This window comes from Diceros bicornis, chromosome 4 (genome assembly GCF_020826845.1).
Source record: "Diceros bicornis minor isolate mBicDic1 chromosome 4, mDicBic1.mat.cur, whole genome shotgun sequence".
Classification (NCBI taxonomy): domain Eukaryota; kingdom Metazoa; phylum Chordata; class Mammalia; order Perissodactyla; family Rhinocerotidae; genus Diceros; species Diceros bicornis.
The window spans coordinates 73,229,567-73,301,655 of record NC_080743.1 but is presented as its reverse complement, the minus strand read 5'-3'; the positions used below and the strand labels follow the sequence as shown (position 1 = coordinate 73,301,655).

Genomic DNA, 72,089 nt, shown 5'->3' with positions numbered 1-72,089 from the left:
AGGGTAGATCAACCTCTTTTTGTCATTCAGACTGTAATCCAGTTCTTTGAGGAACTGGAAGCAACTATCTTTGTCTTGCAAATCTCTGCAAGGCTGAAGTTATGGCTCTAGAAAGTAGTTCAAAGCTCACATTTGTCCTTTTGCAAATCCCAAAGCCTCCCCTGTTCCGCTAAAAAGCTATGTAGACTTTCTGCTCCCATCTTCTCTAGGACCCAAGAGTCATTCTTTGAAATGCAAATGTTTCTCATAAACTAGTGAATTTTGTACTGCACATAACAAAAATTTAACGGAGGCTATAAAGTCTCTGTCTGTGTCTACCTGTGTCTTCATGTATGTGTGTGCGTATATGTTGTAAATGTGAGATATTTTTCTACTTCTGGATGGTATGGCAAAAATTAAGAGCTCTAATTAATTGGCTTAAACTAAGCACTTACATAAATTATTTCTAAAAGTACAAGAAACTAACCCAAATGTCTTTCAAGTTAACATGATATGAAATAATCTTTGGTGAATGAAAGCTTGTTTAAGTTTGTTGGTTTGATTAAAATAGACATGTCCTCAGAGTTATCAGCTTTGGATACGATGCAGACATGCAGCCTGGGTTTACTAGTGAAATAAGCTCATGTTATCCCTGTTACAAATTTGTCAGCAAAATAATAGCTTTAAATAATAGCTAATTTTGTCTAATGTCTCATGAAGTTTTCATTGGTAATCTAAACATAATTGTTGGGAACAAATGATTTATATGTAAGCGGGATAAGAGTTTATAGATAAACTTTTAGCAATAATTATAGTTTATCACATTTGCACATAAAATAGCTTCCAAAGTCTTTTAGGTAACTGAAACTTTGAAGTTTTTCTAGTTTAATTTAAATGATAAAAATTCATGGAGTATGTAGATCATTTCCAAATAAGAGAAAAATTAAAACAGTAATTGCCAAATACGTTTAAGTTTGCCTACTTTTGTCTTATTACAGAGAAACTAAAAAGTGTTTGAGTCTATTGGTAAACATGTCTTATATTTTATTAAAAGATTGTACTATGAAGTAACATGTTTCTAGAAATTATGAGAAGTATTTATAAATTTTCCAAGCCACAGAATGCTAATGTAAAAGACAGTTTAAAATGCTTATTTAGTTTTTACTTAAAAATTAAGGGTAAAAAAATTAATATGTATGATTAAATCCACTAAAAATTAATAAGAGAAATATCTTTGTATTCAAGGAAAGTAAAGTGTATGTTTTCAGTGAAAAAGGTATAAATGATGGAAATATTTCTGTTTCTTTAGTTAGGAAACATAAATTTGTCCTAAAGTACTAGGAGGAAAGGAAAAATGGCATGGGACAAATTCTGAATGTAAAAAAAAAGTTATAAAAGGTGTGTGGACGAGGAACCCTGAGAAAAGAGTTGTACATAGTCAAGTTGGCTAAGATTGAAATATTTAATTAAATGAATTAGCATTATATCAAAAGTAAGCTGGTGCAAAATTAAAATGTGGTTCTCTCAGAATAGTTTCTTGAACTTTTAGTCTGCTCTAGATAAAAGAAATTATGAAAGGTGTTTTCATTGAATAGTCTACCAGAAGGGTAGGGATACTATGTTTTACCAAAATAAATTTCTTGTATTGTTTTTATCAGGTCTTTAATCACAGATGCTAAGGGTTTTCTTACAGCTATTTAATCTTCTGCATTTGCTTAAAAATCTTTAATTGTCAGCATGATAAAATGGATACCAAAACATTGTTTCATAGGGACCTATGATATTATGTGGGTGAATGTTATTGGTATAAGTGTTTTAAAAATTATATCACATTTCTAAAATTCTGATCTGTCCTGGTTATCAGTCATAATTCTAGTTATTATCTTAAAGTGTTGTATGTCACAGAAATAGCCAAGTTTCTTTGTCAATTGCCATTTTAAGTCTTTCTCATTGACAGACAAGTTTTGTTTTACTCTGCTCTTACAAATGTTTTCGTCTTTAGAGAGATTCATGGAAAGTACTGTGACACTTACACCAGAATACAGGTTTCTGATAAACTTTCAGATCATAAAACTGAACTGTGTAAAAAATTGTAGAACTCTAACAGAGAAACCAATGACTTCATGAAACTGCTAACTAAAGATCAAGATCAAACATTGATTATGAGGGAAAAATGAACTGGTAAAGATAATTATAAATTTTATGACTTTTCGTTTGAAATATTGCTGATTTTTTTAAATGTTTTGTTTTTTCAGATTTAAGGAAAGTGTTTTCTCTTTTCTCTTTAAGCTAGCCATGACTCATAGCAATTTTCTAAATTATACCTTTGTAAGTGAAATGGAAACATTTATCTTTTTCCCCCTACCTGATCCCTCCAGAAATTGAAAACTCTTAATAAATGAATATTCTTATTTCACGGCAATATAGTTATTTGCGTAAATTCAATAAGAATCTGATCTCCTTATAAGAGGACACAATTCGAATCATTGGTTATATTACCAAAGCTTTGACTAGAATGTCATATTTGGGAGAAACAGGCATAAACTCAGACATGACCAGACAGCTTTTGAGAAACAAAGATTGGATGTTATGAAATGAAGCCACTTGGAAATATTTGCCTGGTACCTTGTTTACAGTGTTCCAAGCAACCTTACCAGGTGAGTAAAGAAGGTCACTTCTGTGGCAGGTGCCTGGAACCTCAAAATATTTGGCAGACCTCAAGAAGAAAGGAATTCACCCAAATCTATAGGCATTACAGATGGGGTCTGACAAGACTTTGGCTTTCCTGGCCTCAAGAGTCCTTTCAAGTTCAGTCTGAGATTCCTTGTTAAAAGTTAGAGCAAACCAGATTTAAAAGAGCCTATATGATCAATTGCTATTCTTGCTGTACTTATGTAAATAATTGGGCCAAAATTATTAAAGCCAGACTTATTTTACAAACCAGTTAGTCTTAATTTAGCTATCTTTGGTAAAAATGAGGGTGACTTTAGAGAGAAAAATTTTATTTCAGTAAAAACTATAATACACATTTGTAGATATTAGAGTCTAGTTTTGTTAATTGTCTTTAAGGGTTTTCTACCTATAAAATGGACTGCATCTTGAATTCTTCCAGTCTCTTGAAATAACTGGCTACAAATCTCCAAACTAACGTTTAAATATTTTTTACATCATTTTCATTTGAAATCATTAAGAACTGAAACTACCCATTTTCCTGAAGCCTTGCAAACTGAAACTGGACAACTTGATATAAATTTTGTAGAGAGCACCACAATAGCATGCCTGTTGCTATGGAAGCCACTCAAAAGGATACCTGAACACCCAAGGACATCATCAGAGAACTTTCAACCTACAAAAGATATTTTGACCCTGACATCTAGAAATCTTCTTGACTGGCTGTCCCCTGGGCTCAAAAACTGGTTTATAATTCACTCCAACAGTTAATCTTGTTTTTCTTTTTGTTTCCATAGACATGCTTCTTATTAAATACCGGGTTGCTTGCTTCCACAATATAGGCCTAGCTTTGGAGCCCAACTGCAACACTCCCTTCTGAAATGAATTAAAGTGGGCTGATCTATTATCAGGACTAAGAAATGTGTTCAGTGAGATGAAACAATCTACCAACTCGGCTTCTGGACTATGAAACCTCTTAAAGTTTCAAAGGTGGGACTGTGTGGGATCAGAATTGGCCACTTCAAAATGTATCTCTTTGGCTTGATTATTTTTAAGAACAAAAGACTCTGAAAGAAACTTTGACCACCCACCCCCAACTGCCTAAAGGAATTTAAGATAGAAGGCCTGTTCCAGGAAGGAGCTAATACCAGAAGATAACATTGTCTACAGATGGTCCAGCAAACACTTGTTTAACAAACGTTTGCATTTCCATCTCCATGTAAACTATCTTCCTCCCCTTTGAAGCCCCAAACCACTACTGTCAACATCTTCCTTTGTCTTTAGCTGAAAATGGTATTTAAGGTGGTGACCTCAGCCACTCTGGCAACTCACTCAGTTTTCCTGGGTTTCTCCCATGTATATAGGTTATAAAGCTTCGTTTGACTTTCTCCTGTTACTCTGTCTCATATCAATTTAATTCATAGGCCAGTCAGAAGAACCTAGAGGGTAGAGGAATTGTCTTCCTCCCCTATACCTCTCTTAAATGTTTATGTCCTTTTATCTCCCACATCTCTAAACTATTTATTCAGCCTGTTACTTAGTCTACAGTATTTACTGAGGAAGGGCTTCCCCTGGGCCAGGACTTTCCCTGTGGGGAGAGGGCTGAACAGGAAAGTCTTATCCCTGCTCTCATGGAGTTCATTTTCTACTTGGGGAGGCAACAATGAACAAGAAAATTAATACGTAAACAAATAAAAATAGAATACATAAAAAGGTCTGTTAAAAAGTGGTAAGCGTTATAGAGAAAATAAAGCAGAGTTACATGATAAGTAAGCGTGGAGCAGGAAGGTGAGTCAATATTTGAAATGATGAGGTCACATGCCTTCAATTTCAAAACCATCTACTTAAATAAAATATCAAATATTCAGAAACTGATAAATATATAAAAGTGTTTTATACACACAGACATTACTGATTTATCCTACTCTGTTTACTAAAGCAAGGCAAGACTTTTTTAATCCCATTTCCTTAATGATTAGAAATTGTTCATTTTAATTTGGATGATCCAGTTTAAAGGTTGAGAGGTCTGGATTTAGACAGTTCGTCTTCCCACTGATCGGCAACCATTTAGTGCTTTGGGAACCTGCCTGCCTTGGGTCCTCCTCTGCCTCTAACAGCCAGAGATGCAAATAGATGTGTTGGGGTGTTCATGCTTCTTTGTTTAACTGAATGTCTTTCCTTGTGTTTTGGGGGACACTTGTTCTTAGCATGCCCACATCCACCCAAGATCCACAACGGGCATCACATTGGAGGACATGCATCTGCATATCTGCCTGGGATGACTGTCACCTACACTGGTGACCCAGGCTACCTGTTGGTGGGAAAGGCCTTCATTTTTTGTATACACTAGGGAACCTGGAGCCAATTTCACCATTATTGCAAAGGTAATTCTCTTTCTTGATGGGTTTTTATGGAAAATTGATGCATGAGGCTAAGAAGGCTGAGAGATCATATCAGAGAGGATCATGAAATGAGTATCAACAGAGGAGGAGAAGAGCAGAACAAAAGGAAGGAAGGATCCTCAACTCTACTGAACAAGAAGGAAGAACAAATGGAACTTCCAGTAATATGATAGACATCAAACACCAATTTAAAATGCTTTATGAGCTTTTAACTAATAAAAGGTTTCAGCTCTAAAGGACCTCAGAGGGTCACAGGTGACCCTCACAAATAGCCGTAGAAGGGAAATCAGAGACAAGAAGCACACTTTGTTGTGAGGAAAACTGAAGCCTGAAGCAAGGTTGAAAGTAATTAATTCCTAGAATTACTGGATATGGAGCCTCACTATAATCTCCAAGCCCACAGGTGAGGTGATTATTTTATCTCTTCCCTGGAACAAGTCCCCAGGAATTACTTACTTCATTCTTGTCTATGTTTTGTGAAAATGGCATCTGACTTAAAAATCTTGGTTAGCATTATTCTCAACAGCTACAAAATGTGGATATAAAAATAATATTCTCTGACTCGGCGTTGTACTGAGGTCTTTACAAAAGTTCTTTGTGTTAGTCCCCAAAAGAATCTGATAAGGTGGGATTATTCTTCTTGCCATCTTCCAGAAAAGGACACTGAGGTTTAGAGAGATCCAGTAACTAGTCCATGGTCCACAGCTCACGAGTGGTGGTGCCAGGATCAGAGCCCTGCTCGGCCCCTGCTTTTGAACACGGCACTGTGTACTGTCCCCTTTTAAATGTGGTTCTTTTGACTTTGCAAAACTACAAGTTAGTGTTTTGCTTTGTTTGTTTTTTTCCTTCTCTATTCTGTCCTTTTAGAAATACTAGGCTTCGGACAGGGAGGAGGGAGGAGGGATTTCAGACCTGCCTGTGGTTCTAATGTTAAGGAGCAGTTAGTCCTATTGCTGTTTCCATTACAGGATCATAGGGCCCTCCCCAACCTAAACATCTCAGAAATCCTTCTTGTCCTCGTAGCCCTCCGATTTTAGAGACAAAGAAAATGAGGCCCTCCACAGAGATGGTAAGTGACCCCTGTGTTTATTTCCAAGAAGGGACAGCACAAACTACAGAGTCCCTGTGGCTCTGCAGACACCGGAAAGCTCACCCCTCCTTGCTTTAGTTACATGAAGAAGTATGAAGATTCAGGGAGTAGTTCAAAGATCAATTACCTAAACTAAGAATCTAGGAAGGTTCTTCTCCTGAAAACAGAAGAGTAAAATTCTGTTCTCTTGTCAGCAGTTTTGAAAGTCAAACCATAGAAAAGCTAAAGTAGGAAAAAAAAGAATATATATGAAATAGCTAGAAGGCAGCCAACTTTTTAAACTTTGTGATATGATAAAGAAAATCATAAAAGGCCAATAAATTTGATTTAGAACTTACGTACTTTGAAAAGTAAATATGCAGGCAGCAGACAGATGGGAGAATATGTGAAAAATATAATGAACAATTAATAGTGTTATCATACAAATAGTAGGAGTGGTGGTTGTGGTCGTAAGAGTTGTAAAAGTTAACATATACTGAGCACTTAATGCCACTGTTCAAAGTTTAGATACAGAGATTCTAATTTAATGCACACAGAAACCTATGTGGAGGGTAGTCCTTTTATTTCCCCCATTTTATAGATGTGGAAACTGAGACACACAGGTTTTAGGTAACTCGCCCAAGACTACAAAATGGGGTAGCCTGCGTCCAACCAGGCAACCTACCTATCTGTAGAGCCTGTGTACTCTAACAGTAATTCAGTGGACAAAGACCTTAAATACACAATTCAACAAAAGAGAAAATTCCAGTGTTAGGAGGAAATGGACAGCTATTAGGCCAAGGTCCCAAACACTAGACAATAAGCAGCTCTTTAGATTCATGAAGGAGATATAGACAAAGTATTAGAATGGGCCAAATAACTGTTAACCAGCAGATTCCTGGAACTCAGACCTTAGTGTAGACTCCTCAGGAATTGGGCTAGACCACATGTGAACTCCTTTGGTCCCTCTGGACTCAGACCCAGACTAAAAGCAGGTCTCCTTGCACTCTTGTTCCTAGTCTCTTTACCCTACCTAATCTTGGTCCTTGAAATCTTACCACTCTGTAGTGAGAAGAGGTAAAAAAAAAAGGTCAGACCATGGAAAACAGAGAAAAAAGACAGTATTTTCCCCTACGGCTTAAGACAGATTGCTCAAAATACCAGTCCTAGGCCTTCCTAAAAAGGAAGCTGGGGAAATAGATTGGGGAGGTGTTCCAGGCTTGAAATAACCCACCATAGGGAGTTTTGAGAGAGAATAGCAATCCAATAGGGAAAGGAACCTGTGAGTGCTAGCATCACAGAATGAAAAATGTCTTGGAATTCTCAAACCCACCACAACCCCTATTTCAATGGCTGAATTATGCTAGTGCCCTGACTCATATCAACATCTTTCTCAGAGTAAGGGGTGATGGTGAGCTCCCCCTTAAGACCAGAACATGCTGCTAACAACATATACAACCCACATTTAACTGTGCTGTCTCAAGACTAACATAGCATAGTATTGCGTGACAACTAAATAAAGTCAACTCCAGAAATAATGTAAAAACTAAGAAAAGACTTTCTTGGAATATCTCAAAGAGACTCAGAGAAGGATTACACTATGTGACACTCATAAAAATGTCCTAAAATCCACTTTACCCATTTTCAGGTAAACCCCAGGGTTCCGTTCACTAAAGCAACTGCTTTTCTAGAACCTAGCTTCTCTCCCTCACACCCAGACTCTCTCTCAAAAGCTCCAGCTCAAGTCGGCTTGTCTGATTTCTACCACTCCCCCCACTCTCTGGATCTCCTATGCCACAAAAGTCTCCATGACATTTCTAAGGTAAATGGAGTTTATTCTGCATAGTTCAACACAACACAACACTGAAAGAGGAGCAGAGAAGTGTAGACACTGTCTTAGAATGCAAGATTGGGAGAAAGTGTGTAAATATATATTTACCCTGGCACATAAATATCTAGAAACTGTTTAACTTCACTAAAACTGAAGAAATGCAAAAGAAAAGAACAAGGTACTATTTTTTTGCCCCTTAAATTAACAACAACAAAAAAGTTCTTATGTGAACGCCCAATAAAAAGCAATGTGTCATGAAACTCATATGTTGAAGGTACCATTATAATTGGCAAAAACCCTATGAAGAAAAATTATGCAATGTAAGTGAGGAGTAATACAAATAGGCATGCCAATTATCCCTCCTAGGAATCCAATCTTATGAAATAATGTAAAATATGAAAAATATTTCATGCGTTTTTATCAAGGGTTTCATTACAAATAAAACTGGAAGCAACTTAAAAGTACAACAGAAATATTGGACTACACTATGATAATGCACTAGAATAGTTTACATTAGTTTGCCTCTGTCATAATTTGCATTTCTCTCGTATAACTATGTAAAAACTTAGATACATGGGACAATGTACCAGAAGGGAATGTACCAAAACATTTCAGGGTAGTAGGATTATGGGTGATATTTTTCTTTTCTTCTGTTTTATATGTTTTCTGCTGTAGTTATATTACTGTTATGATAAAATACTAAGTTAAAAGGAAATAAACAGGGGCCAGCCCCATGGTATAGTAGTTAAGTTTGGTGTGTTCCACTTTGGTGGCCCAGGTTTGTGAGTTTGGATCCTGGGCAAGGACCTACACCACTTATCAGCCACGCTGTGGCAGTGACCCACATATAAAAAATAGAGGAAGATTCACACAGATGATAGCTCCAGGCTAATCTTCCTCAAACAAAAAAGAGGAAGATTGGCAACAGATGTTGAAGATTGGCAACAGATGTTATCTCAGAGCTAATCTTCCTCAGCAAAAAAAATATTTTTTTAATTTAAAAAAAAGAAAAAAACAGACTTCGCTGAGTACACAAGATAAGATGAGGTTGTATGAGTACAAACATGGCTTTTTATATTAGAAAAAATTAAACTGTGTACTGCAAAAAATCAGGAAGAATTGTCACTGGCTAAGACCTTCTGTTTGATCACGTTGTCTGCTCCTATGATGTTTTCTTGGCTTTTATCTTCCTATTAGGCCTACGTGATTCTCTTACACTTGGTAAGTTTTATTTAGGGTTTGCTGAGGATCTCTAGCATCTTCAACAACAAATATCCACTTATAATGAATGAAATGTAAAAAGAGAGATCAAATTATCTTACACTGCAATTTCAACTAGAAAGAAAATAATGAGGGGGATTCTGGGAAGACAGCAGTGTAGAGGACTCTGAACTCACCTCCTCCCTCAGACACAACAAATCTACAACAACCTGTGGAAGAATTAACTTGGAGAGAATCCCCACAACAAGGGACAACACACACAGGGGTGGAAGAGGCAGAAACACAGCTCTGCTGAGAAAAAAAAGCAAATCCTAGCCACAGTGCGTCAAGGCCAGGAGCAATCTTAAAGGTACGAAGCTTTTCCTGGAGGAGCAGGGGTATCTGAGCAGGAGATCTATGCCACAATAGGCATCCCAGCCTTTGAATTTAATACAACTGAGATGAGTTCCCATAATATCTGGCTTTGTTGGCTTTTAAAACTAAGAGGGAATATCTCCAGAAAAACAAGCAAATTTCAGATAAAGAAAAGCCTTCTCTTACTGGCCCAGGCACAGGTTCACCCATTCCAGAAACTGACAGAAAAACACCAGAAAGAAACGTGCATAGTCCTTTGGTAAACGAGACTCTCTGGCTAAGCTCTGAGTGCATCTCAGAGAGGCAGGAGGCAGCTGGGCAACCTCCCCAGGGACTGAGACACTGGAGGCAGCCAGTACTGACCTAGTGCAGTTGTGCTGACATGGATGCTGGCAGACGCCACTGGATTTCTTCCTGTGGCCTGTTAGAACAGCGCTTTGCCCCCTGCCCACTAGAGCACTGATTTAATCCAGCTCAGCCATGGCAGGCAGCCCACCGTAGGGACTGGCCCTACCCACCAGCAAACCCTTGGGGAACTTATAGGCCCAAGTAGACAGGGTGTGTGGGACCTCTGCAGCAGGACGAGTGGTCCAGCCTTAGCAGGGCAGAGCATGAGCTGGGTGATGGGCCTGCCTTGGTGGGGTGTGTGGGCCTCCAGGCTATGGAGCAGCAGATTTGTGCCCCTTGTTATCTCAAACAGCCACACAGAGGACCAGCCTCTCCTTCCAATGCCTGAAACAATGGTGTGCTGCCATGCCTGGGACCTGCCCCACCCAGCTGCTCTCCTGAGAGAGCTAACAACAGGCTCACACTGCAGGGAGCCTCACCAGAGGCCTGCAGCAATTGTGGGCCCCTGAGCCTAGTAACCAGCCACCTTGGGGGCCTGACTCATTTAACAGCAAAACAGCAGCAGCTGTGTGCTATTAGACCTTGCAGCCAGCCGTGCAGGGGCTTGGCTGCCCAATACAGTGACTAACGTGACCATAGCAGACTCATGTAGCTGAGCCTTACAACCAGCTGGCCCGAAGACCAGCCTAGCCTAGCCATGCACCCAGTGCAAAGCAACCCCTCCACAACAGAAGGGCACATGTAGCCCATACAGGGGACACTCCTGGAATATTTGGAACAGGTGACAGGAGGGAAGCATATTGCTGGGCCCCATAAGGCATCTCTTACATAAGGCCACATTTCCAAGATTGAGAGATGTAGTTAATCTACCTAATACAAAGATATAAGCACAGAGAAGTAGGCAAAGGGAGGAGACAAACGAATGTGTTCCAAATAAGGGAACAGGACAAATCCTCAGAAAAAGAACTAAATGAAACAGAGATAAACAGTCTACCTGATAAAGAATACAAACTAATAGTCATAAGGATGCTCACTGATGTTGGCAGTAGAATAGACGAACATACTGAGAACTTCAATAAAGAAGTGGAAAGTATAAAAAAGAATCAATCAGAACTGAAGAATATGATAATGGAAATGAAAAATTCACTAGAAGGAATCAACAGCAGAGTAAATGACAGAGGAACAGATCAGCAATCTAGATGAAAGAGTAGAGGAAATCAACCAAGCTGAACAGGAAAAAGAAAAAAGAATTGAAAAGAATGAGGACAGTCTATCAGACCTCTGAGACAACATCAAGTGCACTAATATCCATATTATAGGCATCCCAGAAGGAGAAGAGAGAGAAAAAGGGGCAGAGAACCCATTTGAAGAAATAAAAGCTGAAAACTTCTCTAACCTAAGGAAGGAAACAGATGTCCAGGTACAGGAAGCAGAGAGAACTCTAAACAAGATGAACCCAAAGAGGCCCACACCAAGACATATTATAAGTAAAATGTCAAGAATTAAAGGTAAAAGAGAGAAGTCTGAACGTTGCAAGAGAAAGGCAACAAGTTACATACAAAGGAAACCCCATAAGGCCATCAGCTGACTTCTTAGCAGAAACCTTACAGGCTAGAAGGGAGTGGCAATGATATATTCAAAGTGCTGAAAGGAAAAAACCTACAGCCAAGAGTACTCTACCGGCAAGGTTACCATTCAGAAAGGAAGAAGAAATAAAGAGTTTTACAGACAAACAAAAACTACAGGAGTGTATCACCACTAAACTGGCCATACAAGAAATGTTAAAGGGACATATGTAAGTGGAAAAGAAAAGACAATAAATAGGAATAAGAAAATTATCAAAGAAAAAATATCACTGGTAAAGGCAAATATACAGTAAAGGCAGTGGATCAACAACTTATAAAACTAGTATGAAAGTCAAAAGACAAAAGTACTAAAAATGTCTATCTCCATGTTAAGAGGATAAGGGATACACACACACACAAAAGAGGTAAAATATGATATCAAAAACAAAAAATGTTGGGGGAGGGGAGTGAAAGTGTGGGGCTTTAGTAAGTGGTCAAACGTAAGAGACCATCAGCTTAACATAGATTGCCGTTTACGTAGGTTATTATATATGAACATCATGGTAATCACAAACCAGAAACTTATAAGAAATACACAAAAAATAACGAGAAAGGTACCCAAACATAAATACTAAAGAAAGCCCTCAAATCACAAGGGAGGAGAGCAAGAGAAGAAGGAACAGAGAAGAACTACTAAAACAACCATAAAAAAAACTAACAAAGTGGCAATAAGTACATGCTTCTCAATAGCCACTTTAAGTGTGAATGGACTAAATGCTCCAATCAAAAGACACAGGATGGCTGAATGGATTAAAAAACAAGACCCATACATATGCTGCATACGAGAGACACACTTTATGCCTAAAAACACTCTCAAACTGAAAGTGAAGGGATAAAGATACTCCATGCAAATGGAAATGAAAAGAAAGCTGGGGTAACAATACTTATATCAGAAAAAATAGACTTTAAAACAAAAACTGTAACAAGAGACAAAGAATAGCCCTACATAATGTTAAAGGGAACAATCCAGCAAGAGGACATAACACTTGTAAATATCTACGTACCCAACAGAGGAGCACCTACATATATAAAGCAATTATTAACAAACACAAAAGTAGAAATTGACAGTAACACAATAATAGTAGGGGATTTTAACGCTCCACTGACATCAGTGGGTAGATCATCCAAACAGATGGTTAATAAGGAAAAATGCTGTTATCTGCACAATTGATATTTCACTATCTATATACTACGTCAATAATTCATGACAAATGTTAAACAAGATAGGTCTGCACTGATCACTGAGGAATAATACCGTTGGACTCCTCCATTCAGAGCCCATTTATCTTTGCCTCTTGTTTCTGCCTCTCATCCATTCCCATTTCTATACAAAAAAGCCTTCTTGTTCATGGATAAAACTTTAAAGATGTCATTGGTATGATGCTTGGAGTGACAACACTATTACTTTCACTCTCTTTTAAAGCCTCCCTGCGTTATCCTGTGTTCACATTAACCACTAGCCAACTGGATAGCCATTCCTTCAGCATCCACTCACTAGGGTGGTATTCTCACTCCCCATGTACCACTCATCATCCACGGCCACTTTCAGGCCATTCCTCCTGGAACCACTTAGTCACTGCTCCCTGGAAGCCCATGCCACCTGGCTGCACAACCCTCTATTCTGCCTCATGCGTGGATCTCAAGTTTGGACTTCCTCATGCTGTGAACACTGGCTCCTGACTCACAGTCTTCCTCTGTCTCAAGTGGTGCTGTCCTTCTAATGTCCCTGGTGGGTAAAGAGGGACTGAGTAATGAGGAGGTACTAGAAAGGGGTGGAGTGAGTTAGCTCTTTGTGTTTCCATTCTTAAATCCCTAAAGCCAACGCATATCTGAAATCCAAAGGTACTGGTATGGTATTATTTGTCATTTCATTTATGTAAAATGAAGTGCTTATTAAATAACACCCACAGAGGCAGAGTCGCAGACCAGGTAAGCCCATGGGCTTTGCAATTAGTAACTCCTGTGTTCACACTCACTTACTAGCTCTGAGACCCTGAACAAGATACTGATCCTCTCTACACTTCATTTTCCTTGCCTGTAAAATAGGGATAATAGTTCCTACCTCACACAGTGCCCTGCTTATGATGAATGTCAGAAAATGTTAGCTGTTGTTATTTACACGATTGTTATTACTGACATTTAAAAGTAATTAAATACTTCATTTTACTGTCAGTTCTCATGTACCTTCATGACAACTAGTGCTGCTCTCCTAACTGTAGGTATTAATTGTACAAAAAACAGAACTTATATCTTCACTCTAAGGAGAAAAAGGAAGCCTTGTGTAAGACTGCAGTGCAAAGCTACTTATATTGTGAAGTTTAAATGTTACAGTCTTGTGGTAAACAATATTTACTAAGCTAATTACTTTGAAGACTGTGAAATGTGTTGTTTTAAGGCATGGACACTTTTCTGTAAGCAATTTAGAGTCTTCTGACACAACGTATAGAATAGCATTATTTAGAATTTAGTATTATTTTCTAATCAAAGTTTTTACTTAGTCTTGAAAGGTGGGATTTGGTTATGTCTTTCCTTTCAAATATCTTGCAAAAATTTCAGAAAACTGAGGCAAATTACACCCTAACTTACAAAATGAAAGCTACTAATTTCTTTCAAAACTGAAACTTATATAATTAAGATATTTTCCTATTTTTTTCCTCAACCAATTAGCAATAACACAGATGAAAAATCTAAAGACGTGATTGAACTTATATAATTACTTTCCAATTTTTTTCCTCTACCAATTAGCAATGATACATATAAAAAATCTAAAGAAGTGATATCCATTTACATCCCCAGAAGGCAGCTGTGTTCATCCTCAAACTCTGCAAACAAATCAGGAAAATGACAGGTACCTAACACATATTGAATTCAAAATGTTTTCAACAACTGAAATATCAAAAATGGAAACAGGATTTGACTATGGTATTGCACTAGTCGGATCATTGATACCAAAGAAGTTAGAAAGTACTTCAGGAGCTGCACACGCCTTGTTTTTTCTTGGATTATGTTGTTTCAGTGATTTGGGGTGATGACTCCGTCAGTGCTGTGCACAGGCACTGTTTTTTCACAGCCTCCCTATATGTTTGTGCATTTATGTTGTGAACCTTTGAGAAGTAGCAAGCTTTTCTTTTTCTGGTGGAACCCAAGCATTTGCCACGTGGCTGTGCCTCCAAGGCCTCCAGCTCCCCTTAGATGTGCAGCATCTCTTAGGGACCCTGGGGAGACTTTGACTTGACCTCCTCCCCTGCTTTCCCACTTTCACAGAATTCTTGACCTCACCCAGCCTCCTATGACTGCTTCTCCTTTCTGTCCTCCTCCACTTGGACTTGTTCCCATTCCTTATCCCTTCATTCCACCTATCCACAGCAGCCTTACCACAAGCTGTTGTGTAGTAAACGTTTAGCTGTTTGCTAAAAGTTTGGGGTGAAAAGGGAAATTATACTTCAACCCAAGTGGCACAAAAAACAGTACTGAATATTACAAATCACTAAACTGAAAAGTAACTGTTCTGGAAAATAAAGTTTTACTGGACACAGCCACGCCCATTTGTTTACCTACAGTCTATGGCTGCTTTCACACTACAACAGCAGAGTTGAGTAGATGCCAAACTGCGTGGTGCACAAAACCAAAATACTTACTCTCTGGCCCTTAAGAGGAAAAGTTTGCTGACCCCGAACCCTACCACACTGTGAGGATCTTCTCACTGCTGGGCCCTCTTTAGGCCTTGGCCTTCCAGCCTTTTCCCAGGTGTCTCTCACGTTAGACACTTGTCCCTTTTGTTCAAACCTTTAATGCACTCTCAGGGTACCTCACTTCCACTCTGGGTTTTCTTGTAAATTCAGAACTTCATTTTTCTTTGTCTTACAGAGCAGTTCACCTGGGCCTTCCTGTGCTATGCCCAGGAGTCCTAAAATTCCCATCCAGAAGATCCTCAGGGCATTGTCAGAAACAACAGCACAAAAAGCCCTGGAAAGAGATTAGGTCACTCCTGTAGAAAGCAGAATAAAAAACACTCCACATTTTTTAGTAAATTTCTTTTCTTTCTGTCCTACCACTTCCCCATATGAATGTGCATTAATATAAACCTGGCATTTCATATCTACACACATGTCAGAAATCCAAAATTCAACAGAGTACAGTGGAAGTGGCCACAGAAAAAGGTAAGGGGATGGGCGAGGCATTGAGAATTAACCAAGATGTAGGCAATTCAAATTTTTCCAAGCAAACAAAAGGACAGATTATGTCCCATTTTCTCCCAAAAAGAAATGAATTTGCAAAGCCCTATGTTTATGATGTGGCTTTTACTCACTTTGCTTCTGTCTAATAGCTTGCTTTTCATGACCATTTACGGAAGCAAATGAAATGCTCATTGCTTTTACAAATCCACAATTGGTAATTTACTTTTTGAAGGTTTAATGATCATCCAGCCTGATTCTTCTCAAAGGGGTGTTTGCATATGTCTGGGGATGTGTGGCTACCTTACCAAGGAGATATAGAGGCCATGAATGAAATGGCATGGCTTCCTAAGAGAACATTTTTTCTAACATTATTCCAATAGTTTGAAGGGAAAATAGCATTATTTCTATATTAACACAGATACATAATTATAAGGAAGCAGAAGGCAGATAATGCAGGAGATTTCAAGATTAAATCAGACAGAATATTGTGCTTTCAGGGATGCTTTAAGTTCTGCCTCCAAGGCTCTTGGGGTGATGCATTCGCTTCCCTTTACTAGTGGGGTCTATGATGGAAAAGCTGTGCAAAACTGATTCACAGCCGGCCGTGCTGCCACCACATATAGCCAGACACAACAGCAGGCTGTGAGGGCAATGGTTGTCTTTACAAAACTTCATCTAAAAATATTCCATATCACTGGATTTCACCTCATTCCTGACAGGTTACATGCCGAAAACACTTTGCCCCCTTTCTTCCGATCCAAGTTGCATTAACCCAGCTCAGATTCACTCTCCCAGGAGCTCTCCCGAAGAACTCCAGTCCAAAGTGACGTCTCTGTGGAACTCACAGCACTTTCTGTCTGTATCATTTTTTAAATAAACCATTTCTTTTGAGAGTAATATGTGCTCATTATTGAGAATACAGAAATTACAGAAAAATACAAAGAATAGTAAAATAACCTATATTACCCTCCACCTATTGCTTAGTATTCTTAAGCTTCTTTGCATTATCACTTTACATTTGCAGGTTTCTACCTTCCAATTATATTGTCTGTATAATATTAAATCCTGTTTTTATGTCATCAAATGACTACCATTTCCCCTATCATTAAAAGCTATATCTAAATACATCACATAATATTCGACATTTCATGTGTTGTTTTTTGCCTATTAACGTTATTGCATTCATTCTCTTGTTCATTCATTCATTCTTCAAAGGTTGATTAGTCGCTTATAATGTACCAAATATTGTGCTTATGTGTTTTCTTTCCCATGAAATTAACTTATGAGTAAGGACCCTTTAAAGAGAATTTTTTTAAAAGGAATCAGAGAGATGGTGACTTTTTTTCTTTTTTTTCCACTGGCAAAGATTTGCCCTGAGCTAACATCTGTTACCAATCTTCCCCTCCTTTCCTTTCCTCCCCAACACCCCACTTATATACCTTAGTGGTATATTCCAGTCATAAGTCCTTCTAGTTCTTCTGTGTGAGCCACTGCCACAGCATGGCTACTGACACACGAGTGGAGGTACCACAATCAGGAACCAAAGCTGGGCCACCGAAGCAGTGACAGCATCGAAGTTTAACCACTAGGCCATCAGGGCTGGCTCCCCTTTTTAAATTTGCCAAAATTTCTGAGTACAGATTTGATCAAATGAGAAGTGTATAATCAATATTTGAGAATGAATTTATCGAAATTTCACTTATCCTGAACTTTTGGAAACACCCAGGTGCATCTCAAATGGTGTACATTATCTGTTGACCACCTTTTAGTAAAAGGAGGAAGTTCTTAAGGAATTTGTCTCAAATTTCTCTTTTAAGATTGGAATTTTGACCACACTGTTCCACAGGAGCACGGTTAAGCATTTGTGGCAACATATGGTAGACAAGGAATGAGTTCGAGTCTGTACCAAGCTTAAGAGCTGTGTGCCCAGGCCAGGCGCAGGGGCAGAGAGGGCGGCGATACAGGTAAAGAGGCAGACTCCAAAGACACAGCCGTGTGCTGAAGGACATGGGAGGGTTCAAAGATGAGGCAGGTAACAGACGATGTTGGGAAGTCCTGTGAGGTAGAAAAGAACAATGATGAGGGATCAGGTAGCAGTGACAACTGGGGGTGCCATGTGAGCTGATGGCCTCATCAGGGATCTTTCCACTGGTGGAAGGACAGAGCATGGCCAAGGAAGCATTGGGATATCTTGGACTGTACAATCCTTCTTTGCATCTTGACTGTGATTAGGGGAGGAGGACATGCTATCTGAAGCTGACCCTCCACCAAATCACCAGCTCCTGTTTACAGTCCCCTGTCACATCCATGGTTCAGAAAAGAGACTCATGAAATATTTTTTGTGTTATGAGGGACTTGTATGTTTTCTGGAACAAGGCTCTTTTTATTTAGTTGCTCAACTCTGAGAACACTTTTCCTTTGGCAAAAGAAGCAATGAGGAAAGGTCAAGTTAGTCATTAATCTCTCTCTTACATAATCAATGTCTCAATTTATGCCATACTTTCTTGTGCCCAACAAAGCAACCACAACAGAGAGCAATAAACACTTCTTTCGAATTTGTAATTTATGTGTAATGCTAACATCATCATTATCAGCATATAAATTCCAGGTAGTTCAGTTGTTAACCATGCTGTCATCTAAATTAAAACATTGTGTTATTTCAGTGTTCTTCCTTGACAGTGTATTATAAAGCTAGAGAACACCTCAAATTAAAATATTAGCTTGGGGGCTGGCCCGGTGGCATAGTGGTTAAGTTCGGTGTACTCCACTTCAGCGGCCTGGTTTATGGGTTCATATCCCAGGCGCGCACCTACATCACTTATCAGCCATGCTATGGTAGTGACCCACATACAAAATAGAGGAAGACTGGCCACAGATGTTAGCTAAGGGCACTTCCTCCTCAAGCAAAAGGAGGAAGATTGGCAACAGATGTTAGCTCTGGGCAACTCTTCCTCAGCAAAAAAGAAAAAAAAGAAATCTTACTTGGAAAGGAGCCAATTCATTTCAGTAGAAGATCTGAGACTCATAAAATCTTTGAAGTGATTTCACAAGAGATGCAACTATGTGCACTTGAAGATGCTGAAGCTCTCCCACTATCTGGTGAAGCTCCCTCCTGTTAGTTTGGATTATTGTCACTCCTTCACCCTCTTTTCTTATGCTGAAAGGAAACACTATCTAATCAGGGGAAAAGTCTGCATTTAGCATATATAAATAGTCTCCATTACTTCAAGGAAGAAGCTGTTGCCTAGGATTTCTCTTTACAAGTTTGTCATTTTTTTCCCCTTATTTTAAAAGGTTTATAATATGGAACAGGGCACATTAATGAAAATTTGGAAAATGCAGAAAGAAGATATGAAAAACAAATCAGTCACATATAATTAGACTACCCAGTGGTAACAACTGTTAATATTTTAATTCACTTTCTGCTAATCTTTCTTCATATATGTTTCTTTATACACAGACATGTCTGTCTGTCTTAAATAGTGTCTTTTTCTTTTATAAGGCCCCACTCCTTTTAGATATTGTGGAGTAAAATATATGCTATAGCAGTTTTCACTTTCTCTAGGACAAAAGTAATTTCTGTTTATTAAAAAAGCATTAAATGATTATAGGGGAGAGGAGTCAAGAGAAATATCTGGGAAAAAATTAAGCTTTGGATACTTCCTAAGCTCTATTTCAAAAGCACTTGGTACTATGCTCTGTATTAAAAACATACTAAAATTTAAATTAAAGAATGATTTTTATCATAAAAGTAACTAGCCTACTTTCCTATGGATTCAGAATACATGAAATTAACTAAGAAAGCGTGATTTTTAAGAATTTATAAAATTAATAAACATATATTGACACTTTCTAAATAAGTGGCCCTGGAGACTTTAATGGGTCCACATCTTTACAGATCAAAAATTTATTTCATACAATATTATGGGTCACGCTAATGATCACTAGAAAATATCAGAATCTTTCCAGATATTTAACAATAGATTTGTATATGACTACTGCTAACTTCTGTGTAATTCTGGGTTTTAATAGTTGCTTTTTAGAGTGCATTCTGCCATTTTTACGTTGATAAATATAAAGAGTGAGCTGGATACCAACTTGAATTTTAATTAAAAATCATGCAAGATAGAAAAGAAAGCTCCCTCCAGCATAAGCAAAGTCAACTGACAAACTAGGAGAAGAAAATTCAACTTACATAACAGACATAGGGTAATAGGCTTATTTAGAGAGTTAAATATTCAAAGACCAACCTTCCTCCCACCTCCCCCAAAATGAGCAAAGGACATAGACCCAGGTCACCAAAAAAAGAAAGGCAAGTAGCCCATGAGTATAGGAAAAGATGCTCAATGGTTTGGCTTAGTTGAAACTTTAGCAAATTTCTTATTATTTCCTGGATTTCTGAAAAAGTAACTGTGAAAGGTGCCATGAGGGGAGCCATATTGAGATAGAGCCAGAGCAGCCATTTCAGATGAGTTGCCTTGCACTTCTTTTCTTTATCTTCTAAACTGGACCAAACCACCAACATTCCAAGAAGTCAGTAAGCACAAGAATATCCTGTTCAGAAGGACTGATGAAACCAGACATGGCTGATGACCAAATGGCTAACCAATCAATGAAGTACAAACCTGGCCTTATCTCATCTAGGACCAAGGAACTCTTCTTTAATACAGCTTACCTCATCTTCCTTTCTTTTTCCCATAAAAACCCTGAGCCCCTCTCCTGTAATCGGAACACTTATTTGGGTTTCTACCTGAATCTGTGCTCCCCAAGTTGCAGTTCTTTAATCCCAAAAATGCTTGAGAATTGGCCTTAGAATTAAATTTCTCCATCACAAGAAAAAATCCTGGCTTTTTTCCCCCAGAATTCAGTAGGTCACTGATCAATATGATTAACAAATATCTGATGCCTGTGACTTTTTAGTTATAAGAAATCCATGAGATTTTTTTCTATTATACCAATTATCTAGGGAAAATACTGTTTAAACCAACTATATGTAAAATACTATATTGCTTAACTTAACTTGCATATTTAAGCAGTTCTCTTAGTTTCTGGCCTTAATATTTTTCAACTGAAAAGCAGGGGCTGGATTAATTGGTTTCCAAAACTATTCCTAGTGCTAACATTCTAACTTTTGTTTTATTTTGTTTGCCTTTTTGTAGACTTAGGGGTGAAATGTAAGTTAGTATAACTCTATGACATTTAAATGAAACTTTCTGTCTCCACTATTATAATGAGAAAGAAATAAAAGGTTTTATCTGTGCAAATCTACTTATGTAATATGGTTTGTAGTATATTTGCTTTTTAAAGCCCTCAAAGGCTAAGACGAAATAAAATGAATATGCGTTCTTTCTGAGAAATGCCCACCTTTCTGTAGTTATTGGTTTCAGAATCCATGTCTAGAGTGTGGCACACCACAGTAATGCTCTTGCTGTTATCAGCTAAATATGAAGGTCAATTGGCTGTCAGGGGCTTACCAGGTGTAAATAGAGATGGCAGGGCTCCCAGGGCCAACATCAAAAAGTGGCTTAGCTATGCTCTGTTCAGCCATTCTCTTTCAGGTTTTCACAAATACCTAATGTGTAATTCACCATGACAGTGGAAAGCCTTTTCTGGGAGCATTAACAGGCCCGTTCATTCTGCAACCCACACCTCTGAAAAGCATAATGTAAGTATACTCATTGAGGAGGCAAAGAGTCATCTAAGATTAAGTTTTATTTGAAAGAAGTTGGCCTCTGTTGAATGACATCCCCACACACCTACCTCACCCTCCTGCCATTCATAAAGCCTAAGGAGATCTACCACACAGCTCAAAACCGGGTCTATAAACATGCGTATTCTCTTCTCTCCTCATTCTCTCTTTGGCAGTTTGACAATATCTTGAGGGGGAGTTGGCTGAACCACTAGTATTTACTCCCCTACTTCACTCAAAGCCTTGACTCTTGATTTCTACTCATGTCAGGACCTTAGGAAGTTCATGGTCAACACTCTCACTCTGAACTCAGTCACTAAAATGATCTCAAGGCTAAGGGAGAGACAGTAGTAGCTCCACTTCACAGGTCAGCTTACAATGCCTGGTTGAGGAGAGCTTTCTGTGCAGACAGTTGTAGCTCATTCTTTTCAGAGACAAATCTCACTTTGTTCCTCGCATCTAAAAGTACTGAAATCAAAATCTCTCTGAACTTTCTCAGCATTTTGTAAATCCATGCTGGGGCTGAATTGGCAGAGACACGTTAAATGCACTTGACAGCAACATCCATTTATTTCACTCAGGATTTAATACATAGTGTTAAAAAACAAAATTCCACTAAGTAAATTTGAAGATCTAATTGGCTTTATGAAACGATTCATGAATTGAGCAGCATTCCAGCCAGAAAGTAGAAGGGTGCTCTGAGGGGTTGCACAAAATGGAAAGTTTTTATAGGAAGAAGGGTGGGGCAAAGGAGCTACTGGCAAAAGAAAACAAATGGTTATTTTTAGCCAGGACATTTGTTTATGGGAGGAAGGAAACTGGCAATGCTTTTATCACGCAGTTTGTCTCTTCTACCTCTGGGGGGTGGAGAGGGCCTACTGGACAGATTACTTTACTGGTCCTTGACCAGAAAATTCCAGACTGGTAGATTCAGATGACATTTCTGGGAGCGGGTGAAACTGCAGTGAGATCACTCATTAAATCTACGTTTGGTATTGTTACCGCACAAAGGGCACGATCTGCTCCCCGAAAGACAAAAGTCAATCGTCAAAAGGCAAGGTCCTGAAAAGAAAGGGCAGTTTATTACAGCTTGCTAGCAAGGGGGAAGATGGCTAACTAATGTCTCAAAGAACCATCTTAAGGGGGCACAAATTCTTACAGCAGTTATATAGGCCGGTGGGTTATAAGAGATAGGGTTAGGAATGTTGACCTTCTGGCATTACAGACTGGGAGTGCCACACCACATCTTTCAGTTTTCATTGATGATGGCCATCAGCATAGACTCTCTGTTTGGGGGTCATCACATTCCTAAGGAACTCCAAAGAACAAAGTTATCATTTTATGGCAGCTAGGAGGTACATGCACAACCAGGGGTCGTAATCTACAGAGCAGTTAGATCTCCTGGAGGGTGCATATCCAGCTGGGTTAGTTTGTCAGAGGTCATTCAAAGTTACAATAGGGTTTCTTTTCTACAATATGGCTTCCATTAGGTCAACTTTGTCTTGAGCTGGTATCAGTATCATGGGCTTTTGGCACAAGTGATGCCTTTTTGGGCCTGTGATTGTCTTTTTAACAACAGGCATTTAATGTGCACCTACTACAGGCCTAGAACAGTCTCCATACTGGAAATACAGCAAGAAAACTATCTCTGCCTCATGGAGCTTGTCCTGAAAAATAAGGAACAAGGCTCAAAACCTTTCAAGTGGAGCCTCAGTTGGGTCAAACCAAAACAAGTTAAAGAAATCAATGCAAAAGTCTTCAATTACATTCAGAATGGCTTGATGCACCAGGTATAAAAATTTCACGGATGGAAAGTTCCAGTAAAACTCCAATCCTTGAATCTAGTCTAGCACTTGTGACCAGGAAATCAAACACTAGCCATATTTTCCCCCTATTTTGTAAATTTTCTTATGAGAAAAAAAAAAAAAAACTTACTTCAAGTCTAGAAATAGATGAGAAAGGTTTTTTCAGCTTTATTGGGATATAATTGACATATAACATTGTTGATCGTTGGTAGCAGAGAACAATAAATAGACTCTCTGTTTTCACAAATAAGTGCCAACATTGAGCCCCAGAACTTTTCTGTTTTATCACTCTTTTACAACTTTAAGAATCCACAGAAAAGATAATTCCCCCTCATTGAGTTTCCTATTCCCTGTCTCCTTAATTATACCTCCTTCAATTAAGTGTCATCATGGTGTGTCTGGATTTTATAATCCAAGATACTAAGATGTTTATTTTATACATCACATCCACAGTTTGGGTCTATATGCTCTACCGAGACTTCAAACACTGCGTTGGTCTGGGAGGAAGAGGAAATTCCATGGTTTTTTGAAGCCAGAGAGTCTTTAATACATCTCAGATATAGAATTGTTTAAATACATATAAAGTTTTATAATTCCAGAAGACCCATGTGAGGTTTAAACGGAGAGCTTCCATTTCGTCACCATCCTCGCATACCTGAACCCTGTGAAATACAGGCTCTATCTTCGCCATTCTATCAACAAAATAGCAGTTGATATACAGGTTAGATTTAAAATTTTTTTTTCTGTATGTGACACCAAAGGTAATACAGTGTCAATATAGAAAACTTAAGAGCACAAAGAAAATGAAATACCCATAATCCTATCAACTATTAGTTAATTTGGGTATATTTCCAACTAATCTCTTTTTGTTTGTATCAATAAACTACTTTTAATAAAAAGAATGCCAAAAGACACACTCTGATTTAGAGTTTGCTTTTCCCACATACGAATATATCAGTTTCTCATACTGATTTCTTTTTTATACTGCTTGCTGCATAGAATTTCATCCCATAAAGCCACCTATCAAAAATTCCTTATATTTTGGCTACACACTGAAGAGTTTATATTTTTTCCTAAATTATACATCTTTGCTCACAGCTTTGATGATTTCTTCGGGATAAACTCTAAATGGAACTGGTGGTTTAAAAATCATGCCACTTTTAAAACTTTTAATATATGGAAATTATGTTAAAAATCCCAAGTCTGAGGGGCCGGCCCGGTGGTACAAGCAGCTAAGGGCGTGCGGTCCGCTGTGGCGGCCTGGGGTTCGCCAGTTTGGATCCCGGGCATGCACTGACGCACTGCTTGGCAAGCCATGCTGTGGCAGCGTCCCATATAAAGTGGAGGAAGATGGGCACGGATGTTAGCCCAGGGCCAGTCTTCCTCAGCAAAAAAAAAAAAAAGAGGAGGATTGGCAGATGTAAGCACAGGGCTGATCTCCTCACAAAAAAAAAAAAAAAAATCCCAAGTCTGAGGGGGCCAGGCCGCAATACATTTACTCATGTTGGCTGACGTTTTTATTCTTTGCCAACTAAGAGCAAGAAAATGTCAGCTCCTTTTGTTTGTTCTTTTAATACCAGTCACGTTACATTTTTTTCCCCTCACTTTTGTAGTCATACAGGTTTACCCACAACTCTACAAATAAATCTTGCTCATTCTTAATTTTCCAGCACTGAGAGACTGTTTCACCACAAAACTTCTCCCTCTTATCAACTCCTACCCAACCCAACAATAATGGCATTCATTGCTTCCAGGAATTTGGCACTTAATACACCCTCGTCCTTACCTTTTTCATACATGTACATTTCCTCTTCATAAACATTTAGTTGCTAAAGAGCAAGGGCCCATCCCACTGAGTTGAGGCGCAGTACCTAAGGGCCCAGTGTTCTTTAATAATTTACCTTCCCGGGCATCCCTTCAAGCGAGCAGGGGGAGAGTAATTTACATTAGGGGCTGTGAGTGCAGAGGCCAAGTCTTTGTGGATTTGAAGTCTAGCAGGCCTTGATGGGATTCAGGAGCAGAGGCTCAACCACGGTTCTCAAGTGTTGTCCCCAATTATGCCTGATTAACGCCAAATAGTGACCAAGGCCCCAGGCAGTCCTGACAGATGGAGCGCCCGGGACAAAACTGAAGCCCTGAGGGGTGTTGGCCCCACGGTGACCCGCTCCTGGGCGCCGGGTTTCTATTTTCAGGTCGATGCGCTTTATTCTTCCATCCAGCGTTCCGGGAAAGGGACAACGATGACCCCGCCGCTCTTGTTTCCTTTCCACCCTTCCTGAGCGGGGTGTTAACCGTTCTTGAACGCGGCGGTGACCCAGCGTTTCCCGCAAGCCTCCTCGGGCTTCCGGGCAGGTCTGCAGGGGGTGCGGCCAGAGAAGAGTCGGGCTCACGCAGGAGGGGCCGGGGCCGCCCGCCAACGCCAGTCCGTCAGATGCCAGTCAGGGTTACGCCGCGTCCCCTCCGGGCCTGACGCCCCGTCCCCGCGCCGACGCCCCGCCTCGCAGCCGCCAGATCGGCCCCGCCCGCGCACACCCCCGGCCCCGGTAGGTCGAGTCACTTCCGCCCCGGGCGCGGTAGAGGCCACGCCCACCTGCCGTTCCGCGCTGGACTCTGTGCGAGTGTGGGAATTGTTGCGTCCGGTGACCAGACTCCAGAAGGTCCTCTCGGCCGTCTCTCAGGAATCCCGCCGATCTCCCCGAAAATGACGGCGTCTTGCGCGCCGCGCACGGCGCCTCCCTGCCGCCCCGAGAGCCACTTCTCTTCTCGGGGCCTCGTTGGGGTCCTTTTGGGGGCCCTAGTGCTCCTGCTGCCCGTGTCCTCCGGTAGGAGCCTGGAGAGGGTGTGCGCTCCGGCGGCGAACGGAGCGGGTCGGGGAGCGGGCGGACCGGAGCCGAGGGCGGGGGAGCCTCGCTCGGTGGGTCGGGTGGGAGGCGCGGGGCTGGGTCGAGCCGGGCCGTGCGGAGTTGGCGCTCCGTGGCCAGGCTTCCCCCCGGGTGGTGCTGTGCGGGGCTCCGGGGGGGTGAGGACCGCGTAGTGCGGGGGGCGGAGGCGTGCTTGGTGGTCGGCACTGAGCGGGGCGGGGTGGTGGGTGCCGCCGGCGTTTACCGGGGCCAAGCCGCGTCCCTGGCCAAAGCTTGCAGGGCGGTGCCCGCGCTGAGCCAAGTCGGGATGGGCGCGCGGACCGCTGCTTGCGGCGAGGGCTTGCTCTTGAGTGCCCGGGTGCGCGGGGCTGTTGCTAGGACTGGGGCTGTGCCCCTGGGGAGGGTTTGCCCTTGTTCCCTGGGCAGGGTGGTGCCTTGTTGAGAGGGGTGTTTGTGCCCCGCTGGGCTAGGCTGCGGAAGCCCCGGCGCGTGTTATCGGGTGTGTGCTTTAGGGAAGTGGCCAGCCCCGCGGTGCCGAGTGTGGGGCAAGGAGGCTCACTGCTCGCTTTGTAAGGGGGCTGGGAAGTGCCTGGTGTGCCTGTAGCGCTGGGGTGAGAGCAGGTTCTGGGGGCCTGGGGTTTAGAGGGTTTGGGAAGGGCGCTGTGCTTTTGTACCTGACGTTCACAGGCTCCTTGTTGCTGAACATCATATTGGTATCCGTTTGCAGGCTGTTGCTTTTTTTTGCCATGTAGTTATCTTCCTGTGCCCATCCAGTACAGACAGTATCCAGTTCTATTACCAAAAGGCTTTTTGACATTGTTCTCTTCTTTTCGTTAGGTTGGATCACATTTAAGGGATATCGGAAGTAAGCTCAAAAACATTGGTAGCCAAACCTAGTGAGAAATGATTATCCTAAGAGATGAACGATAAATAGTGTTAATCTGGTTTTCCCCTACAGCTCAAACACTATAGCTGAAGGCCCATCTACTAAGTTTGTTTCTTGTTTCATAGAATGGAAATAAGTACTTTAAAAATATATATAGTAAAAAAGACATGGTATTGTAAAAAACTTACACAAAGGACAGCCATATTAATACTTGGGTATATTTCCTGTGTCTTTGTATGCACGTGTGTTTCTATGCCCAAGTTATTTTCAAGGTCTTATTACATATACAGTTTGTATGCTGCATTCTTTCGTTAGCAGCATTCGTTCCACAAAGATTTGCCTCTCTGCGCCAGGTCCTGTGCTGGTCCTGAAGATACGCTGGTGAGCAATAACAAACTATTCCTGTTTTCATGATCTTTATTTGTCTGTTTGTGCACACACATGAGTATAAGCAGGGACTGTGTTATGCTCATTGTTAGATCCCCAGTAGGTAATCAAGAAATAGTTGCTAAAATTTATTGGGAGTGGCAGACGGTAACCAAAGTGTAATACTAATGAATATGTTATGACTCGAGAGGTGCTCTGGAGGAAAGGAGCATGAGTCTCTGAGAGCATTTAATAAGTGACTGGAGGCAGGGAAGACCTTTCTGCTCATCACACAGGCCAACTCTTCGACTTTCGGGCTTCTGCACTTGTATTCCCTCAGCCTTGGAACATGGTCCTCCTGCCTCTTGCATAAATGGCTCCTTCTTATTCTTCAAATTCATTTGTGATGCTACCCACTCTGAGGGACCTTCTCTGACTACCCTGTCTCAGGTAGACCCCCACACACTCTCCAGCTTAAATCCCCCCCAACTTGTAGTCACCCTTCCAAAACTATCTTTTCTGTTTTCTCCCAACTAGAATGCAGAGATCTTGTCTGTCTTGTCACACCTGTGGTTCCAAATGTCCACTATTTTTTGCCTCCATATCAACACTTTTATTACTATTAAATACCAGAAAATTAAATATACTATTCAGCAGGGGCTTAGAGCTCAGGCACACATGCCTCCAAGAGGAAGGTTCTTTAAAGCGCTGTGCTTAGGATGGCCTTTCTGTGGTGCCTAAAAGTCTAAGGCAGGGACAGCTGAGGTCGGAGAGGCTCTGTCTTCCCCATTAGTAGACTTTCCAGGGCTTACGGTATTGCAGGCTTGCTTGTTACAGATCATTAACAAGGTCATTTCTATGTAGGAGGCGAGTGGGTGGTGGAACAGTGGTAGTAAAAGGAATGTTTTAAGAAGAATAATTTTTAGAATAGGCTTAAAGCTGAAAGTTGAAGGAGACTCTGAAAGCTATTTAAAATAGAGAAAAATAGATAACTGAAGTGAATAGGATGCATCATGGAAGGTAACAAAACTAGAAATGAAGAGGAGGAAAAACAAGGTTAAGGTTACCGTTGAAAGGTAAAATCAGGAGAAGTATGAGACTTGGAGAAGTAAAAATGAGAACTCGCTGTGCTGGGCAGGGAAAAATGTGGATAAAATAAACATTTCACTTTTGAAGTAGCTCCTGAGGAGAAGGTTTTGTAAGCAGACACTATTGTGTCTGGGAGGCTTGTCATCTTAGAGGTAGTGGCCAAATGTTACAAGGTTGCAGAAGGGAACATTTGTCGAATTTCATTTACAGTTGAAATTGTAACTTGGAGCAGTTTCATTCCTCCAGAAGGAGTCTGCTTTTTTGGACAAAAGCCACAATCTTCTGCAATGGATGGTCTCTTCTGTCTGCTTTAGGTCTTTTATTTCTTTCCAATATGAAGCCAAGATCAGTAAGTGCTTACACAGTAGTTACCTAGTTTCCTTCCTCTGCATATTACAGTGCAAAGAGAGCAGTCCTTATCTGGTCAGTCGCTAGGTTACCAGAATCCTGGGAGATGGGCAAGAAAAGAAATTATGTGGCCAAATCTCTCACCAGTGCATAAAGCTTTAAGATGATTATCTTCTTATCTAGAAGACAAGAGTTGAGCAGGCTCGGGGATTCATGGACTGCCAAGCTACCCAGTGAGGCAGCAGTAGGGCAAAGCAGGCAAGAGAAAGGAGAGGACTAGATCACAGAGTGAATAATTGTGAAAAGCAGCAGGATAGTCAGGAATGAACAATCACCATCATAAAATTCAGACATGATGTTATTGATGCCGGCCTTGATATCAGTTCCCCTAAATTAAGCCCAGCATATATGGGGTTGAAACCAAAAGCACTCATCCTCTTTCCCTGCTTCTCTAAATTACATTCATATGTAAATATTGGGTGTTTTTTTTACCCCTGAACTTCACAAGGCAGACAGAAGTTACTAATTGTTAAAAGCCCAGGTGGCCTCAAGCTGGGCTCACACTGAAGTTTTGGCGAATTACCAGTTCTTGAGGTTTGTTACAGGGAAACTGATATCCAGAAAATACCAAGAAGCTAAAGCTTCTCAGGCCTCAACTCCTTGGCCTCCTGGCACCAGAATCCACCATCCACCACGGAGAGACAGTTGAAGGACATCCACCTGCGATTCCCTTATCTCGCCATCCTCCTCCCTGCCAGCAGCCTCACAAGGCCAAATGCAGGCTGGTGGGAAAGCACCGACCAGCAAGGCCACAGGCTCCGCTCCCTACAAGCAGCCACATTCCTCACAACCTTTAAAACCCTTTGCATCCCATCTTTCACGGAGACAGGAGAAGCTTGAGAGCTCTCGTCTCCCAACTGACATAACCCGAAATGAAAACTCTTTCCTTGCCCTAACCCTGGCGTTCCAGTTTCATTTGGCCTCTCCTGTGTGGTGGGTAAAGAAGCAGGGTATGTGTCCCGTAACAGAACCAGGCTGCCTGGCTTGGCTCCTGGGTCTGCTGCCTGCGGGAATGTTTCTTGGGCAAGTTGCTTCACCTTACTGTGCCTCAGTTTGCGCATCTTAAGGAGGGGGAAATAGGACCCAACTCATAGGATGATTATGAAGATTAAGTTAGTTTAAAAGCACTTAAAATATGGTTGGCACAAGTAGTGCTTAAATATTTCTACAATTATTACTATCATCACTATTGTTCTAAGAACCAACTACTGGAATCTTGTGTTACCGTACTTTAGGAAAAAATATAACCTAAAATATTTGGAGTTTACCTTTGATAATGTTAAAATACCATTTCATATAATAGCAGTAACAAAGAATGGGTATAATAAAATAATAAAGTATAAGTATTTTGACATGAAAGAAATTTAAAACTCAGATAAAGGAATTTCTCTATAACTAAACCAATGAAATAAAATTGAAGACAAGTGTAAAAACAGCAAAGAAAAGAGTCATGGTTTGCAGATAGCTCTGGAACAGGTTGGCTGACCAGTAAAGAATTTGAATTTGGACCTTAGAGTGTATAGAACTGATACCCGTGCTCAGTCAGCTCTGGCCTGAGGTCCTAGAAATGCAGTAATGAGTGAGACATGGTCCCTAAGAAGGTGACAGTCTCGCAAGGAGTGTCAACAATAAAGAATTACAATATGAAAAGTGCTATGAAAGAAGTAAATTTGGGCAGCGTGAAGACACTTAGCCCAGTTTTTTGATTGAGAGATGTCAGGAGGTTCAAGGAAGAAGTGGCGTCTAGGATGAAACTGAAGGATGAGCGGGTGGGAGGAGTGGCAGGTCTCTGGTCAAAGCTGGAGTAAAATGGTGCATGGAGGCCGAGAGTGCTAATGTCATTTAAGTAACTTAACGGGCACTACGTGGAATGGAATATGGCTTGAGAATAGTGTGCAAGAGTGAGCAGCGTCCTGATAGTGACAGGTTTTAAGAGTCTGTTAGCCGTGTTAAGGAGGCTTAGACATTACCTTGAGGGCAATGGGGAGCCATTGACAGGCATCTGACTTGGAAGAGAGTTGGTCACTGTATCACATCAATATTATTCTAGTTGCAGTGTGAGGAATTGCTGAAGTAGAAATGACATTGTTTTAAGGAGGAAAAATCCCCCCCCCAAAAAAAATCCAGAAGTAAAAAATTTATCTAAAAGCCTAGCAATATAGTAGCTTTACTGTAGGGATATATTGGATAAAGAGCTCAAACAGCTACCTCAGGGAGCTTCTGAGGGAATGCACGCTCCACAGAGCAGTGGAGGAAGATTAAATTACATGAAATAATGTCCAAGAAAGCAAAATTTTTTTCATGTAAGGCTATGAAAGTAGTTCATTTTGATATTCAAATGGCATCTATTCACTGACAAAATGGTCCATTTACTAATATGAAAGATATGAAATGATGTTTTCATTTTGAAGTAATGTACTTCTATTTTGAAGTTCTGCAGTCCATATTCATTTTGATCCGTGAAATCCACGATGCTCATTTCATCATCGCCTCTTACCGTAGCATTTCATGAGCACCCGCTGGGTACAGGGTGTAGTAGAAAAAGAAGGCATGTGGTCCCTGACCTCTAGGAACTTGCCTCCTGAGAGGAGACTGAGCCCGAAGTGACAAATGGTCATGAGTTTGTGTTTCCAACTATGGAAGCGTAATCCCAGCAGAGTGTTACATACTATAGAAGACTTCTTAGAGGAGAGGTGAGTTTTGGAAGGAATTTAGAAAAAGTGGGGAAGGGTGCGTACCTATAAATATATTTTAAAACCAAAACCATTGATATTGTCTCTTCAGTTTACTGTTGAATGGAAATTCACCTTATTCCCCAACAAACCAAAAGCTGATAGAATGTTATTTAAAGTGAGCTAGACACATCATCCATAAGTATCACCATTTGGGTAAAAGCCTGGGTCAGTCATTTAGTGTCTTGCCAAGAACCTTTCCATTTATTCTGTACTACCTCCCTGCTGCTAGGCTGGTGAAAGAGGTAAAGTACTTTATTTTCATGTTCTTATCCTCTTCTTCCTAGATGCCTGTGGTGATCCACCAAGATTCAATTCTATGAGGCTGAGGGGTGTCGCTCAATCTTTTTATAGGCCTGGAGACAGAATAGAATATGAGTGTCGTCCAGGATACAGGCTCAAGAGACCTCTTGCCACCTCTACTGTCTGTCAGCCTGATAACACATGGACGCCTCTCCAGGAGGCTTGTACAAGTAAGCAAACAAAACTTTTTTGTTTTTTTTTTTTGTTGCTCTACAGATATTCACACATTTTATGGTGCATATTCCACTACGGCACTGATGATTTTATCATGTGAATGTAGCTTTTAGAGAGCAGTGTATATTTTCAGGCTTTGAAAAATCTCCAGGGAATCCTTTTCTGGGTAGTTGGTTGCCTAGGTAAATCTGAATCTTAAGTTTGGCCTTATAATAGTTAAAGAAAATAAATAATAGTCCCATTAATTCAAAAGAACAATGTAGAATTTTGATTTTGATTCAAATCTGTCTTGAAATTCGTATAAAACAGTGAACTTGAAAATTATCTTTTAGGAAAATTGTGTTCACAGCCAGGAGAACCCATAAATGGAGAAGTAAGATATGTAAATGGAACTTTGGAGTTTGGTTCACAGATTCACTATGCTTGTAATGAGGGGTAAGTAAGTTGCTCCTTAGAGGAAATAAGGTAAATGTTGTGAATTCCATTTTTGTTTTGCTTCTCTTCCTAAGCGTTCCCATGAAGTTGATTTCATTTTGCTTTCTCTGTGACAAGTTGTACTTGAAGCCAAACAACTCTTGGTTTTTTTATGGAGACTGAAAAGATGTGTAATTAATAGAAAGAAATTTAAATTGAAGGAAAGGAAAATTGTATAATACTATATGTAATAATAAGCCTATCACAAGCATTAAAATGTAATAACCATGGTGATTTTATCCTTGACATCAAAGCGCACCCTATTTAAAATGTCACCTCTCAGAGTTGAAGTGGGGCTTGTGGAAATGGGAGGTAGAAATGCCATCCAAAGATATTCTTATATCGAGATACTCTGTAAGGTATTAGCAGACCAAAATTGCCCTCGTTAGCCTGGACCAAAGCATTGATCAAGATCTCTAAATTGGAAAACCTTATCTTTGAGACTTCTGCAAAGTAATGAAGCATCTCAAAAACTTAATTATAACCATTGTTCTATGGGGCTCTTTTAATAGTATGTATTGGGAATACTGGGCATTTATGAAAAATGTGCATTTGGCGGGTAAATGTAATACACCATAGAAATGCAACTGATTTTTTGTATCAACTTTGTATCCTCCTACTTTGCTGAATTCATTTATTTGTTCTAATTTTTTTGTTTGTGTATGCATGTAATCTTTACAGTTTTCTACATAGGAGAACATATCGTCTGCAAACAATGATAATTTTATTGCTTCCTTTCCAATTCCGTTGCCTTTTATATTTTTTTTCTTTGCAAATTGCTCTGTCTAGGACTTCTAGTACCATGTTGAATAGAAAAAAGTAGGCATCCTTGTCTTGTTCCTGATCTTAGAGGAAAAGCTTTTAGCCTTTCACCATTAAATATGATGTGTGCTGTAGATTTTTCATGTATGGCATCTATTATCTTGAGGTAGTTTCTTTCTGTTCCTCATTTGTTGCGTATTTTTATCTGAAAACATTGAATTTTGTCAAATGCTTTTTTTGCAGCAATTGAGATGATCATATGGTTTTTTCCTCTATTCTATTGATGTGGCATATTACAGTGATTGATTTTCATATGTTGAGCCATCTTTCCATTCAAAGAATAACTTACACGTGGTCATGGTGTATAATCCTTTTAATATGCTGCAAAATTGCTGGTATTTTGTTGAGGATTTTTACATTAGTGTTCATTAGCGATATTAGTCTGTAGCTTTCTTTTTTTGTAGTGTCTTTGTCTAGCTTTGGTATCACCGTAAAGCTGGTATCATAGACTGAGTTTGGAAGAATTTCCTCGTCTTCAAATTTTTGGAAAAATTTGATAAGGATTGGTGTTAGTTTTTCTTGAAATGTTTGGTAGAATTCACCAGTGTAGCCATGAGGTCCAGGGCTTTTCTTTATTGGGAGATTTTTGATGACTGATTCAATCTCCTTACTAGTTGTAAACCTGTTCAGATTATCTATTTCTTCATGATTTAGTCTTGGTAGATTTTGTGTTTCTAGGAATTTGTCCATGTTATCTAGGTTATTCAATTTATTGGCATAAATTTTTTCAAAGTACTATCATAAAATTTTTACTTCTGTAGAATCAGTAGTAATGTCCCCACTTACATTTCTGATTTCAGTGATTTGAGTCTTCTCTCTTTTCTTAGTCCATCTGGCTACAGGCTTGTCAATTTTGTTGATCTTTTTGAAGAACCAACTTTTGGTTTCATTGATTTTCTCTATTGTTTTTTTCTTCTCTGTTTTGTTTATTCCTGCTCTAATCTTTATTGTATACTTCCTTCTGCTAGCTTTGATTTAGTTCTTATTTTTCTAGTTCCTTAAGTTGTAAAGTTAGGTTGTTGATTTCAGATCTCTTAATTGTTTAATGTAAGCATTTATAGCCATACATTTCCCCCTTGGCACTGCTTTTGCTGCATCCCATAAATTTTGGTATGTTATGTTTTCATTTTCATTTACCTCAAAGTATTTTCTAATTTTCCTTGTGATTTCTTCTTTGAGCCAGTGGTTGTTTAAATGTGTGTTGTTTAATTTTCAGAATTTTGTGAATTTTCCGGTTTTCTTTTTTTTGTGTGTGAGGAAGATTTGCCCTGAGCTAACATCTGCTGCCAATCCTCCTCTTTGTGCTGTGGAAGATTGTCCCTGGGCTAACATCTGTGCCCATCTTCCTCTTCTTTATATTGGACGCCGCCACAGCATGGCTTTATAATTGGTGCGTGTGTCCGCGTCTGGGATTCGAACCTGCAAACCCCGGGCTGCCAAAGTGCAGTATGCGAACTTAACCACTACACCATCGGGCTGGTCCCTCCAGCTTTCTTTTTGATGTTAATTTCTAATTTCATCCCATTGTGGTTAGAAAAAATACTTTGTACACCATCTATGTTTTTAAGTCTATTGATTAATTAATGTTAATTTGTAGCCTACATAATTATGTTGTTATTTATATATTAGGTTATATATTATATAATTAATTGTATTAGTAACATTAACTTGTGGCCTAACATATTGTCTATCTTAGAAAATGTCCCATGTGCACTTAAAAAGGCTATATATTCTGTTGTTGGATAGACCACTCTATATGTGACTGTGAGTCTAGTTTGTTTATTGTGTTGTTCACGTCCTCTGTTTTATTACTTATGTTCTGTCTAGTTGTTCTGTTTATTATTGTGAATGGGGTATTGAAGTCTCTAATTACTATTGTAGAAGTGCCGATTACATAGAAGTGTGTGTTTATCCCTTCAACTCTGTCAGTTTTTGCTTCCTATATTTTGATAGCCTGACACTGGGTTCATAGATGTTTATAATTGTTATATCTTCTTGCAGTATTGAACCCTTATTGATATATAATGTTCTTGTCTCTTGTAACTTTTTTTGATTTAAAGTCTATTTTTTCTAATGTTAGTATAGCCACGGCTGCTTCCTCTTGGTTACTATTTTCATGGAATCACTATTTCCATCCTTTCACTTACAACTTGCTTTTGTCTTTGGATCTCAGCTGGGGCTCTTGTAGACTGCGTATAGTTGAATCATGTGTTTTTATCCATTCTGCCAAGCTCTGTCTTTGATTGGAGAGTTTAATCCATTAACTTTTAATGTAATTACTGAGAAGAAGGGACTTAGTTCTGTCATTATGCCATTTCTTTTCTATATGCCTTATGGCCTTTTTTGTCCCTCATTTCCTGTAATACTGTTTTCTTTTGTGTTTAGCTGATTTTTGTAGTGAAATGTTTAACTTCTTTTCTGACCTTCTTTTGTGTATATTCTAAGTCTGTTTTCTTTGTGGTTACCATGAAGATTACATTTAACATCCTTTTGTTATACCACTCAAATTTGAATTTATACCAACTTTACTTCAGTAAGTTATAAAAATTGCTCCTCTGCAGATCCATCACACCCCTTTTGGATTTTGATGTCATACTAGCATCTACGCTTTATAACTATAATACTAGCTTCTACACTAATAATTTCTTTAAAAAGATTAGACTCTTAAATCACATAACAAAAATTGCAGTTATAGACCATTATCAGAGTAGTACTAGCTTTCATAATTGCCCATATATCTACCATTAGTGAGATCTTTATTTATCCAAAAGACTTTGAATTACTGTCGAGTACTTTCATTTCACCTTGCAGGACTCCCTTGAGCATTTCTTGCAGGGGAGGTCTAGAGGTCACGAACTCCGTCAGCTTTTGTTTATCTGGGAATGCCTGAGTTTCTCCTTCACTTTTGAAGGACAGTTTTGCTGGATAGAGGATTTTTGCATGACACTTTCTTTCTTTTAGTACTTTGAGTATATTGGCCAACTGTCAATGGCTTCCGAGTTTCTGATGAGCAGTCTTCTGATAATCTTATTTAAAATCCCTTGGATGTGATGATTTACTCTTTTCTTGCAGCTTTCAAGATTCTCACTTTGTCTTTGGCTTCTGAAAGTTTGGTTATTATGTTTCTAAGTGTGGGTTTCTTTGAGTTCATCTTATTTGTAGCTTGTTGAGCTTTTTGGATATTTATATTCACGTGTTTCATCAGATTTGGGAAATTTGCAGCCATTATTTCCTCAACTATTCTCTCTGCCCCTTCTTTCTATTTTCTCCTCCTGCGAGTCCCACAGAGTTTACGTTGTCTGCTTCTTGGTATCCTGCACACACCTTAGGCTCTGTTCACTTTTGTTCAATCCTTTCTGTTCCTCGGACTCGATAAATTGTGTTCGCCTATCTTCAAGTTCAGTGATTCTTTCTTCTGCTTGCTCAGATATGCCTTTAATTCCTGTATTGAATTTGTCATTGCAGTTACTGTACTTTTCAACTCCATAATTTACTTTTGGTTTCTTTTAGGTTTTCCATCTCCTAACTGATATTTCCATTTTGTTGACACATTGTTTTCTTGACTTCCTATATTTTCTGATAGTTCTTTGAGCATCTTTAAGACAGTGTTTTCTTTTATCTTTCAAATTTTATTGAGGCCCCAGGGCCTTGAGGCTCGGTCAGGAGGCCACCCTGCAGGCAAAGTAGGAGCTAGCAGAGAGGCCTTATTTGACCTTCTTTTTGGGGCACACGTTGTTGGTGTGACCACACTTCTTGTGATAGTTGAGAGTGCAGGGGTATAGATGAGCATAATACTTGTAGGTCATCCTGTAGCAGTTGTATTCCGGGTGAGCTGGCAAAGGGAAGGCTTGATGATGCTGCCCCACAGGTGAAGCACCAAGTACACAGTGGTGTCTTTCTGGATATTGTAGTCTGTGAGACTGCGACTATCCTCCAGCTGTTTGCCTGTAAAAATCAGACACTGTTGCTCAGGTAGGATGCCGTTCTTATCTTGGATTTTGGTTTTGATGTTCTCAGTGGTGTCACTGAGCTCGACCTCAAGAGAGATGGTCTTGCCCATCAGGGTCTTGATAAAGATCTGCATCTCTGCGTCTGCTACTCAGCCCCTCAGTGAAGAAAAAGAGGGTGGCAGTAGTGGAAACCTCCAATTTGCCACCAAGAGCACCTGTGCAAGACAGTTACTTTAAAATCTTTGTTTAGTAAATCTACGATGAAGTCTTTTCAGGGACAATTTCTATTGATTTATTTTTTTCTTTGATTGGGGCGTACTGCCTGTTCCTTTGTGTACCATGTGATTTTTTGTTGAACTCAACCTTTGAATCTAATAAGGTGGTAACTCTGGAAGGATTATCCCCATTTCCTAAGGCTTGATGTTTTCTTAGTTTTTTGTTTGTGTGTTTGTTTGTTGTTGTAGGGTGCCTCTGTGCTGAGGATCAGCCTGACATGAAACTGAAGGACATCTTAGGTGTTTTTGAGCCTTTTCCTGGGTGTGCATAGTCACTTTCTAATTTTCCCTGTGTATGCAGTTGTTTTTGAATGTCCTAGTTTTTAATGTCTGGTCCCTGAAAGGGGAAAAGTTGCAAAATGCAGGAGCGGCAAAGGGCGCTGAATCTGTAAATCCCTTGAAAGTCACTTCAGCTGGCATGCAAGGGGCTTGCAAGAGTAGGGCTAGGTATGACAGCAATGACTACCAACTCCTTTTTCAGCTTATTTGTGATCAGAAGCAGCAATCAGTGATCAGAAAACAGATCCCCGATAATTGGAGGACAGAATCCTTTTTGCCCAACCTGGCTCCTACAGGCTGCTTCTAAGCTGCTCCAGGGACACATGCACATGAACCCCACATTGGGGTTGGGGTGGGTAGCTGCCACTGTGCTAGGAGCTAAAATTGACCAAAATTAAGGCTGATTACCTGTCTAAGTCTTCCCCTGGAAAATGCAAGATATCAACGGACTCCAAAGTTCCAAAATAGTTACATCAGGCAGATTCTACCAGTGCAGTTGTTGTCTAGCTGGGAAACAGATTCCTGGTGCTTCCTACTTTGCCATCATCCCAGAATCCACTCCTAATATATTCTAATATAGAATCAATGAGTGAGACTTGGGGGAAAAGTTGGCTGGAAGCGTGTACAGGCAGTTTCAGTTACTATTTTTTAACTTGATCAAGTGAAAATATTGGAACTTCCAGTTAGTAGTTTTAGAGAGAGAGCCTGCTAGGTGCTTTGGAGGATACCAAAAGTTTAAGATAGAGACCCTTCTCAAGAAGTTGTAGCCTTCTTGAGAAACACAGTAAATCTGGAGAGGTGTCAAAGCAAAATAGTAAATGAGAAGTACCAAATAGGTAGAATTATTCATGATCATTACAGTGCGAGTCCAGAAGGAGGAGAGAATACTGTGAACTTAAATCATCAGAGAAGATTTCATCCAGTAGTATTCCTGAGCTATTCCTAGGAAGATATTCTGATCTAAAGAATATTAATAAGAGCTAAACATACCTGGCACTCACTGTGTGCCAGATGCTAACTCATCTAATCCTCAGAACAACCCCCTGAGGTACGTATTATATCCCCTCTTCATAGATGAGGAACCTGAGCAAGAGAAACATTAAGGGACTTTCCCAAGCTCAAATAACAAGTCAGTCATGGAGCTGGGACTCGAATCCAGGCAGGCAGGCTCTAGGGCCTGTTCTGTCTACTCACGCGTTGTCCTTACTGGGCAGATGGCGTGAGCAAGGGCATAGAAATGAATGTGTAATGTGATTGTCAAAGATAGGAAAGAGTTCCATACCAACAGGTATGACAGATTTATTTAGACATTTTTCCTCTTGCGAATGTGTGTTCAAATCCAGAAACTCTTTAATTAAGTTACATATTTTATTAGCAGTTTTCATTATTTTAGAAACTTCTTCTCAAACTACTGTCGTGCAGGACAACAACCATATAAAAATTTTCTTCATTATTATTTGCACCTATTTAACTATAAAGAACACAGTCAATTTTTCTTTTTTCTTTTAGTTTTAACTTAATTGGACACAAAATTCTACATTGTGAACTTGTTGGAGAAACTGTGGGTTGGAGTGCCAATCCCCCAACATGTCAAGGTAAGTGTATTCTCTCTTTAGAATTTAGTAAGCAGCAGTTCTCACACTGTTTGGCCTCAGAACCCTTTTCCCCTCTTAAATTGATAAAGATCCCGACGAGCTTTCATTTATAGGGGTTCTATCTTGATATTCATTATATTGGAATTAAAAATGACGTGTTTTTAAATAATTATTTGTTAATTCATTTTTAAGAATAGTAAGCTCAATACATAGTAACATATGCAACGTATTTTTGTGAAACATCAGTTTTCCAAAACAAACAGTGAGAATAGTGGCATTGTTTTACATTATCGCAAATCTCCTCAATATCTTTCTTAAAGGATGACATCGGGATTCAGTCTGCTGCATTATCACATAATTTGTAGCCTCTGGAAAATTTCACCATACACTCATAAGGATGAAAGTGAAAAAAGACAATAATATCTTGGTATTGTGAACTACTGATGTACCAAATGGATATATTTATAAATTATAAAGCATTTCTCAAGTAGCACTGAATTTTATTTTTAATCACAAGCATATTTTATCCTTAAATTGTCAGCATCTCTTATGATGAGAAGAAAACGTAGCATGGCCTTGTAGATAAATGTAGATATTTCATATAGATATTTTATATACGTATTTAAGAAAATAGGTTTATTTTGAAAGTTCATTTCCATGTTAGTGGTTTGAAGTGGGGATAATACAATTTCTCAAAGAATCCTTCTTCTAATTGGATATTGGATTCATGACTAGATTGTACAAAACACGTTAATGAATCTATTGAAGGAGTTCATAGGACTTTACTAATGCCGTCTTAATCTTTTACCTTTCCTTTTGCCTTTCATGTCCTCTTTTTTACTCTTTTTAAGTGATGTCTTGTAGCCCACCTCCAAAAATACAAAATGGAAAATACACCAGAAGCGACCAGGAGGAATTTACGTACAATGATGTAGTAACTTATAGTTGTGATCCTTCAAATGGACCAGATGAATATTCACTTGTCGGAGAGAGCAGACTTGTTTGTTCTGGGAATGACAAATGGAGTAGTGACCCTCCTGAGTGTAAAGGTAAAAATGTTTCCATTTATTTCCTTCTTCATTTGTAAATACTGTAGAAATACTTTAAAAATCGTTTTACCTCCAGATAAACAAAACAGTCCCGTGTGTGTCCTCCTCCTGTTAAGTTGACTTTCTAATTTAATTTAATACAGGTCAAATTGAGTCAAAAACAATTCTAGTTGCAGAGTTATCCACCTCTCACCTCACATGTTCTTGGCATTCCAATTTTACATTGTGAACTACTGTGTGTATGCCTGAGTTAGGATTTTTTTGCTAGAAAGCATCAAAAAACAGCACACACTGGCTTAAAAATGAGAACGTTTTAGCTTGCATTACAAGAAGTCTGAGAGCTGTGGCTGTAGGTAATGACAGAGTAAATTGTAAAATACTAGCTCTCTTACTGATAAGATTGTTAAATATGACAGAACATATTTAAAAAGAAATATTTCAGGCACTTGAGAGCGACCAAAAGCAGGGAGGCATTGGAGGGGATTTGACTCTTGAAAGAAAGGAACCACTGAATCACAACAAAATATTTACTCTCTGCAAGTGCACTTGGAACATTTTATAATATCATATTCTAGGCAATAAGATAATTTTTTTGACAAATTTCAAAAAGTTGACGTCGTTCACAGTACATTATCTGATCACAATGGGATGAATGTAGAAATCCAATAAAGATACCATAAATTCCCCAAATATGTAAAAATTATGCAAGACACTACTGCTTAACAATTGAGTCAAAGAGAAAGTCACAAGGAATATTAGAAAGTGTTTTGAATTGAATAAAAATGAGAACACAACGTATCAAAATTTGTGGGATACAGGAAAAGCATTGCCTACAGGATATTTATATCATGAAATACTTAGATTTGGAAAAGGGAAAGGTCTCAAAAGATTAAACTTCTACCTTAAGACAATAAAGAAAAGAGCAAATTAAATGCAAAAGAGGGAAACAGAAAGAAATAGGACAGAAATCAGTGGTACTGAAAAGAGGAAAAAATAGAGAATCAACGAAACTAACACCATTTTCTTGGAGATCAGTAAAATGAATAGACCTATAGCTAGTCTGACACGAAAAAAAGAAAACATAAATTACCAGTATCAACAATGAAAAAGAGCATGTCACTAAATATTCTGCAGACATTGAAGGATAATAAGGGAATAAAACAAACAATTTTATGGGTATAAATTTGACAACTTAAACCTTCTCACAAAGAGAACTACAGGCCCCATGTGCTAACTGGGTAATTCTACCAAACATTAACGGAAAAAGAATAGCAGCTCCACAGAAACGCTTCAAGAAAATAGAAGAGGAGGAAATACTTCTTAACTTATATCACGGGAAGGGCATTGCCATAATACCAAAACCAGACAAAATCATTACAAGAAAATAACAAACAACATCCGTAATGAATATAGAACCAACTTTCTTAACAATATATTAACAAATAAAATCCTGTCATATATAAAAATAGGAATATATCATAATCAAGTAGGATTTAATCCTTGAATGCAAGGTTGATTCAAATTCAGAAATTAATTAGTATAATTTGCCTTTCCAGGAGACTAAAGAAAAAAATTACATGATCATCTTAATAGATGTAGAAAAAAAGCATTTAATAGAATTCATCTTTTCATGATAAAACTTCTCAGCAAACTAGGAATAAAAGGGAACTATCTGAAGGTGATAGAAGGCACCTGCAAAAATCCCACAGCTAACATTATATTTAATGGTAAAAGATTAATTTATTTCCCAGTGAGGTAGGAACAAGGGTGTGTATTCTCCCCGCTCTATTCAGCATTGTATTAGAGGTCCTAGCCAGTACAATAAGGCGAAAGATAGAAATAGATAAACATTTCATAAAGGAAGAAATAGAGTAGACTTTATTCATTTATGACATGATTATGTAGAAAATTTGAAAGACTACAGTTTTAGCAAGGTTAGAAGACACACGATCAACATACCGAAATCAACTGTATGTCTATACACTAGTAATAAACCATTAGGAATTGAAATTTTTTTAAGTAGTATTTACAGCAGCTCCAAAATACACAAAATACTTACATGTGAATCTAACAACACGTGTGTAAGATTTGAGTGGTAAAAACAACAAAACACAAAAAAGAAATTAAAGAAGACCTTAATAAATAGAGAGTAATTCAGTGGTCATGAATTGGAAGACTCAGTATAATACAGGTGTCAGTTCTCCTTAACTGATCTATAAATTCTGCGTAATCCCAATAAAAATCCCAGCAGAACTTTTTGTAGAAATTGACAAACTCATTCTAAAATTTATGTGAAAAACCAGAGGTAGAATAATCAAAATAAAAATTAGAGGACCCATTCTACTTGATGTCAATAACTATAAAGCATGTAATCAAGACAGTGTGCTATTGGTGCAAAGATAACCATATAGAGCAATGGAACCCAGAAATAGACCCTTTCAGAAGTGTCCAGTTGACTTTGTCATAGGTGTACAAACAATTCAGTGGAAAAATGGTAAAATACAGGCACAACTGGACATACATATGCAAAAAAAAAGAACCACAACTCATGTTAGCACCATGTACATTTACTCAAAATGGATCATATAGTTAAATGTAAAACCTAAAACTATAAGACTTTCAGTAGAAAACATTTGTGACCTAGCGAAAGATTTCTTAAATACAACCCCAAAAGCATGATCCTTTAAAGAAAAAAAATGAATGTTAGACTTTAAGTACTCAAAACTTCTGCTCTTAACAGACACTGTTACAAGAATGAGAAAACAGAGCCATAGAATGGGAGAAAATATTTGCAAAGCACATATCTGATAATGGACTTCTATCTACAATATATAAAGAACTCTAAAGTCAATCATAAGAAAACATCCCAATTCTTAAAAAATGGACAGGATATTTGAATAGATTTCATCAACGCAGATGTACAGATGGCAAAAATGTACGTGAAAAATTGCTCAATACCACTAGTAATCACAGAAGTGTAATTTAAAACCCCAATGAGATACCTCTAAGCACCTACTAGAATGGCTGAAAGTAAAAACAAATACAAAAAAGTACAAATACCAACTACTGGCAAGGTATGGAGTACTTGGAACCTACATACATTGCTGGTAAGAATGCAAAGTGGTATGAGCATTTTCAACCATAGTTTGGTTATTTCTTATAAAGTTAAACAGACACTTAACACACAACTCAGCAATCCAAGTAAAATGAACACATGTTCACAAAGAAACCTGTATGAGAATATTCATAGCGGCCTTAATCATAATCGCCCCACACTGGAAACAACCCACGTTTTTCAACTGGTGAATGGATCAACAACCATGATATATCCATACAATGGAATAAGACTCTGCAACAAAACAGAATGAGCATCTACTCTCTGCAGCAACAGGAAGAAACCTCACATGCATTACACTAAGTGAAATAAGCCATAGTCAGAGGCTGTGATCCCATTCTGACATTCTGGAAAAGCAACACAATAGAGATAGAAACCAGACCAATGGTTGGCTCCTTGGGGCAGGCGGTTGGGGGTGGGTGGAGGGTTGATTATAAAGTGGCATGAGGAAGTATTGGGGGCTTATGGAACTTGTCTGGCTTTATTGTGGTGGTGATTACATGATTATTTGCATTTGTCAAAATACATACAACTGTACACTTAAAAGGGTGAGTTTTATTGTATGTAAGTTATAGCCACTAAATCTAACTTAAAGAAAATCATTAGTGCAATTAACAGTAATTTAGCACAACAGAGAAAAGAGTAGTGAACTGGAAGTCAGGACAATAGACTTCCAACAGGCTTTGAAAACAAATATTAAAGAAAAGAGGGAGAGACTTGCAGACCTGTGGGAGGGTAGCAAGCAGTCAAACATACATGTAATTGGAGTTTCAGGAAGAGAGGAGAAGGAACAGTACACACAATTATTTGAATAAATATGGGCCAAACATTATCATATGTTTGATAATGAAAAACAACAACCCTACAGGTCCAGGAAATTTAGTAACCTAGCAGGATAAATAAATTTTTTAAATTTACCAAGAAACTCTCATTGAACTAAACACATCCTGGTAAACTAGTGAAACAAAAGAGAAAAGAAAAAGCAGCCAGCAAGAGGGGAAACAAATCCATTCTCTCTTCCCCCCACCCTCACAAGGAGAATGACAGCTGACTTCCCTTAAGGAACTGTGGAGGAACTGTGGACACCAGAGGACAATAATACCTGCTAATGTGCTGCAAGAGAAAGAAAACACTTAACCTAGAATTCTCTGTCAAGGAGAAGTCTTCAAAACTGAAGGTCAAATAAATAAAAACATTTTCAGATAAACAAGAGCTACGAGGATTTGTTACTAGCCAACCTGCACTACAAGAATTGCTCAAGGAAGTTCTTCAGGCTGAAGGGAAATGACACCTGAGGGAAACTCAGATCCAGGGGAAAGGAGGAAGAGCGCTCTTCTGTCTCACAAGCCTCTACACCATCTGGCCCTGAGCTATTGCTCAGGTTTAATCTCAAAAGATGTTTTCCTGTACTCAGTGCCCGGGCCAGTATTTTGGGCTTTTTTTTTTTTCCCCAAGTTCTGCCAAGCCCATTAATGGGTCCTGAAATCAGTCTAGAGGGTCATGACCAGCGTTTACTTCTTCAGAAGTAGAGTGGAATGGGAAGTACCAGAGTGCACTGGTATGGAGGCTAAGTACTCACTTTGTTGCAGGCCTGTGTGCTTGTATACTGGTTTACAACGTAAAATGTGTTTCTTGGTCTCTGGGTTGCAGGCCAAAATGTTGGGAAAGCACTGCCCTAACTCCACTGGCCTTTCTGTTCTGTAAATAGCCTAGTTCGTGTATGTTGTTGCTACCTCTGAACTTTCTGTTTGCATATCTTTGCATGTCTAGCTTCTTTGCAACTTTTAAATATAATCTCAAGTATTACCTGCTCAAAAAAGTCTTTCCTACCTTTCTCAAAAAGCAGGGTACTGTAACCAGTGTTTGCATGCTTAAAAAAATCCCTAGAGCTAAAGGGTATTAAAAGTTGCTTTTTTGGGGGGCTGGCCCCGTCGTATAGTGGTTAAGTTCACTCACTTCGCTTTGGTGGCCCTGTGCTTGCTTGTTCGGATCCCAGGATTTGATCTCTGCAGCCATTATCAAGCCATGCTGTGCCAGGCGTCCTACATGTAAAGTAGGCGAAGATGGGCACAGATGTTAGCCCAGGTCCAATCTTCCTCAGCAAGAAAAGGGTGAGGATTGGCAACAGATGTTAGCTCAGGGCCAATTTTCCTCACCAGAAAAAAAAAAAGTTGCCTTTGAACTTACCTGGAATTTGTGTATGGTAGTCAGACCTTTCTCAAAACTTGTCAGTATTGGAAAAAAATGTAGGAAAGCCGATAAACTACAATGACAGTCTATTCTAGGTGGAAAATAGTTATTAGATTTCTCTAAATCTGTTCACCTGGAATTAAAATGCTCACATAAAGTTTTGTCCTTTTAAATTAACATCTTCTCTTTCATTCCTTGTCTCTTTGTTCCCACTAGAAATTGCTCCTTCGCACTAGTTCTTCTGGTGCTCTGTTAAAGCATCCTTCCATTAATTCTGTAATTTCTCTACTTTTCAGTGGTCAAATGTGTATATCCAGTACTTCAAAATGGAAGACTGGTATCAGGATTTGGAAAAAAATTTTACTACGAAGCGACGGTTGTATTTGAATGCGAAGAGGGTTTTTACCTCAGTGGCAGCAACACAGTTGTCTGTGGCACCAACAGTACTTGGGAGCCTGCGATGCCAACGTGCATTAAAGGTATAAAGTGTCTTTTTCCTTCTTGTTTTTTTTCAGATTGTCTTTCTTTTATGTAAATGTCAGTGAAACAGAATAATTGAAAGGAAGCAGTTTTACTATTTTACTCTGTCTTACATTGATTTCCACGACACATGTATGAAATAAAATCCACAAAGAATTCTATTCTGATTTCGCATGTTTTCATAGGGTCTTAGCACATTACGTACATCACACAGGTGTATAAATTTCTTGTGTTCCGCTTTTTTATGTGTAAAAAGGGATAACAACCATTTGTGAGAAAATTGAAGCATGGGAATTTTTACCTAAATAAGTCAAAAATAAAAAGCATAATGCATATAAATGAAAAGAAAGCACTAATTCCCAAGTGGTGATCCAGTCTACATTATTTTGTTTTCCAGTGCTGATTGCTCTAAGTACCAAACGCCTGATTTTGAATCATTCAAGTTTAGTAATTCCTGGTTCTATTTTTCAGAAATCTTTTCAATTCCTGGTGCAAATGCCAGCAATCACTCCCAAGTGTTTGATCCAGTCTACATTGTTTTGTTTTCCAGTGTCGACTCTTCCCAGTACAAAACCTCCAAATTCCAGTGTCTCAGGTTGAGTAACTTCCTGCTTATATTTTTCAAAATCCTCTAAGTTCCTGGTTGTTTTTTCAAAATTCTTTAAATATCTGGGGATTTACACTCATTTATCATTGTAGTATTTCTACTGCTCAGGGGTCTACGACACCTAGCTCATATTCTTTGTAGTCATCTCTGGTGCTAGCTTTCTTCCTGGAACAGGCCCTCTGTTTAAATTCTAATTCTATATATTATATTTTATTGAACTATTCTGCTATCAGTGGTCATTTGTATGTATAGAAGTTTTACATTAATTGGTAGTTGGATGTATTGATCTTTTCCCTAAAGGCTATGAGTATTATGTCTTTCTTATAAAAGTTTTAGGTTTTCCCCATGCTACAGTATATAAACATTTAAACCATGTCTTCTGCTTTCATTGGTACATCTGAAATTCATTATGGTACTTGGAATGAGATAGGGTTCCCCTCCACTCCACTCACCCCCATCCAACGGCTAAGTACACACTTTGTTGAATAAGTTTTTCTCTCCAGCTGTTTTGAACTGCCAAGTTTTATCATACGTTAAATTCATGGGTGTTCCAGTCGTCTTGCTGTTCCCTTGAACGCCGTCCAATCCTGTGCCAGCACCACATTATTTTTTTTCCACTGTAGTTCTATGATATGTTTTAATATCTGGTAGAACACTTCCTTTTCAGAAATGTTCAGGCTACTATACTATGTTAATTTTTCAAGATCAACTTCCCCCCCCCTTTTTTTATTGATGTCATAATAGTTTATAACATTGTGAGATACCAGGTGTACGTTATTATTTGTCAGTCACCATATAAATGCACCCCTTCACCCCTTGTGCCCACCCCCTGACTCCCTTCCCCCTGTTAACCACCAAACTGTTCTCTCTGTCCGTGTGTTAGTTTATATTCCGTATATGAGAGAGGTCATACAGTGTTTGTCTTTCTCTGTCTGGCTTATTTCCCTTAACATAATACCCTCCAGGTCCAACCATGTTGTTGCAACTGGGACGATTTTGTCTTTTTTTATGGCTAAGTAGTATTCCATTGCAAGATCAACTTTTATTTTAATTTTTACCATTTTAACCCTTTTAAGTGTACATTTCAGTGGCATTAAGTACATTCACATTGTTGTGCAACCATCACTACTTTCTGTCTCCAAAACTTTTTCATCATCTCAAACTGGATCTTTATACCCATTAAACAATAACTCTTCATTCCCCCGGGGAGGTAACCACTTATCTACTTTCTATCTCTATGAATTTGACTATCCTAGGTACCTCATAGAAGTGGAATCACTTCTGGCTGCTTTCACTTAGCATAATGTGTTCTAGCTTACTTCACTGCGTGTAATGTTTTTAAATTTCACCTGTCTTGTAGCATGTATCAGCACGTTATTTCTTTTTATGGCTGAATAATATTCCGTCGTTTCTATATACCACATTTAGTTTATCCATTCATCTTTTGATAGACACATGGGTTGTTCCCACCTTTTGGCTATTCTGAATAATGCTTCTCTGAATATTGGCGTTCCAGTATCTGAGTCCTTGTTTTCAATTTTGGGGTCTATATACATAGGAGTAAAATTGCTGTGTTATATGGTAATTCTGTGTTTACTTTTTGGAGGAACAACCATCACGTCTTCCACAGTGGCTGCACCATTTTACTGTCCCACCAGTGATGCACAAAGGTTCCAATTTCTCCACTTCTTTGCCAACACTTAATATTTTCTTTTTTTTTTGATAATAACCATAATATTATATGTGAAGTAGTATCTCATCGTGACTTATATTTGCATTTCCCTAATGATTAGTGATTATCTTTTCATGTGCTTATTGGTCTTTTATATTATCATCTTTGGAGAAATGTCTGTTCAAGTCCTTTGCCCATTTTTGAATTGGGTTGTTTTTTAATTATTGAGTTTAGGAGGTCATTATATATTTTGGGTATTAATCCCTTATCAGACATATGATTTGTAGATATTTCCTCCCATTCTTTGGATTGCCTTCTCACTATTGATAATGTCCATTGATGCACCAATTTTTTAATTTTGAAGAAGTCCTGTTCATCTATTTTTGCTTTTGTTGCCTATGCTTTTGGTGTCACATCCAAGTGAAGAAATCATTGCCAGTTCCAACGGCATGAAGCTTGTCCTCTAAGTTTTCCTCTACAAGTTTTATGGTTTTACCTCTTAAGTTTAGTTCTTTGATTCATTTTGAATTAATTTTTGTATGTGGTGTAAGATAAGGGTCCAACTTCAGTCTTTTGCACATGGATATCCAGTTTTCCAAGAACCATTTGTTGAAAAGACTGCTGTTTCCTCATTGAATGTTCTTAGCACCCTTTGTGGACAATCATTTGAACATACATGTGAGAGTTAATTTCTGGGCCCTCTATTCTATTCCATTGGTTTCTGTGTCTGTCTTTATGCCAGTACCACTTTGTTCTGAGTACTGTAGCTTTTTAGTAAGTTGTAAAATCAGGATGTATGAGTCCTTTCAAATGCACTCTTCTTTTTCAAGGTTGTCTTGACTACTCCTAGTCCCTTGAGATTTCATATGAATTATAGCATGGATTGTTATATTTCTGCAAAATGCATATTCAAGATGATAGGGGTTGCATTTAACATGTAGATTGCTTTGTATGATATTCACATCTTAACAAAATTAAGTCTTCCAATCTATGAACATAGGATGTCTTTTCATTTATTGATGTCATCTTCAATTTCTTTCAGTAGTGTTCTGTAGTTTTCACTATATGAGTCTTTCACCTCCTTGGTTAAGTTTATTCCTAAGTATTTTATTCTTTTTGATGCTATTATAAGTTAAATTGTTCTTTTCATTTCATTTCTGGATTGTTCATTGTTAGTGTATAGAAATGCAACTGATTTTTGCATGTTGATTTTGTAGCCTGCGACTTTGCTGAATTCATTTATTAGTTCTGCCAGGTTTGTGTTTCTGTGTGCATGTGCACACATGTTTATATCTTTAGAATTTCTGTGTAAAAGAACATGTCATCTGAAACAGAGGTCATTTTGTTTCTTCCTTCCCAACTTGGATGGTTTTTATTTCTTTTCCTTGCCTAATTGCTCTGACTAGAACTTCTAATATTATGTTGAATAGAAGTGGCAAACACAGCATCCTGTCTTATTCCTTATCTTAAGGGAAAAACTTTCAGTTTTTCACCATTGAGTATGATGTTAGCAATGGGTTTTTCATAAATGGCCTTTATTATGTTGAAGTTTCCTTCTCTTGCAGATGAACTTCTAAATCATTTATTAAGCCCTCCTCTATCTTTTAATTTTAAGGAAAATCATACTGAGTCCATAGGCTAATTTTGACAATACGCTAATGATAAATTTGCTTGCTGTACCACAAAATTGTCGTAGGAAATGTTACTGGACAGGAAGAAGAGTGCTGATGACATTAAATATAAACTTATAATATTTTGTGATACTGCTTTTAATGGGAAGCATTAAGGTAATTTATACAAGGAAAATGAAGTTTTAAGGGCTTTAGTACAAAGACAGAAAAATGAAACCTATGAATTTAGCAGTATTTAACTTTTACAATTTTTTCTTCTACTTTTTTTTTTTTTTTTTTTACTTATTTCCATTGTTTTCTTTTTTACTAGGACGTCCCACTGATGAATCACAACCACCTACACACAAGGAACCTTTAGGTATTATTTTGGTTACTAATAATCCTGCATTATTAGACTGTAGAGTTCTACATGGAAATATCGTATTTCAATTTTACTGCAGAAACCATGACACCTGGAATTGGTAGTATGTGTAGACACATGCAGATCATACTTTTCTTAAGAGGTGCCCCACATTAGGATTCCTAGCAAGGGGAAGTAACTTTCTTAAATGCTATGGTTATACATAGGTTAAAATATATAAAATATAACTTGCTTTCCATTTGATAGTGTTATTTTGTCATGGCAATTTGTAGATAAATTTTCTTTCTATTCATACTTGGAATACACAAGCCTTAAAATACTATGAGTTGGGTGAGTTTTTTCCTATAACCAGCTGGTGTAGCACACTTTGTGCAGGCTTACATAGTTTATACAATTTCTGTTAAAATAATGAAGTATAGTTGTGACAGTTAAATGAAATACAGAGATTTCTTGATAAATAAATGAAGAAAAATATCTATTACTTTTATTTACGTTAGACGAGCTTAGTAAGGTTAATCCTTTTATAAAATGCACTTTAGGCTTGTTATATTTTCCCTCTGAAGACTGTGGTCAAACTGTCGTTGTGCCAGGAACTTCAGTGCCATCTTAAGATGTGAAACACTTGGGCCGGCCCTGTGGCTTAGTGGTTAAGTGCGCACGCTCCACTACTGGCGGCCCGGGTTCGGATCCCGAGTGCGCACTGACGCACCGTTTGTCTGGCCATGCTGAGGCGGCATCCCACATACAGGAACTAGAAGGATGTGCAACTGTGACATACAACTATCTACTGGGGCTTTAGGGAGAAAAAGGGAAAAAAAGGAGGAGGATTGGCAATAGATGTTAGCTTAGGGCCGGTCTTCCTCAGCAAAAAGAAGAGGATTGGCATGGATGTTAGCTCAGGGCTGATCTTCCTCACAAAAAAAAAAAAAAATATGTGAAACACTTGATGATTTTTTTCTGAAATGAAAAGAGCAAAATTAAACATGTCATTTTATGCTTTGACTTATAGAAATTTAATAAAAATAATGGCAGTTTAGAAGGAGTGGTACTACTGACAAACATTTCTACGAATCAAGATTTTGTAGTATTATTTTTGCTCTCTGGATAGTTAGAACATGTTAAATGCATGTTTAAATTTCTCTGCATAATTTTTATCCATGTGCCTGATGTTTCCTTTACATTCTCAGAATTTCCTTGGTAATTTGCACTATGTCTTAATTTTTTTGTTGAGGTGGGGAATAAGGAAGGGTTGATGATAAAATAAGATATTGTTTGTGAAGACTCAACAAATAGCATCTTTGTGATCGATTAATGGAACTTTATGTATGACTTATTCCACAAACTCACTTTTGGGGAGAAAACATGAATTAAATTCCTAACAAAATCATAAGAAGTGATAGGATGAATAGTGAATTAAACCAATTAGTTTTTAAAACAATTTTCCTCCAATCTAGTGACTTCTAATTGTTCTGATAACCTTTACTAAATAACCTGGTGTGGTAGCTACAGCACTAAATAAGGAAAAGTGAGGTTCCCATGAAGAGTTTCACAAGTTGGACCCTAAACCTGGAATCTGATTAGAAGAGTTCTGTGATCAAAATGACCTGGATGCACTGGCAAGCACCCTAAAACTAGATTGAAAAACTTTTTCTTTGCTGTGGTTTTTAGTTGATATGACCAGAATGAAAATACAGCTATCTGGAGGCCCACATGTGCTCGATTATCTTCAAACTGTTTTCATTTTTTCTCAGGTAGAGGAATCAAGGCTCTGATTGTTATCTGTGTACGTAAGTATCCCAGTTTTTCATAGTACTTCAAATATTACTGTGGGGCTTGCCCCGTGGCTTAGCAGTTAAGTGCGCGTGCTCCGCTACTGGCGGCCTGAGTTTGGATCCTGGGCGCGCACTGACGCACCGCTTCTCTGGCCGTGCTGGGGCCGCGTCCCACATACAACAACTAGAAGGTTGTGCAACTGTGACATACAACTGTCTGCTGGGGCTTTGGGGGTGGGGGGAAGGAGGAGGATTGGCAATAGACGTTAGCTCAGAGCCGGTCTTCCTCAGCAAAAAAAGAGGAAGATTAGCATGGATGTTAGCTCAGGGCTGATGTTCCTCACAAAAAACAAAACAAAACAAAACAAAAATATTACTGTGAAGAAGTGCATTGTTTTCTTAATGGTTTTTCAGTTTCTACAAATTTTATAGCTTGAAATGAAGTAAACCAGTCTAGAAACCTGAGCTTTTCTGTGATATACTACCTTGTCTTGGTGATTCTATATTCTTTTAAATTCTGTATATCCACTTAGTAACAACCCTAAATAATATATGTTTTTTCAAGGTAATTAGCATACAAGTTTGCTTCCCAAATATACTTTGGTAATTGTCTAAATTAAGCAAGGATTCTTCTCTGACTTACTGTGGACTGCTTAAGTGATTCTGGGGAAGTGGATTTAGATAGTGGAGAGTCCAAATAGAATATAAATTTATATGTGCTTAAATAAAATAACCTTTCGTGGCCACTGAAATGTAACCAACATTTATTTCTTCTACTAGATTTTCAATCATGGTAATTAGTTTTCAGTCACATGTCACTTGTTTCCTTGTTTCTTGTAGTTGGTGCTGGTGCAGGAATTGTCGGCCTCGTCCTGTGGAGATACCGTCACACCAAGAAGAAAGGGTAAATTAAAGCATGCTTCTTCTAACTTATTGGTTCTCTCATTCTCGACATACTTTTGTGTAGCTTTTGTTTCACATGCCGTCTTCTTTAAAAATGTTCCTGCATGAGTGTGCCATTGGAATTGTATTTCTTTACTAAAAATATTTTCAGCTGCTTTTAATATAATTGTAACGAGTAACCTGTGCCAAGTTGCTTCAGCTATTATGACTGTACAAAAAATTTCTGTGGGATTTGAAGTTTAAGTTCTGCAGTGAATCATGGACCATCATGAGGCCTTCCCTACCCTAGGTATACCCCATTTCCTGAATTGGACTAGTGGCCAAGATTAAATTTAAAATAATTCACTGTGGAGAAGTGGACAGTTGAATTCACAGGAATTTTCACAGTGAAAGTTCCTTTTGTCAGTGTAACGTAGGTAGTCGTAAGGCGCTCTGTAGTTGTCTCCTTCAAATACACGATTTGATTTCTTTACATGTAGAGTTGTTATTTATACATGAGAAACTGGGGAATTAAAGCAACACTACTTGATTTCCGTCTTATGTTCTCTTAATTTACCAGATTGCAGTAAAACTGATGGGGTTAAGCTTAAAGTTGCTGAGAGGGGTAAGATTTGCAAGGCACATTAACTTTGTCTTTTTATCTATAAAATTGAAAAAGAGGCAGCAGGTTAGAATAGAAAAAATGTACAAATACATATCTTCTAAGGACAATAGACTTTTTCAACAGAAAACTTAGATTTTAATGAGATAATTTAGAATTTAATGAAAGAATAAGTCCTGGGGCACAGACCAAGATTAGGTGCTTTGGAATTTATGATTTTTAGTGAATTTTTTTCCCCTGTCGCTTTGGAAATAGCTTTGAAATCAAAGTAAGAATTTTAAGACTTTTGGTATTTATGGTTTTATGATATAATTTCCTTTGATGTTAATCATTGGGTTTGGACTGTGCCATAAAAGTACATTCTTCACTCATAAAAAGCTCAAACTTTTTTCTATTCTCTGGTTATCTTTTTAATATACCCATGATGCCTTCATTTGAATCTTAAATCTTATATTTGTGGAACACACGATATGCATATTTGATTTCTCTATCAGTAATGTATTTTTAAAATTACATTACACAGCAGTCTGACTAGGAAATACTATCAGAGGAATATTTTTACAAGTCCAAAAAGTTTCTGTAGAAACGACTTCTCAAGAAACTAAAACAAAATAGGTTTCTGCTCCTCACTTTCCTTCTTTGTTGAAAACATGACTGCATCAAAATCCTTAAAGGTTCTTTAATAAGTATGAATCAAACTCTCAATAGCTACGGTTAAAGGACCCTTTAAAGCTGAACAATTATCTGAGGTTGTTCCCCCGATAAAGGCTCAGTAGCATCAGTGATCTGAGAGTCCATTTCTAATGAGCTCCCAGGTGACGCTGCTGCTGGGCCTGGACTTCACTTTAGGGATCCAGGGTGTAGACTATTATTGGTGTGCCATATTCTTGAAATGTGAAGAAACACCATCAAGTTTATTGGCAAATTCTTCTCCTGTTTAAGATAGTTGGATTTTTTAAAGACTCCTCATCTATGTGTATGATTTTGAAAAGAGTAAGGGGTAATACTTAGCTTTACTTTGCTATTCTTTAAAAAAAGTCAAGATTTTTATTATATTCTTTGCATTATTTAATGTCCATAATCTTCTTCCCAAATTGGCTATTGCCTGAGAAACTCTTTTACAAGACTATAAAATGTATTGCAGTTACTTCTCTGTTTGTAGGGGTAACTCTGGAAGCAGGGTACCAGGCACAGATAATCCCAAATTGCTGTTAAAACTTGGTTCAAAATGGATTTGATGAAAACTGTACTTATGATCATTTGGGAACACAATTACCCTTCTACATCCTTCACAGCACAGTACAAAAATAGTATAAGTAGTCATTTTAAGACCATTAAACATATTTAAAGTACTGATGAAAAATGGCGACAAGGTTGAAGTATTCTGCTGTAGTTTTCTGTTTCTTGTTCTTCAGCTAAGAATAGAGTAGGATCGCAGTTGGTCTGAAATGTGCCCCATCTACACGCTCGTTCCTTTTCCCCTCCAGTGTCTTTTCTTACCTAATGTTTCTACCAGACTTTCTAGTCTTGGGATCCACAGCCCTTCCCTGTCCTTTGCTACTGCTTGAGTCCTGTTTCGCATGTCATGAGTGTGTGATTCCGAAAAACAGATGCCTTTAGTTTACATTAATGTTTTCACTTATTTGTAATGATTTTTCCTCCATAAATGCATGATTTTCTTTACTCCCGTTAAATCATTCCTGGATAAGTGAGAGTTCGCTAAATTCTTTAGAATTATTTGCATAATTTATGTATTTTATTACCTGTGACTAAATAGGTTTTATGTTTTTCCATCAAGGTTATTTATTATTTGTTATAATTTAAACCTGTTTTTTTTTTTTTTTTTTGTGAGGAGATCAGCCCTGAGCTAACATCTGCCAATCCTCCTCTTTTTTTTGCTGAGGAAGATGGCCCTGGGCTAACATCGGCGCCCATCTTCCTCTACTTTATATGGGACGCCGCCACAGCATGGCTTACCAAGCAGTGCGTCAGTGCGCGCCCGGGATCCAAACCAGCGAACCCCGGGCCGCCGCAGCGGAGCGCGCGCACTTAACCGCTTGCGCCACCGGGCCGGCCCCTAAACCTGTTTTTAATGTTAAATTAATAATGACTAATTCAGTAACTTTGTAATTTTTAAGCTATCTCCTTAAATAAATGTTACAATAGTTTTTTGGATTTAATGTATATATAGTGGCCAGTTCAGGTAGTGCGAAGTGTAATGACATGGGATAAAAAATTGAAGGATGAAATTAACTTGAACATTTTTCTACTTGACTCTCAGATTCTTGAGCATTGAACAAACTCTTCAAACAATTTGCAATGAAATTAATAAATATTTTGTAATTAGTTTTGATAGCAAATTTATGAAATTTAGATCCACCCTAAAAGAATGAGAGGTCGTATCCTAAGTTTTACAGGGATCTTCATTTCTTTTGAAAAATATTCAGTGACTATTTAGACAGCAATGACCTGAGCTAAGATATGTTGGCAGGAAACATCAGAGGACACTCAGAGTCCTGTTGCCTTTGCTCAGTGATTGGTGTTTTCTTCTACCATTCCTGTTCTAAACGTAACACGAAGTGTCCTCACGGCTTTTGTCAGGCCTCCAGTAGAGTAATGTCCCCCTCGTCCTTTTATCAGACTATCTAGCTTTCTCTGCCTTCTAGCAGCTGTGAATCCAGTAGTGAGGACATTTTTTAACCAAATGGGAAATAATCGCAGAATCTGTTCATTTTAAGTACGGGAAGAAAAAAAATGTCCTTTTACAGAAACCAAAATACATTTTGCTTAATTTTGTAAATGTATTCAATATCACCTTGTAAATAATTCTGTAAAGGCATTTATCTATTTCCTTTGACCAGAATATTTTTAGCATATGAAAGAGAAACCAACAAAAAAATCCTCAGATTTTGAAAAATTATGACTTGCACTAATTTAAACCCTTTGACCCCATCCACCCTCTGTCTTTGAGTGAAATGAATTGGAAATGTTCCTCTATTTGTGCCAAAATGTGTGTCCACATAGCTGGGCAGAGAGGGAGATGTGTATCCCACCACTCACAACGTGAGGCGCCACCCGAGGTTACAACCCAGAGTTTGGGGAGAGATTCTGCAAAGGGCAACAGGAAGGGCAATTTCTTGGTAAAGCCGAGTGGTGTCTGTGAGCACAGGGGAAAGGGAGAGACAGAACATACCAGCTAGAAGGCCAGTCTGGGCCCACCCAGCCCTGTGTGTCTTCCTGGGCTCCTAGCATTCCTTTGAGGGTAAAGCCAGACAGGAAAGTAGTTTCCACACTGTCGTGAGCTTCAATGTGTCTGTCAACATTTGAAGTTAATTCAGTGAATGCTGAAGTTAATAGAAAATATCAGTACTTAGTGATTCAGTTTTAGATTTTTATCATCTTGAAATAGGTTCATTCTTGTATCAAATATTTCTTTGAATATAATGCTTATCTTTCTCATATATTGGATTTCTATCTAAAATTCTATGTAAAGAACAGGATTCCACTACTACAGAAAAAAAAATGTATTGACTTTGAAAAACAGGAGAATATAGTGGTCTTGGAGAAATACTAACGGGCCTAATATTAAGTTACTCACCACAACTGTCCTTAAAAACTGCTGTCTTACAAGTACAGGACTGTGCCAGTGATGGTTCATAATGATGGGCTCCCCCACAAAGAGAAATATTCAGTTATCCGAAATGAACATGGTTAGCTGTTACGTTGGTAGGCATTGCTGAAGTGTTTGCTGTGGCAAGCATAACTGACTGGCCCAAATTTAGTTTTAGTCTATTATAGTCAATTTACTAATAAGGCAGGGACTAGAACTACATTTTCCAATTCAGTAGGCAATAGCAATGTGTGGCTTACTGAGGACTTCAGAAGTGGCTAGTCCAATGGAAGATGTGATAGAGGTATAAAACACACTCCAGATTTCAGACTTAGTCTCAAAAAATGTAAAATAAATGGCATAATGTTAATATTTTGACTGTATTGAGCTAAGTGACATATATTAAAATGAATTTTGCCTATTCTTTTACTTTTCTAAATGTGGCTTCTAGAAAATTTAAAATTACCCTTGTGATTCACATTACATTTCTCTGGATAGCACTGGACCAGAATAATAGATTTTAGAAAGATATCTATTGTTACAATGAAAGCGTGATGGAAAATTTAGTTATTTAGGAGAATCTCTTACTGGAACACGGGATTTCCTTGACAGTGAGGGGTAAAGGAGGCATTATTGAACTTGAACGCTGTGGGAATCGTTACCTTTTTAAAAGTTTCATTTCAGAGCCAGATTTAAAATTGTGATATTAGGAAAACACGTGTTTCTCTCCAGTCTTTCCCATTGGCCCTAAATTAAAATGAAGAAATATTTACTAAGTACTTTATATGTGACTTCTCTATTTCTTGCTTTGGAAAGAATCAAAAATACAATAAAGGGATAGAAGAAATGTTTCTAGAGTGAGATGAGTTGAATATTTGATATTAAAAGAATCACTTGGTCCTAGTTCAGGGACTCTTAATACTATAAATACAGTTGGTTTTGATTGTCCATTTTCTAAATAGGCTTTTGGAATTGAATTTCTGTACTTAATGATGTTTATCCCTGATTCTGTCTTTTTACTTTGCCTTGTAGGGAAGCAGAGGGTAGCCTTGCATACAGCACTTACCGGAATAAATCAACCACTCCACCAGACTAGGCACCCTAAATGGTTTCCACAAACCAGGGCATCAGTTTATCTTTTGATTCTGTTAAAATGTTAAGATCTACAGTAAATTCATATAGCTACTATGGAAAACAGCATGGAGGTTCCTCAAAAAATGAAAAATAGAACTACCATATGATCCAGCAATTCCACTTCTGGATATTGACTCAGAAGAAACTAAATCACTGTGTGGAAGAGCTGTCTTCGCCTCCCTGTTTATTACAGCATTATATAATAACCAAGACATGGAAACAACCTAAGTGTCCATTGACAGATGAATGGATAAGCAATATGGTATATGTATATATAATGGAATACTATTCAGCCATAAAAAAGAAGGAAGTCCTGCTATTTGTGACAACATAGATGGACCTTGAGGGCATTATGTTAAGTGAAACAGGTCATATATATAGAGAGAAATATTGTATGATCTCATTTATATGTGGCATCTTAAAAAACTAAACTCATAGAAAAAGAAATTAGATTTGTGATTGCCACAGGTGGCAGGGGGTGGGGGGGGGGTGGGGAGTGAAGTGGGTGAAGTTGGTCAAAAGGCATGAACTTCCAGGTATAAGATAAACAAGTACTGGGATGTAATGTACAGTATGGTGACTATAATTAGTAATACTGTATTGTATATTGGCAAGTTGCTAAGAGAGTAGATCTTAAAAGTTCTGATCATGAGGAAGAAAAAGATTTTTGTAACTATGTGAGGTGATGGATGTCAACTAAATTTATTGTAGTAGTCATTTTGCAAAATATTATCAAATCTTTATGCGGTACCACTTAAACTCATAGAATATTTCAATTATATCAATAAAACTGGAAGGAAAAAAGATTTACAAAAGTTATTCTGTAGTTTCTTTCACTGTCATGAATGCAATTGTTAAGAAATAATGACAACATTTTAATGTGGTTTGAATGTAGTCACCATCCTTTGATGCTTCTTTGAAACATGAATGAATTTGGATGTGAACATCTTGCCTGTTTTCCCATAAATAACACTTGCATTTATAGGGCAAGTCACAACAGTATCTCTGGTGGCATTAAGATGGGGAAATGATGTTTTTTAATAAAATCTCCATTTTAGAGAAGTATAGTTCAAAATGAAATTACATTTCATTCATAAAGAAAGTGATTTTGAAATCTTTTTTGTTCAAAGATTAATGCCAACTCTTGATTCATTCTTTCAACAAATCTAAAATGGGGTTTATATATTGTTTATTGTAAAGAGTCTTTATAAATATGTCTATACTCCTTCAGACCTTAAACATTAACAACAAGAACACTGAAAACGGGGAATTTGGAATAAGTTTTACCTCCCTAACTAAGAATATTATTGGAAAATATTCTTATAGTTAATAGGGTAAAACTCCACTTTTTAAAAAATTATTTTAACTTCTTGGTGATGTAAAGAAGCTGTAACGTTTATGGACGGCGTTTTTTCTTCACCTTTTTTAGTATCAATAAACCAGTCTAAGGAATCAGTAAGGATTCAGAATCAGTTGCTACTTCTGTAAAAGTTAGAGAGCTCTAACCCCCGTAACAAGACGCCAGCCAGTGGTACAATGTGAGCGCTAGGGCCTTGTGGTTTTCTTAAAGAGAATTCCATCTTTAAGAGAATTAGAATCCACTCTAAATTCTGGTTATAGGTGGTTTTCCGTCCCTACTTGAATAAAGAGATGTCTTACTTCAAATATGTCATCTAAAAGTAGGCAGTTTTGTGGGGAATAAATTCATCCAGTTGTATCAGAATCTTAGTCTTTGTGTGCATCTCACCTCATTTGCTAAAAGGCAGAGTAAGGGTGAAGCCATGTATTTCAGAAAAGGAAACTTAACTTTGTGTGTTTGCTGTTGGTCGTAGGAAGAGACTGAAAAAGGGAACATAGCTCAGGTAGCGCTTTATGCTCAAGTGGAATAGATCCCCCTCTTCTGAGTCCTCACACCAGGCAGGGTCTCTCTCATAAGCCAGTGGGAAAAGGAGGGACTGCCACGCTAATTCAAATTACATTTTTACAAGTTTTGTTTTACACTTTTATATTAATACCACAAATTGGGCCAAAGAAACATTGCCCGAGGAGAGTATGAATTGGGGACTCAAGAGTGGACTGGAGTAAATACTGTTTTACTCTGTAAAGACATGTTTATAATGCACTGTAAGTGCTCCTTCTCTTGTAATCTCTGATGAGGTACTTTAGGAAGATAGGTTCGGGCAGAAATAAACAGGAATTCTGAATTAAATATAGACTTGAAGTTTTACTGTACCCATTTTAATATACTTTTCAAGAATATAGCACTTGCTTAGAAGCAAGGATGGCTTTACTACTGATTTTTTTTAAAAGCCTATTTGAAGTATTTTTCAACCAAAGATTGTTATGCTTAGGAAAATAAATTGACTTTTATAGTAGTTTTGTTGAAATTTAATTTTTTCCATTTGATATATTTATATGTGAAATTGATTATTTGTGAAAATATAAATTATGTTTTGTTTGTCAATTACTTAACTATATAGAGAAACTAGTTTTCTCTAGAAAAGTTTGTTTCAATGACAAGGAAAGAAGCATATTTGAATTTAAAAGTTTCTTAAAACTGCAAGAATGTATTTGAGTGAAATGAGAAGTGCCTGTATAGTGGTCTTTATTGTTCATTTTTTAAAAATTGGATCTTCAAATCTGGCAAAAAATAAAATGTAGGTTTGGAGAAGTTTCATTTGTGATGATGTGTTTATTTCCAGTGTGTCTTATCTCAAATCAGAGTATGCTTCTAATTGGGGCCCATCTTCTCTAATCTTTCCACTCCCACAATCATCACTCCTGTCCTCACATCTCAGAGCCGTAAGCATGTCCGGGCTTCTCCACTCCCAGCCCCGCAGGTGCCTCTCCTGCTCAGAGGGTCAGTGACACCACATTACCTACAGCAGGAAGTCCAAGTTTCCTAGCGTGATGCTTGACGGCTTTCTACAATTCAATCCCAACTGTTCTTCCCAAGCCTTCTCTTTCTGCTCCATTTCTTCAAATAACCTGCTCTCAGTCAAGCCAGACCATCTGCCCTGTGCTCTCGGCTGTATTCTTGGTTCACTGTTGCCTGAAGCGCCTGTGCTCCTGTCCAGATCCCGGGCATCTTTCAAGGCTCAGCTCAAATACTGCCCATTCGGTGAAGCTTTTCCTGATTTCTGCCCAATAAATGAGTTAACCACATTTAAGTATCTCTATGCATGTGTCTGGTAGAAAACATATCTTCCACATCACTTTAATTTGTGGGTATGGATAAGTAATTAAAAACACAAGTCCCAACAATAAAGCATAAAATTTGATTTCCACACTACAATATAATTTGTTTTTGTTTATGCAAAAAAATAAATTCTTGCTGTCTTTGCAGATTTGAGTTAGATTGCTAAACCTCTGAGATCAGATGTGTTTCTGAACCACGGCTGCAACTGGAATCACCCAGGGAGCTTTACTGCTGCCTGGGTCCCACCTCCCAGAGGTTTCTCATGCAACTGATCTGGGATGTGGCCTGGGTTCAAGGTGTCTTTAAAGTTTCCAAAGTGATTCTAATGTGCAGCTATGGTTGAGAACCTCTGCATTAGTGATTCTCAAGCCCAATAGACCATTTCTACATATAAACTTATAAAGACAGAAGATAAGGCTTATACTTACCAAAAGAAAATCATAGTTTATTAATTCAACCTGTCCCAGTGGCAAGCCTTGTGCTGAACTATCAGAAACAAACAAGAGTTCTGGCATCCTGGTGCTTAGTGCTTGTGGCTTCATTGAGAATTCTGGAGATTACTGTCCTTTAGATGATCACTTATTTATAGTGTTCAGGAAAAGGATCAGTCATCTGATCACCCACCGCCGCCTGAAAAGGCTCCTAGAGAAAATACTTCTTCAGTTTGTATTTGACATGGGAGTTAATTATTGGAGAATTCCTTGGGTCAGATCCCGTAGAACCCATGTAGTCCCAAAACCTGGAACCTGTGAATGTTACCCTATATGGCAGAAGATCTTTTGTAGATGAGATCTTAGATGGGAGATTATTCTGGATTTTCCAGGTGGGGCCCTAATCTAATCATAAGTATCTTTATAAGAGGAAGGCAGAGGGAGATTTGACTACAGCAGAAGGCAATGTGACCACTAAAGCAAAATGCTACGCTGCTGGCTTTGAGGATAGAAGAAAAGGCCACAAGCCAAAGAATGAAGCTCTGGAAGCTGGAAAAGGCAAGGAAACTGATTCTCTCCTAGTGACCTCTGGAGGGAGCCCAATACCTTAATTTCAGCCCAGTGGAAGTGAGTTTGGACTTCTGACCTCCAGGACTATGAGAATAAGTGTGTGTTGTTTTGAGACACTGTTATGGTGTGAATGGTTGTGTCCCCTCAAATTCCTATGTTGAAATCCTATCCCCCAGGATGACAGGGGGTGGGGCCACAGGGAATTGATTAGGTCTTGAACACAGAGCCTTCATGAATGGGATCAGTGTCCTTATAAAATAGACCCATGAAAGTCCCTCACCCCCTTCTGCCAAATGAAGTTACAGCTAGAAGGCACGTCTGCGAACCAGAAAGCTGGCTCTCACCAGACAGCGCGTCTGCCAGCCCCTTGACCTTGGACTTCCAGCCTCCAGAACTGAGAGAAACAAATGTCTGTTGTTTGTAAGCTGACTAGTCTGCAGTATTTGATACAGCACCCGAGGAGACTAAGAGAGACGCCAAGTCTGTTGTAATTTGTTACAGCAGCCACAGGAAACTAATAGAGCGATGCTAGGTGTCCTCAGACCACACCTGGAGTAGTAAAGCCTCGTGGAAACCAGTCCATAGAGGAGTGGCTCTCAACACTGGCAGCACGTTAGACTCACCTGGGGAAACTTTAAAACACACAACAAGTAATGTCCAGGCCCTGTTCCTACAACAGTTAAACCAGAACTTGTAGGACTGGGATTCCTAAGAATCACTAATTCAAAGGCTCCTTGAGTGAATCTAATCGGAGGGTAGAGTGGAACACTAGTGCATTAGAATAAACCCAAAATATGACTTCTGTTGCGTCAAGGAAAAGTCTTGAGCTGCCCCAAAATAGGGACACACTAGTCTGCTAGGAACCCCCCCGAAACTATACACCAGCTTCTCAAAATGCAGGCCTGGGCCAACATCTTACCTGAAGAATTACCAAGTTTGAGACTTAACACATTGTGTTTCACCTAAATTGGTCAAAGATTTGACTTTTCTCATATTTATTAAAAACTCATCGGCATTTATGTTCACAGATGGGAATTATTTGCTAGCACAACTTGCATGAGGCTTGTGAGTGCCCTCAGTCTGACACTCCCTCTCCACTACACATTTACAGCTGAGTATGTGGCCGACTTAGGTAGGCGGGACCCAGGCCTGACCATGCATTTTCTGTCTAGATTGAAAGCACGGCCTCGAAACCAGATCCAAGATGTCTCCAGAAGAAACATTCTGCTTACAATTTGTTATGAAGAACCTCAGAATGGCAATTTTAGGGAAAGGGCTGTCAGCCTCCAATGAATAAAGGAAATATTCCTGTGTGAGGGGCACCTCAGTTCCTCGGGGCCTACATTTTGCTTCTCATGACCTAGACACGTGGACTGTTTAAAATGAAGCATTTAGTGGGAGCACCAGAAACTACTTTTATGGAAAAGATGTTTCAAGTCATTGTTTTTGTGCTTTAACGCTAACGCAATCTTCCGGGACTTATTCATTTGGGGACTGGAATCAGCTCTACCCGTTGGCAGAACCCATGTCTGACTTGTTGTATTTGCAATACCTGGGCTGGAGCTTGGGACACAGTAGATGAATTAATAATTGTTCAGTTGGTTACAACCCATAGGTCCTATTGTGACCTACCTCAGCAGAGAAGTAAATAAAACAATTTAGGGTCTTAACTATTCCCATCACCACATCGTGGGGATGAGAACATGGATTCTTCGGTCAACAGCCTGAAATAGCACTGCGGCCACAGAGAGGGGGCGCATCTCACTCACTGGGAAGTTTTCCCAGCAGATGCTTCACCCGCCCCCCACCCCACCCCACCCCACCCCACTGGGCAGGGCCACATCTGGGAGAAGACTGGCAGGATGCGGACTTAGAAAAGCTTCCCAGGCGGTTGAGTGGCTGCCACTTATTGAGAACCACGGGAGTGAAATCAAAGCACTGCAGGTAGTTCACGGTTGGCCACGCATCTCCTGAGCAAAAAGCTCAGTCAAGGGCCACAGCCACCCTCCCTGAAGATTCCCCAAGTCCAATCCCCTGTGACGTCCAGTCTGGCTAATCTCTGTGAACCTTTACAGAACGGGTTCACCCTGTCTTCAAGGTTGATAGAAACTAAGAGCCAAAAGTAGAACTGCATCTCTTAACACAACTGAAATCCTCGGGCTGCTCCCTTTAAGGGCCACATGACAGTATGTTCAGTTAAGCAAATATTTCTCAAAGGAACACTGACTGCAGAGGGGCCAGGGCTGCGGCCTGTTTGAACGTTGTCAGTTTTCCCTTTCAAGAAGGAGCATTCCTTAGCCCAGGTCTTCAATATTTCTCTCTTCTGTAATCTGTTCTCTCATTTTATTTCCTGGCTCATAGAATTTCATTCTTCTCTTAATGGGCTTCATTTTTAATGTCTGTCTTCTGTAACCAACCTCAAATTCTTCAGGAAGTAGGTAAGATCTGCATAGAAAATTAACTTTTCAGGACCCCACTTCTCATCAACATAGAATTATGAATGGAAAATAATAGATGAAAAATAAAACATGATAAATTGACGACAGTAAAATACTAAGGCCAGGATACCATGAATAGACTCTTAACAGAAAGATAATCCTCTAAAACAAGAATTGTCCTGTTTTTTATTGTTTTCAAAATTTGCCCGAAAGTAAGATTTGCAAACTGTGTTCAAATTCTATTTCCCATCTCCCAATTGCATCATCTTTTTTCATTCTTTGAAGCTAAGAAAACATGGCTGTATTTCCTCTGATTCCATAACCAAGAGAAAGAAGAGATATACAGTAGAGTCTGTATGTTTCAGGTTCCCTACCAATTCTTTAGGCCTACAGATACATGCTTATATTTTTTTATGGCTCCTGGAAATAATGGTATTGCTGCTTTGGGAAGAGAAGGAAATAAACTCTGAACACCAAGCTGTCTTTAATTCTCACAATAGTCCTGTGAGGCAGGTATTATTCCCATTTTTGCAGAAGAAACTGATTCTTAACATGGTTCAAAACCTTGTCCAGAGTCATAGGACTAATGACTGGTGCAGATCCCAGGTCTAACTCCATAGTCTGTGTTCCTGCTCCTCTGCCCACTGCCGCCTGCTCCATAGCTGGACTCTCATCTCATTCTGTTCCTGAACTTTCTTATGAGTTCCGGGGGGGGACTGCCGGGGGTGGGGGGGGATCCTAGGCAATATTTCTGCATGGAACTGGGATGTTATTGACTGCACACACATTGAACTTGAGAAGAGACAGGAGCATGACTGGTTCTGCAAAGGGCCTTGTCGTTTAGGGTAGCTGACTTTGTTCTCCTGATCTTCTGGTGCCCTGTGGTAACCCATAGTGTGGCTGCGGGAGTGGGGAAGATGCTGGTTATGAACCACCCCGCGGTGCCTGTGCTGGACTCCTGAGTGATTCTGACACAGCACTAGGCTCAGCAGTCTGTGGGATGAGAAAACAATTCTCTGGCCATAAATGACCTTTCCTGGGAGATGCATGGTAGTCTCTTTTGTAAAGCCGTGCTCTGCATCTGCTTGATTCTGAGGCTCTATGGTGAGCTTCCTGAAAGTGCTGAATTCTGTGGAACAATCTGAAGTATATAAGCTGTTCTGTATGCTACACTCCAGTCTGAATCTTAAGAACAAATTGAACTCTACACCTCGTCCCAAATTCTGCTTCTTTCCTGTAGGAAAATCATGAGGAACTCCTCCAGAATGCTTCAGTGGCATGGTGCATATAAACACAGATATCCAGTTTAGAAGAACAGTTAATTATTCTTGTAATGAAGGGTGAGTTGGGAGCACTATCTCTGGAATATGCGTTCCAGAACAGTAATGTCAGTCTCTGACCCAGTGTTCGATAGGCAAAGTGGACTATTTCCACCCATGCTTCAAAAAGTAAGCAGAGGACTTCTGGATAGAGATAGTAGTTTGAACATAGGCCTAGGACCAAAGGAATGTAAAAAAGAAGGAGCAATCTGTTTCTGTATTATAAACAGGGGAGGGCACCATGCTCCTGCCGGAGGTGATACATGTGAAACCTGGTGAGATATTCAGTGGATGAAAAGGACCAGCCTGCCAAATAAGTCCAAGGAAAAATGCTGGTTGAACCATGTAAACGTCCTTAACTGAGATTAGGGAGTACTAGAGCTGAGTTGGAGGACCCTGAGGCAGGGATTGGAGGGTAAATCTTAAATGCAACAGCAGCTCTGGGAAATGTAAGTATAAAGTGCACAGTGTGGGGACGTTAATGGAGTTCCTGCTCTTGACTTTCCCTTGGGACAGGTGACCACGCTGGAAGCCTCTTCCTCAACTCAGAAGGAGCATTAAAGAATATGTCCTAATTTTCAGTTACCACAATAATTCATAGAAAAGAAAGATATCTATATTAAATCTTCCTGCAAAAACTGCCCTTCGTCATTGGCCCCATCGTATTCTACCCAAGCTATTGTACCTATGATCCAGCAAGTTTAAACTAGGAGAAATCAAATTTTGCACCTTCTCACTCTGTCTGAGCCTGGAAGATTTTAGCAGCTTTCCACACAATCTCTTCACCAATCCCTTCTCACCTCCCATTGTGAATAAGCCTAGAGCTCTCTCTGTGATGAGCACATCAAAATATCATGAAATATAAGGGAAGATACAGCAATTGAAAATGAAAGAAACCAATTTGAGAAATCAGAGAAAATATTCCTCCACAAATCAGTGTACTCCAATAAACAAGGAAATAAACTCAAAACAGGATATTAGAAATCTCTCATATGTGTTTGTAACATGTAATCTACAAAACAATAAGAATCATTTGTAAGATTTCATGATGTGTTATCAGGAAAATCTACATATAGATAAACACATGGGAGTCGTAAAAGCAGCAATAATCAGGAGATTGAATCCCGGAAAAAAAAAAAAAGAAAAAGCAAGAGATCACAAGAAAATAGAATTAAATTCCCCAGAATTAATCAAGGACAAAACTGGAAATCACGCACAAATATACACACATGCACTCACACACACATCTAGGTTTGAGAAAAAGAAAACAAAACAGAAAGAGGTGAAGCATTAATTAGCACATAATTGAACACAGATTCCCAGACCAGAAAGAAAAAGACTAGGTTGTTTGAATCTTAAAGGCTTACAAAACAAATGCAAGATGAATGATAAGAGGCCCGGGCCCTACATGGAGGAAATTTATGACTTTCAGATATTTAAAAAAAAAAAATACTGCAACTATATGGAGATAAAACAAACAGAAGAAGAAATTCATATTGGCATCAATGTCTCTTCCACATAATAAACAGCAGAAATTAGTGTTTTGAGAGAAAATATTGTGCCATAAAATTTCTATACGCATCCAAGCTATCATTTATCTACAAGGCACAGATGTATAGTCTTACATGAGCAAGAACCCAAATCACATATCAATTAGATACACTTCCTGAAAAAAGAATCATTCCCACAAACCCATGAGTAAATTTTTTAATGAAGAAATCAAAGAAATAGTAATGAGGCTCAAACCTAGTTAAACAAAGTCATCAACATTGTTATTTTTAATACAGATGTGAAACTAAATATAATGGCAGAACTAATTCTTGAAAGAGACCTCGTGGAATAGGAAAAGAACAATAATAAACCTGATGTAAAATAGTACATTTTATCACTATAACTAGGAAGTTGGGGATGAAGTAAAGAAAAAAACTCTGTTTAACTTATAAGACATAGGGAATAATTAGATAGTACATATTCTTGACATAAAAAATAAGGAGAAAATGGTATTCCATACTAGTATAAAATCAAAATATGTCACTTCAAAACCACTTGGTCCCTATAACAGACAGGGTGAGAGAAGGAAGAGCAGGGAGCTTTCCATCTCTCTTGCTGGAAACATCATCATCAGAGCAAGAGTGGAGTTGGTCTTGTACAGTGTGGCGTTCCAGCCCTTGGGATTATTAAATAAATAAAAGGGAAAGAACACGATAAGCAAGATCAAACTGGTCGGTCATGATAGTACATGTGAATGACTTAAATTCCCCTTTTGAAGGACTATGCCTTCTAAATATAGTCAATAGAAACATCTAACTACATGATAAAAGACAGATTCCTAGAATGAAATGACATAAAAATTCCATTTATAATGGTATCAAAGAATAAAATACTTAAGACATAAACATAACCAAGAAGACACAAGACTTATACAGTGAAAACTATAAAACACGGCTAAATGGAAAGACATCCATATTCATAGATTGGAAGACTCAATATTGTTAAGATGAAAATAGTGCCCAAAGTGATATATAAATTGAATGCAATTCCTATCAAAAGCCCAACAGTATTTTTTTGTAGAAATGGAAAAACCATCCTAAAATTCATATGGAATTTCAGGGGACCAAGAATAACCAAACAATCTTGAAAAGAACAAAGTTGGAGGACTCACACTTTCTGATTCCAAAACTTATTACACAGCTACAGTAATTAAAATTGTGTGTTACTGGTATAAGGTTAAAGATACAGACCAAGGGAATAGATTGATAGCCCAGATATAAACCTGTACATTTATTGTCAACAGATTTTCAACAAGGGCGCCAAGACCATTCTGGGGCAAGAACAGTCATTCAACAAATGGTCCTGGGAAACCTGGATATCCAAAGTAAAAGAATGAAGTTGGACCGTTACCTTACACCACAGACAAACATTAACTCAAATTAGATCCAAGAACTGTATTTATGATCTAAAATTATAAAATGCTTAGAGGAAAGTGTAGGGGCAAATCTTCATGACCCTAGATCTCACAATGGTTTCTTAAATACGACACCAAAAGCATAGGCAACAAAAGAAGAAACAGATCAACTAGGCTTCATTAAAATTAAAAACTTTTGGGGGCCACCCTGGTGACATAGTGGTTAAATTTGCACGCTCTGCTTTGGCGGCCAGGGGTTTGCAGGTTCAGATCCCGGGTGCAGACCAGCACACCGCTCATCAGGACGTGCTGTGGCGGCATCCCACATACAGAATAGAGGAAGATGGGCACACATGTTAGCTCAGGGCCAATCATCCTCAGCAAAAAAAAAAACAAATTAAAAACTTTTGTGTGTCAAGACATTGTCGAGTCTGTTCAAGCTATTCTAACAATGTATCACAGACTAGGTAGCTTATAAAAAACAGAAGTTTATTTCTCACTGTTCCAGAGGCTGCAATTCTGAGATCAAGGTATCAGCATGGTTGGTGAGGGCCCTCTTCCAGGTTGCAGACTTTTCCTTGGGTCCTCATATGATGGACGGGCTAGAGAGTTCTGTGGGGTCACTTTTATAAAAGCACTAATCCCATTCATGAGGGCTCCATCCTCATGACCTAATCACCTCCCAAAAGTCCCACTTTCTAATACAATCACCTTTGGAGGTTAGGATTTTAACATATAAATTGGGGGTGGTGGGACATAAACATTCAGAGCATAGAACACATTATCAAGACAGTGAAAAGACAGCCCACGCAATGAGAAAAAATATTTACAAATCATTTATCTGACAAGGTTTTAAAATACGCAGAATATGTGAAGAACTCTTGCAACTCAACAATAAAAAGACAAACAGGGGCCCGCCTGGTGGCGCAAGTGGTTAAGTGCACGCGCTCCACTGCGGCGGCCCAGGGTTTGCCGGTTCGGATCCCGGGCATGCACTGACACGCTGCCTGTCAAGCCATGCTGTGGTGGTATCCCATATAAAGTGGAGGAAGATGGGCACAGATGTTAGCCCAGGGCCAGTCTTCTTCAGCAAAAAAAAGAGGAAGATTGGCAGATGTTAACACAGGGCTGATCTTCCTCACAAAGTAAATAAATAAATAAAATAAAAAGACAACCCAATTTGAAAATGGGCGAAGGACTTGAATAGATGTTTCTCCACAGAAGATATATACAAATGGCCAGTAAACACATGAAAAGATGCCAAACATCATTAATCAGTTGGGAAATGCAAATAAAACCCACTTCACACCTCCTAGGATGGCTTTAATAATTTTTTTAAAACAGAAAATAAAAGGTATTGATGAGAATGTGGAGAAATTGGAACCCTTGTACATTGCTGGTGGGAATGTAAAACGGCGCAGCCACTGTGGAAATTGTGAACTACATTGTGAACTACTTTGCAACAAGCAAAAAGACTTAATTAGAGCCAGTATTCAGTGACTTGGATGGATGACCACGATGTGGTATTAACTGAGGAAACAATTCGCAGAGATGCATGTAGAATTTGTTCTCAATTGGGAAAAATAAGGACAAATTTGAAGGAGATGTTCTCTATGCATATGTGTGCTTGAATGGACTTGGAAAAAGCAGGGTTTACCTGAGATAGCGTGGGAGTGACCAAAAATACGTGGTATTCTAAGCAAATTCTTCAGCAAATATATATTGTAAAATTATCCTGTCAAATTACTGAAGACAAATAAACTTAAATTAGCATGTAGTCCAGAAGTAGATGTTAACCCGGACAATTGAAATAGATTGTTTTGACCGAGGGATGGCAAACTTCTGTCAAAAGCCAATAGTAAGTATTTTCAGCTTTGTGGCCATAGAATCTCTGCTGTAACTACTCAGCTGGACAGTTGCAGTGGGGAAGTGGCCCTGGACAACGGATAAACAGACGTGTGACGGTGTTCAAGTAAGACTTGATTTACAATACAGGCTGCAGGTTATATTGGGCCCATGGGACTTTGTAAACTTCTGGTTAGATGAAGGGATTGTGAGCATTATTTTTCCTTAATTCCTGTTATTATTCAACGTTATAGAAGTTTTAAAAAGAAATAAAAAGATAAATTGATAAAACAATAATAGTAGTGGGAAGTTCAGATTGGACAAATAAAGGTACAAAAAACAAGATGTTGAGGAGTAAGGCTCTTCAGTACATGTGTGTTGCACTTTGTACCTCACAGACAATGTAAGCTTTCTCTCTAGGAACCATTTATAAAAGCTGACAACATATCACTCCACAGAGTGCACCTCCATAAATGTGAACATAGGAGAAATCAAAACAGCTATATACTCTCCTTACAATACAGGAACACTGGGAATTAATAACAAATGAATAAAGTAAAAGTTCAAGGTTTTGACTTTTGGTCAAAGAGAAAATTAAAGCAGCCATTGCAGATTAACTGTAGAATAACAATAATGACTGATCATTGAGATCACGTGCCCTGAGCACTCTTCCAAGTGCTTCACATGAATTACCTTACTTCATCTCTAAAATGATGCTTTGAAGTAAATACTATGCATAGCTCACATTTTACAGCAGAGAAAACTGAGACAGAGAGATTAACTGATTTGCCCAAATTCACATGACAGAGGTGAAGGTTAGGATCTGAATATTGCCAGTCTGCCTCCACAGCCTGTGATGGTAAACCTCACAT

At 38.7% G+C, this 72,089-nt stretch overlaps 1 protein-coding gene and 1 pseudogene across 1 annotated transcript; one reads left to right on the top strand and one right to left on the bottom strand.

Moving 5' to 3' along the window:
* Nucleotides 1-25,785: 25,785 nt before the first annotated feature.
* Nucleotides 25,786-39,270, top strand: LOC131404739 (membrane cofactor protein-like). The gene is made up of 4 exons (XM_058539751.1): nucleotides 25,786-25,993; nucleotides 31,801-31,986; nucleotides 32,323-32,425; nucleotides 37,701-39,270. Exons 1-4 carry the CDS (start codon nucleotides 25,873-25,875, stop codon nucleotides 37,714-37,716), a joined length of 426 nt encoding a protein of 141 aa, XP_058395734.1. The 5' UTR covers nucleotides 25,786-25,872; the 3' UTR covers nucleotides 37,717-39,270.
* LOC131404743 (ubiquitin-like) lies at nucleotides 36,980-37,376 on the bottom strand (annotated as a pseudogene).
* Nucleotides 39,271-72,089: the final 32,819 nt, after the last annotated feature.

Bases quoted from the DNA above. Each gene is read 5' to 3' on its own strand.
- LOC131404739 (XM_058539751.1), top strand. From the start codon at position 25,873: ATGACGGCGTCTTGCGCGCCGCGCACGGCGCCTCCCTGCCGCCCCGAG. The intron at 25,994-31,800 runs GTAGGAGCCTGG...TCTTCTTCCTAG, and splicing joins CCTGCTGCCCGTGTCCTCCG to ATGCCTGTGGTGATCCACCA. The intron at 31,987-32,322 runs GTAAGCAAACAA...ATTATCTTTTAG, and splicing joins TCTCCAGGAGGCTTGTACAA to GAAAATTGTGTTCACAGCCA.